This window comes from Cottoperca gobio, unplaced genomic scaffold (genome assembly GCF_900634415.1).
Source record: "Cottoperca gobio unplaced genomic scaffold, fCotGob3.1 fCotGob3_379arrow_ctg1, whole genome shotgun sequence".
Classification (NCBI taxonomy): Eukaryota; Metazoa; Chordata; class Actinopteri; order Perciformes; family Bovichtidae; genus Cottoperca; species Cottoperca gobio.
The window spans coordinates 1-67,202 of NW_021166972.1; the positions used below are offsets into that span (position 1 = coordinate 1).

A 67,202-nucleotide genomic window follows, 5' to 3' on the forward strand; every position below is an offset into this window, starting at 1 on the left:
CTGTAGCCATGCTGCTCAATCTCTGCTGGCAGCCTAGATTAGTCCGCTACTAGCATAACAACCAGCTTGTTGGAGCACGCTTTTTCAAGGGAAAAGCAGCAGCAGAGAAGGAGTCAGAGACCTCATGAGAGAAAGGCAGAGCAGCAGGAAGAGAAAAGAGCATAGACACAAAAACACTAAGAGGGAACAGTGGGTCACAAAGATCAGGTCAAGAAGAAGCAACAAAGACAACACTCAACAAAAGCACAAGTCAAGCAACAATCAAGAACAGCAAAAGGCAGTACGGACAGAAGAGAGAAGAGCAAGAGAGAAAAGGGAGAGCAGAAGTCTCAAACAAAAAGAAAACAAGAGAGCAGACAGCCAGTGAGAAAGAGCCCCAGCCAGAAGCACAAAAGCATCAGGCCATCAGAAGCAGGGCAGAAGAAAACCAGAAAGAGAGTCAAGCACAATCAAAAGTCAAGCAAAAAGAAAGACACATGCAGAGAAGATCAGAAACGGAAGTCAGAAGAGGAGCACATGAAGAGCAAGTCAAAGAGGCATTCAGAGGTCACAACAGCATCAATCAGAAGCAAAGGTCAAGCAAGCGACAGAAAGACAGAAATAAAAGTCAGAAGCAAACCATCCAATCAGAACAGGGTGCGCGTGCAAGAGAAAGATCAAGTTCATCAGTAGCAGGAGCCACTGGAAAAAAAAGCACAGTCAGAGATCAGAGCAAGAGCAGGTCAAACAGAGAGCAGAGTACGGCAACCAGTCAAAGAATCAGACAGTACACAAAAGATGAGAAAAAAGCACAAGGAAGCAGTCAACAAGGGCCATCGTGAGAAGGAAAGAGCAAGCAGGGTCAGAAGACAGAAAGAGGCAGACATAACATCAAGAAAAATACAGAAAACACCAAGTCAAGAGAACAAGGCACAATCAAAAAGCAGACCCCCTAAAAAAGAGACAAAGAGCATCATCATCAGTCCAGTCCAAGAGCACATGCAGAAAGAGTACAGCCACAGAAAAAGACAGGAAGACCAAAAAAACAAGAGTTTCAGAGAAGACAGCAAACATGGCTCAACACAGAACAGGTCCCAGCAAGCAAGAGACCATACAAATAAGCCAGAAGCCAACCAGATTCAGAGGATGAGTTCACAAAAGATCAGAGCAGAATTCATTCAGGCACACCAGAGCAAACATCAACGCAAGAGAGAGAAGAGGGAGGACCAAGGTTCAGTCAGCAGACGGAGGTAGTCAACGGAGACAGTCAGCAGCACAAAAGCAGAAGAGTACAGCAAGACAGCATGAACAAGTCAAGAGACACACAGCAGTAACACAAGAGGAAATAGGACGCACAACCAGTCTTCAGATCAAGAATCAAGCAGAGGCAAGAGACACAGAGCATCTAGCAAGAATGAAGAGCATCCACTCAGCACTCAAGCACACAAGGAAGACAAGCATAACACAGCATAAGGAGGAAGAGGCCACAGACCAGGAGACCAAGAGGTCCAAAGATTCACAGACAGCAGGCACATGAATAAGAGGAAGACAGCAGATCAGTCAGAAAATCAGAACATTCAAAGAAGAGACAATCCAAGAAGAAGCAAGTAGAGAAACAGAGGCAGAAGAGAAGACAAGAGCATCAAGAATCACATCAAGCAAGCAAAGCAGTAAGCAGTCCAGAGATCGATCAAATCAGAAAAAGGAGAGAACCAGACCAGGCAGAAAAAGAAGCAAAGCACCAAACAACAAAACAGCAGAAGACAGCCACAGAAAAAGCTTCAACAGGAAAGACACATCAAGAGATTTTCAGCAGAGACACAGATCAGAAGAACAACAGAGCACATCAAAACAGTGAGAGAGAGAGTCCAGACAAGGCATCACCAACGGAAAAACCAGTTCAGCAAGCAGAAGAGACAGCACATAGAAAAAAGGAGTCAAGCGAGATAATCAGACTAGAGCAGCAAGAGGAAAGAGCATCCAACAGAAGAGCCAGACAAAAGGCTCAAAAAGCAGTTTCAGAGCACAGCAGCAGGTAAGACAACAACAGCCACAGGATACACAACTCCAGATTCAGAACTCAAGAAGGAGAAAGAGAGCAGAGCAAGAGAAAATCAAGCTCATCACAAGTGCAAAAATCAGTCAATTTCCAGAAGAAAAGCCAAACTCATGAGATTCAACAGTGAGCACGAAGTCAAGGCAAAGAGATCAGTCAAGTCATCAGACAAGCAAGAGAAAGGATGTCAGAACAGATCAATAGACAAAGTCACAATCAATCAAGGACAGAACAGAGTTCAGATCAGAGACTCACACAGCAAAAAGCAAGAAGACATGCACAGGAGCACCAAACAGACAAACAAGTCATCACAACAACGAGAGCAAACAGAGCAGCACATCATCAAAGACAGAAACAGCAATCAGAAAGCATAGAAGAGGAGAACAAGCAAACAATCAAGTAAGTCAGTTCAGAGAGAATCAAAGAACAGAGAAAGCCAGCAGCAGAAAACGAAAGAGTCAGAACAGCAAATCAGAAGAAAAGCAGAAAGGAGTTCAGAGAGAGAGATTCCAAGCATCAAAGGGCAAAGTCCAGGAAAAAAAAAGAAGCAGAGCAAAAGAGCATAATGTTCACCAGCTAGAAAGAGACATCTCAGCCACATATCCACCACCAGAGGAATCAGCAGAGCAAGACAAAGCAGAAGAGCAAGAATGAAAGTCATCAGACAAATCAGAAGAAGCCAGCAGTAGAGTCACACAGAAAAAAGACAATTCAAGAAGGAGAGAGTTCATCAAGAGAGCAAGGCACAGAGAGGCACACTCAAGATGCACAAGAGAATTTCATGACAGTCCAGGCAGAAAATCAGCTAGAGCAAGAGGCAGGAGAGCAGATCAGCCAGACACACAAGAGCAAGCTCAGCCAAAAAAGAGCAAGAAAAAGAGAGAACAACACACACAGTTCAGAAATCAACCGATCAGTCAAGCATTCACACACAGGTCAACACAGCACAGAGACAGAAAGACACCAATCAAGAGCAAACAGCAAGAAGCCACAGTTCAGAGACAAAAGCACCACGACCAGAGAAGACAGAAGGAGACGAGATCAAGTCAAAAGGTTACAAAGACACGAGGCACAAACAAGTCCCCCCAGAATCAAGACGACAGGAAAGCATCAAAAGCAGGACACATAGAAGCAGGGGCAACACAAATAAACAGAACAAGACAGAACAAAGAGAAGCACAAGAACACGTGAGGGTAAGATTCAGAAGCAGAGAAAACACACAAGAAAAACAAAGAAGAGACAATTCAAAGACACACAAACAGACAGGAAGGGCCATCAGACACAAGACAGAAAGAGAAAAGTCAAGAGAGAGAAGGCAACAAGGCAGAGTCAGGAAAACAGCAGAGCAGGCAGAGAAGAAGCAAGAAGTTCAACAACACACAAGAAAAAGTCACACAAAAGAAAAAAACAAACGATCAGAAGAAGAAATCAGATCAAAATTCAAGAAAAAGCCCAGCAACATGCACAAGCACCAGTCAAGAGCACGTCAGAAAGCCACCACAGACACAAAAGAAAAGCGAGAAGTCAAACATTTTCAGACAGGAAGACAGCCACAAGGCAACACAAAGCAGCACAGGAAGAGGCAGACATGAAACAGAAAGACACAACAGTCAAGCCAGAGCAAAGACAAGGAAGCAGTCACAAGAAGGCATCAAGCAGCAGTCAGTCAAAAGCAATGAAGGAAAGAGAACAGTCACGGCAAAACACACAGGAGCAGAGCAGAGCAGAAAGAGGCAGCACAGAAAACATGCAACACACAAGCAAAGAGGAGATGAGGATCAAACAGACAAAAGGGTCACAGCAAGAGAATGCCATCACACAGAAGAGCCACCAGAGGTCAAAAAGGAAGAAAAATTCAAACCAAGAGCAGTCGAGTCACGCATGCACAAGAAGCACACAGGAGTCACGATCTAATCATCACAAGCCAAGAAACCAGTCAGAAAACAAAAATTCAGAGCAAATAAGTAAAAGCAGAAGAGGCAACACAAACAACCAAAAAAAAGAATCAACTCACAAGAACAGTCCAAAAAAGAGAGCACACACATCAAAAACACAGTAAAGTCGAAAAGCTTTCAGAGAGCATGAGGCAAAAACAGTCAGCAGACAAGACAACAGCAGAGAAATTCTCAGTCAAAGCACACGAAAGAGACCCAGAGCAGAGAGTCATAGAGAGAGAGAGAGCCAGCCCACACTCAGAAGAAAGCAAAGAAGAAAAGTCACAGGTCAGCAGGAAGAAGGTCAAAAAGAGAGAGCAAGACAAAAATTCAAGCAGAGCAGTCAGCAAGACAAAGAAAAGTAGAATCAGAGAGAAAAGTCAAGCAGATCAACACATTCAAGACAAACAGAACAGACACACCACATCAATTCAGCAGGATCAGAGCCATCAGAAAAGAAAGAGCAGAAAGAAGATCAGGGAAAGCAGAGTGACCAGAGCCAAGATAAACATCAGACCCAACAAACATACAAGTCAAAAACCAAGAGAAGAGCAAGAGGCTCAGGCCAGCAGAAAAGAGAAAAAGGAAGAGCTGAGAACAGAAGCAAAGGCAATCAAAGCAAGAGAACAGCAAACAGCACAAGTCAACAAGGAAGCAGCTAGGACTCAAGCAAATTCTAGACACAGGAGAAAGTCAACAAGAGCACAAGCAGCACGCAGAAGCACAGAACAAGACTCATCAATCAGCAGCAAAAGGAATCAGCAGAAGGATGAATAACAGCAGAGTCACAAGCAAGCAGACAAAATCAGTCAAGAAGTCAGACAGAAAGAGGAAGACAAGACAGCAGCAGAAGTCCACAGGTCAATCAAGACACCAAAGGATCAACAAGACAAGCCCTGCAACACAAACACAGAAGAAAGCAAGCCATCCATCAGCATAGCAAAGCCACAGAATGCAGTTCAAGCACAGAAACGCAGAGGATCAAACGAAAAAGGTCAGGAGAGCAGGCAAGAGTCAGGGAGAAGAAGGCAAAAGAGGCAGCACGACACAGTCAAACAGGTCACAAGCAAAAAGAAAACAACCCAAACAGAGCAGACGAAAAAAACTTCACAGTTTCCCACAGCCAGTAACCACAGACAGTCTTCACAATTCAAAAGGATCACAGAAACCAAGGGACAGGGGTAGCAAGCACCAGACACAAGATGCAACATCATTAGCAGAGCAAAAAAGAGGCAAGGAGTGCAAAGAGCAACAAGAGACAGAGAATCAGCAAGAAAGGGACAGAAAAAAAAAAGGAAAGACAGCAGAAGGGCAAGAACACAAGGAGAATGTCAGGGTCCACAGAGACTCAACAGATCAGGAGAAGTGCACAGAAGAAGAAGGGGGCAGGGAGTCAAAAGACACCAAGGGACTCAGATCACACAGCAAAAGAGAACATCAGGAAAAGGTCAGGGCCCACACAAAAGAAATATACACACATCAGGGCTGCAGCATACAATCGATAATAACTCTTCACAGCACGTTTGCTGCACGTCGTCTTCTCTGAGAAAGTACAATTAAAGAGTCGGTTCTTCTTTAGAGGCAGTTCAAATTAAAAATAACACCGTGAGGATAAAGTAACGGACCAAGTGCACACCACCTCTCCTGCATAGGGGCAATTTATGTGTCTCTTTGTAGTCATTAAGTGTTGTTTTGTGTCTATTTGTAGTCCTTTGATGTTTGTTTTTGGTCATTTTGAGTCTCTTCCTGGTTGGAACGTGTGTCTTTGTAGTCATTTAGTGTCTCTTTGTGGTTGTTATGCTCATTTTCATAGTGGTTGTAGGTCTCTTTGTGTCTCTTTGTAGTAGTTCTGCATCTCTATATGGTTTTGTGTCTCTTTGTGGTCATTGTGAGTCTCTTCCTCGTTGGTACGTGTCTCTTTGTGTGACATCTTGTACGTTGGGCCTCTGGGCCTGTTCCCAGTAGACCTGTTCAGTAATCCATCCATGAATGGGACATTGTTACTAGTTGGTGTTGAAGGATTTATCCATAAAAGATCAACAACAATGAACACAAAATAAAAGACATGATTGGATCCTCACTAGAATATAAAACAGAGGACAGAGGAAGGACGTGTGAGTCTGCAGCGTCTGAAAAGAAAACTAAACTATGTTTCTGTTCCTCCGTGACGCGCTTGAATGTCAAGACACAAACGCGAGCACCTTGACCAAAGACACAGAGAAAATCAATCTTTATTCTGTCGGCAGCACGATGACTCTGTTACCATAGAAATAGTCTATTTATATCAAGCACTGTTGGTAGAGCAGTTCTCGGATGTCATGGAAAGTCCTTGTGAGGGCACGGCAGAGGAGACTCTATAAACTCTTAAAAAGCTCTTGATTGAGGGAAATATATAAACCTGAGGGGACACACAGAAGTCCTGTGTGGGAATAAATGACACATTTCTAGTACAAATCATTTATAAGTGGAAGCTTTCACTCCCACCGGACCAAGGGCAGAATTTAGCTGAGCAGTCAGAACTTACTGCAGCAAATCGTGAGGACAAAGCAGACAAACAAAACCGAAGCAGATGTTTTTTATTCATTTGGTTGACACAGTACTTGCTAGTCTTTAAAAATGTGATAACAATTCTGTATAAAAAGTTATTTTAAAGGGAAAAGACTGGCGGCTGTGCTTGCTAGAAGAAATACAGCAAACAACTTGTAATTTACATTTTAAAGAGGTAAATCAGCTGTTCTCCGCTGAACTAGGATGACCATGCTGCTTTCAGTAAGATGCAGCTGTTGTTTATTGTACATTAAATAAAATTCAACTTCACTGAACAATACCAAACAAACAACACGGTTTGACTGTTATAGCCTCATTATAACAATGTTCTGCTAATCTTTCTCAAAGGTTGTTGTATTGTTTTTTGCAATATTAAAAGAGTTTTACAGTGAAAGTAAGTAAATAAGGCAATTTTCAGTCATTTATTTATTACAATTTAAAGGCAAATTCCTGTTCTATGACGCCGATATTACATCAATCAGTATAAAGTATTTTTATCGCCTGTTAGGATCATTGCTCAGTGAAAAATAGAATCTTTTTAATACATTACAGTCAGATTAAACATTTAATTTAAACTGCTCTGCCTTTTTGAAGATGTTTACCTACACCTCTGATTATTAGGATGTAAATAACTTAGTTGGAGCGATGTGTGTGTATATATATATATATATATATATATATATATATATATATATATATATGTGTGTGTGTCTGCAATGGACAAATATCTCTCTGTGATTAGATAGAGGAGTGTGTCACCTGTTCCAGGATTATACAAATATTTAAATATATAGATATTTGGAACTACATGGTGCTTTGGGAGTAAACAGGAAGTAAAATGTTGCCATGGATTCAGTGCTCATTCCTCCATTTTTTGGCAGTTTGGTACCATTTAAAGTACGCCGAATTACATATTAGCAGGTGATGTTTGCAGTGTACCAGTGGATGTACAGACAACTATCACTGGATTACTTTGATGCAGAAGAAAAGTTAAAAACGTGATGATTCTCAGGCAGGTTCTGAAGGATGCATCGTTGCAGGATACATTGGTAAGTGGATTAAAGTAATTATATCAGAGCTCTAACTTACAAGAAAACCTATATATATATATTTCTTCTGATAAACTGTCTCCTGAACAAAAACATCCCCCCTTCTCCACATGAGGGGTCAAGAGGTCGAAGGTCAGTTGCAGTGCAGTGAGCCTGTAGCTGCTTAACGATTCAGTGCTTTACTCAAGGACACTTCAGCAGCCGTGTGCCGGGTTCTGACCCCGAGCTCAGCCTCATTAATCACTACACATCCTGCTGCTGCAGAAAATAACCAGAGAAGGTTGCCAGTTCTGTAAGAAAAAAAAAACAAGCTCAAAAAGCAGCTGAAAATAGAAATAACAGTTTACAACCTAAAAACCCTCCGTTTGTTCCGTTAGACAAACCCAGACAGAAAGGTTCTTCCTCCTCACAAGCGGGACGCTTCCCTTTATGTACAGATACAATATGCACAGATGTAACACACACAGCAGTAGCATTTTACTCAGAGACTCAATGAATGTACAATTTAATGCTGTAACGCAGGAGGAGGTGGCGCCATCGTCACGTCACGCAATATCACAAATATCCGTCGGTCACATGGTGTAAACAGTCACATGATTTCAGTCGCCTTGGAAACACTATTGTATAAACATTCCTGCTCTTTTTATTTTGTATTATTCCGTCTTAAACGAGTTATTAGATGTGTATTTAACGAGATAAAGCGATATTTCACTCAGGTGGAACATTTGTTTTGGGGCTGAACTGTTTGTTAGCAGTTAAAATTCTAGCCTTCAAAATAAAAGCAGGAACAAGAAAGTGACACAAAAGAAAATAAAGAATTCCATGCAGGTGAAATATCGCTTTCAGATACCAGAATGAAATTAAATGCATATTAAAGTCTATGAAATGTATGAAAAAAATATTACGTGGCCTGAGAAAGAAGTTGTGTGTGTTCGTGAATCAAAGATGTGAATTGTTTAGCAATCAATATGACAATGAAAGTAACATTTAGCACAGAAAATAACGTTAAAGGGATATATCACTTAGTTTCACTGTCAGGTGTCAGATTGTTATAAGGAAACTGATTACACTCAGTCGTAAAGAAAATATTTAGACAAGTGACATGTCCCTTTAACATGAGTGAAACTGTTATAAAGCAGAGGAGGGTTGTTTTACGATTTTGCTCAGTATTTTTACAATTTATATCCAGAAATGTTAACAATTAATGTTTTATTAGTTACTTTAAGGGCTTTTCTTCCCATTTTTCTCTTCGTGTTATGTGTTAAAATGCTGAAGACATTAAAAGAATTGGAGCATTTTTTGGTGACAAATGATAAAACAATAATCTTGATTGATTTTCTGTACTGGATGTATGAAACTGTACGCGGTTGATCTGGTTCAGGCAGCACTGTAACACAAAAACAGAAATGTGAAGCGTCAACAGCACAAGTTCATCCGTTTCCTTACGAAATATTATATAAAAATGGGAACATTTGTTTTTTATTCCATATTTTAAGAATGATTTTATAAGATTTTTACTTTTTATGGCACAGATTGAATTTATTCAATTAGACACACACCACACAGAATCCACATGTGTTGTTATTACATCCACAAAGACTGAAGAGTGTTAATTAAATACATTTTCCCTCCCCATAACAGAACATTCACTCCGGTTTGCTCCATTTGTGAAGAGCGCAGTTACTTGTGTATGTCGTTAAAATCATTCCATAATCTGACAAGTGTTTATTTGTGCCGATTATTCCTCAATATTTAAAAAATATATTAAAATCCTACTGAAGATTTAATTCCTCTTAATAAATGATCCAATTTGAAATCAAATAAATGAATGTAGGGAGCTTTAAATATTCTATAACTGAAGAAAGAGAAACACTTTATCATATATTCTCACTGGAGAAATTAATCCATTGAATACACACACATATATATATATATATATACATATACACATATATATATATATATACATATACACATACACATATATATATATATATATATATATATATATATGGATTTTTTACGTCATCATTTGGAGAAACATCTCACCCATATTTAAAACGCTGCTTTGTGTGGAAGCCAGTGAACCTGCATGTTATTAGTGTGTGACGCTGTAAAGGTGTAAAGATGCCTTGTTCCTGTACATACTGAGGAGCTGTATACTGTACTAACGACCATGCTGATTTTTAAGTATGATTGTGTTAACGTGACCAATAAAACTTCAGTTTGGTTGTTTTTAATCTGTTGTTTGTCTCTTAAAGCTTTTACCTGTAAAACCTGTTGATGTGCAGCAGAATCCACATTCTTTACTTAAGTATGTTAAAAGTATTATCAGATAAATGTATTTAAAGTAGTGACTTTTATACTGTTATATATAATATTATTGGATTATTACTACACAAAGGGGGTTGAGGTGAAGCTAAATTAACATATAGATTAAAATAAATCCTCTTCAGGGGTCCAATTTGGAGATTTGATCAATAAACCCTAAAAAACAAACTATTTGTTATGCTGTATATGTTGTATATGTAATGTGCACACTGATATAAAACACCTGCTTTAACGAGCACAGCTGTGACCTACACTACCTGTGGCGTGTACTTCCCTTGCAGCCCTCCCCAGCAGCCCTCCCCAGCACAAGTGAAGAGGATGAGATGGATGTTTGCCTCCTGCCTGCAGGGGGGAGGACAGCTTGTTGAGCTGAAAGTAATGAGCTCTGCAAGGAGAAATAAAGTCTGTAAACAAAGAGGGGGAGGACAGAAGACGTTCCCCGTGAGAATACAAACAACAAAGGACTGAACGGACTGTAATGGTGTTTATATATTAACATATTAATAAAGCTTTGCATTCAGGATGCCACGCGCGAGCAACACAATCATGTCGTCACGACTGCAGCTCTGCAAACGTAAAGGTTTCTTTCATCCGCGTGACATGTTGTTCTCTTCGCTGCGCTGACGTGAGATCACGTTGAATGAACTCCGCTCGTGCAGAGCTCGTGCGGGATGCGCGCGTGTCGCTGCTGCTCGGGTTTCTAAGTGAGTCCATGCAGAAGCTTTCTGAATGTTACATGTTGGGGCTCCATTAAAGAAAGTTAAAGTTCAGACTTTATTATCCTCGAGGGTTGGATCGACACATTGGACCTCTCTGGATTTATAAGCACCTTCTCTTTAGTAGCGTTTCTGATACACACTCCAGATATAACACTCAAATCAAATCTGTAAGGAAGTTTTATAAAGAGGGAGTAAAGCTGGAAAGACACATAGTGGCACGTGTGTCTCGGGATATCGTGACATTATAGTATAATCCAGACAAACACAGTCAACAGCAACAGACCAGAAAGTTTCAGATTTTTATTTTGGCATTAAATATTTCATCAACCATGTCGTTTAATCATTAACAATCCAAACCAGAAACCTAAAGAACCTTATTTCATGCTTTTTTTTTAATGTATCCACAAGAGAAAAACAAGAAATGTGAATAAATTATTAACTACAAGGTGTTTAATGGGACGATAAGAATCTAAACTTCTATCATTTAGGAAGCAGAGGAAAAACCCGCTAATGCATTGATTTGCTGATGTATATTTAACACCAGGAGCAGAGGACATCTACGTTATATACACGAGTTATACATTAGTTATATGGAACCAAAACTAAGAAAACAAACCCTCGTTCTCAAAAACAGTTTTGATTTTCAGGCCACTAAACTGGATCAAACCCTGAAGGAGGTGAAGGTGAGGGCTTCCTCCTGGCTCCTATTGGCTGGAGGACAGGATGGTGTGAGTAGCAAACAGGAAGTAGAAATAAAAGGAAGTACTACATGAACATGTCGTCGTAGCCGGGCGGGGGCATGTGGTCCGGGTCCGGGCTAAAGAAGAGAAACACAGACATGTGGAAACTGTCATCATTGTCGTATTTATACTGTTGCGAGTCTCCCCAGAGACGCACAAACCACCACCTGTGTGTGTGTGTGTATATATATATGTTTGTGTGTGTGTGTGTGTGTGTGTGTGTGTGTGTCTCACCACCAACACTGTCTCACATCTGTATCTCACCTGCAGCAGCTCCCAGAGGCTTTTAGTGTTGATTAGAAAGTTCTTTCACTTGTTTACAAGGCTCATAATGTGTTGGGGCTGACCTACATTACTTATTCTTTGTCTCTTTATAATCCTCCACAGCCTCTGAGATCCTCTGCTGCAGGTTTATTAAATACAAACACAGCAATAAGAATATCGGCAATATGCCCCAAAACTATGGAACTCCCTGCAGAACGTTTGTGCAGAGTGTTTTCTTTCTCGTCAGCAAAGCCGGCGGTGTCCGATGCTTTCGCTGGTTAAAATAACAAAAGTGCCGTCGGCAAGTCATACCAGCTGACGAAGTTACACTCGGCTGTGGGCTGTGTGTGTTCTCTGCAGGGTGGCGTCTGAACGCGGACACAAATTGTTGTAATTGTTGTAAGTACAGAAACAGAGTGAGACGTCTTCCTTCTTGTGAATCACTTCACGTCAATTTCAGGAGTCGCATTGTTCCAGTTGAGCTTTGTGTGTGTGTGTGTGTGTGTGTGTGTGTGTGTGTGTGTGTGTGTGTGTGTGTGTGTGTGTGTGTGTGTGTGTGTGTGTGTGTGTGTCTCACCCTGGTCTGTGTCGTCCGACGGGTCCAAACGGGTCAAAGCGAGCCCCCGGGGGAACAGCTCCGGGAGGCAGAATGTCTGGTATCCCGATTGAGGGGTCAAAACCAGAGCGAGGATACCCCGACCTCAACGGGTCGACTATCATCCCGCCACCGCCGCGAGTCCTGCGGGGAGTGAAGGAGGGGGGGGGGGGTTATGTGTATTTTATCTTTTTTTTCACTCACTTTTTCTCTAATGAGTTTTATTATTTGAGCTGAACATTGATATTTCTCAAACGTTCAAACCCGTGAAACATCAGGGGCCCAGGGGGCGAGGGGCCGAGGGGGCGATGTGTTTAATGGAGGGAGCAAAAAGGTTTTTTATGGGCTACTGTTTTAAGGATGTCAAATTATTTTTGACATAAAAATGCATGAGAGATAAAAGACAACAAGATGCATGTATGAGTAGAACAGAGGGGGGGGGGGAGGTGCTCGCCCTGATGCTCGCCCTGATGCTCGTGACACTAAACGCTGACTTCATTGCTTTTGGTTCAGTATTTTCTCCTCATCCTGAAGCTCTAATATCTGAGGTTCACATTCAGCTGGCAGGGCGAGCCAGTAATCCTCCGCTGCGTCTGTTACTGCGTGGACGGACTGTTCATCCCCAAAATCCCAGATTAGAACAAAAACCACGCTGGTGCTTAAATATATATCTGCAAAATGATTTCCATGAAAATCATTTGTAGGGATTTATCATGAGGGACAGAGACGGACTCACCCGAAGGGATCCAGATCTGCTCCTCCAGCGGCGAACGGGGGAACCATGGGGTCGCGCCTGAGAAAACATTTAATCCATTGTTCATGAATAATCTTATTTAATAAAAACTGATGCTATTACCATCTTAAGAGATTCTCACATGTGAATATTTGCTGTTTTATATCATTGCAAACTGAATATCTTTGAGTTTGGATTGTTGGTCGGACAAAACAAGACATTTAAAGATGCTGAAGAAAGATTTACGGGCTTCTCTTGAACTATTTTATGACATTTTATAGATTGTATATGCACAACAGCGAGTTAGCAGTAACAGCGTAGTTGTTGGCGATGAAAGACATAAATAAGAAATCAAATGATGCCAAACACGATGAGAAAAATCTATACATATAAATATAAACAGAATGTAACATTAGATACTGTACAGTAGAATGAATACTGTAATAATATATAAATATGTGGATGTGATGACACCACTAAGTTATTACCTATAATAGAAATGACCAACGAGGTAATATGGGAACGCTGTGGAGTCTCAGTGAGCGAGGCGTAGTCGTGCATGTTGGCGTGGACATGAGGACACACAGCCGGCGTGTTGGAGATAAGGAAATGTGTAAGTGTTCTCATGTGAAAGTAACAGGATTAAGATGTTCAGATAAGAACAGAGTCTGATTCCAGCTCACGGTGGAGCAGAAGGACGCTGCAGAACATCGTGGCAGGAAGTGATGGAGATAATAAAGAGTTCACAAATCTAAATTGGTTTTAAGACTTTCTGACTTCTCAGTTTGATTCGAACCAAAAACCTTTTTAGTGTGAAATTATGTTTTTGGATGAAGCGGACATTTTCAAACCAAATACAGGAAGTTCAGAATCTGAAGAGCAACAACAAACGTTTGATTGACATTTAGTCCAACGACGGAATAAAAAGCCAGTGACACTTTTCCATTATTACTCCTCCGTTACTCCCTCCTTCTCCTCCTCCTTTACTCCCTCCTTCTCCTCCACTCCCTCTTCCTTTGCTCCCTCCTCCTCCACTCCCTCCTCTACTCCCTCATCCTCCTCCTTTGCTCCCTCTTCTACTCCTCCTTTGCTCCCTCCTCCTCCTCCTTCTTTACTCCCTCCTCCTTTACTCCCTCCTCCTCCTCCTTTACTCCCTCCTCCTCCTTTACTCCCTCCCCCTTCTCCTTTACTCCCTCCTTTACTCCCTCCTCCTCCTTTACTCCCTCCTCCTTCTTTACTCCCTCCTCCTTCACTCCCTCCTCCTTTACTCCCCCCTTCCTCCTTTGCTCCCTCCTCCTCTACTCCCTCCTCCTCCTCCTTTACTCCCTTCTCCTCCTTTTCTCCCTCCTCCTTCTTTACTCCCTCCTCCTTTACTCCCTCCTCCTTTACTCCCTCCTCCTTCACTCCCTCATCCTCCTTCTTTACTCCTTCCTCCTCCTCCTCCTTTACTCTCTCCTCCTCCTTTACTCCCTCCTCCTTCACTCCCTCCTCCTCCTCCTTTACTCCCTCCTTCTTTACTCCCTCCTCCTCCTTTACTCCCTCCTCCTTTACTCCCTCCTCCTTCACTCCCTCCTCCTCCTTTACTCCCTCCTCCTTTACTCCCTCCTCCTTCACTCCCTCCTCCTCCTCCTTTACTCCCTCCTTCTTTACTCCCTCCTCCTCCTCCTCCTCCTTTATTCCCTCCTCCTTCACTCCCTCCTCCTCCTCCTCCTTTACTCCCTCCTCCTCCTCCTTCACTCCCTCCTCCTTCACTCCCTCCTCGCCTGTTTTCCAACACTCTCTGCAGCCCTGACTCAGTTTTTGCTTTCTCACTCTTCATCCTCGTCTCTCTCACTCCTCTCTCCATCTTTCTGCACCTTATCTGTTTTTTTTGTTTTTTTCTCTCCCTTTAGTCTTTTCTCAGATTTTGGTTTACTCCATCTGTCATTGTTTTGATCTCATCCTTATCCCCCCCCTCTCTCTATCTCCCTCCCTCCCTCCCTCTGGAGATGAGGAGGCGACAGCAGCGAGGTCGATAAAGTGCTGACATCACCTCACATCTCATCTGATCGGGTCACAGCTAAGAGGATGGGGGAGGAGAAGAGGAGGCAGATGAGACAAGTGAAAAGCAGAGGCTGAATCCACACACACACACACACACACACACACACACACACACACGCGCACACACACACACACGCACACATACAGACAAGCTGCCCGAGCTCTGCCCTCATTTACTCTCTGCAGTTGTAGTCAAACAACAGCTCCTCCGTCTAGACTTTCTACAAAGAGACAGACTCAGTGTGTGTCTGTGTGTGTCTGTGTGCGTCTGTGTGTGTGTGTGTGTGTGTCTGTGTGTGTGTGTCTGTGTGTGTGTGTCTGTGTGTGTGTGTGATTGAGGGAGGTCATATACACATTTGAGCTTGAGGGTTTGTGGTGTTCTGACATTTAAAGGGAGAACCGTCTACTTCCACCAGTTTGGGGTCTTTGGAGAGAATTCTGTTTTTGGAATTTGATTAAATATTTTAAAACTCTCATTTAAAACATGTGCAGGTGAGTACAGGTGAGATGGTCCGTCAGACAGAATAGTTTTCTCTCCAGTCTATTTTGGGAAATGTTGAACCACTTTGTTTTAACTTTTTTTGTGCATGAGAAGTTCTCTATGAAAGAGGTTTGATTGATTGGTTGGTTGGTTGATTGATTGGTTGATTGGTTGATTGATTGGTTGGTTGATTGATTGGTTGATTGATTGGTTAGTTGATTGGTTGATTGATTGATTGGTTGATTGGTTGGTTGATTGATTGGTTGATTGATTGGTTGATTGGTTAGTTGATTGATTGGTTGATTGGTTGATTGGTTGGTTGATATCGCAGCTCATTTATTGGTTTATTAGCAGCCAGCAGGAAACTGTAGAATGAACCTCCAACAACTGACTGGATATTGTGACTGATATTCAAAGTATGGAGAGAATAACTTATTGTGCTAATCTATAATTTTAAAACAAGAAGGTGTTTCCAGCTGCAACTAATGATTATCTGAAGATTGATTCATCTGCAGATTATTTCCAAAAGCCAAAAGGTGATATAATCAAATTGTTGTTTTGTGATTGACAGTTCAAAGATGTTCAGTACAGATCTGAGACGATTGGTCAGTTTATTGACGAGGTCCTTATTATATTTTGGACTTGTCACAGTTGGCAGAATAATCAATGATGAAAATAATAATGAGTTGCAGAAAACTATAAAAGTGAGAACCTGGAACGAGGAAGTACTTGACTAAATCAAAATCCATAATATTTCTAGCCCTGATTGATCGGGGTTAACGTGGCAACAGCAAGTGGTCCGTTCATCAAATCAAACTCTCTCTAAGCCACTTCCTCCGACAGTTGATACATTTATTTATAATTTATAGACTAGATTTATACACTTTAATGACTAAATGAAAAGCATGCAGCGGGTGGAAACCAGTAGATTAATGTCATATAATTCTATATAATTCCCTGGACCAGCACAATGTTTGATACTGTAATTAAAACTTCTAAATATAATTAAGAATATTTGAGGCTTAGGATTTATGCCAGTAGTTTCCTAGAAGGACGTGAAGACTTTAAGTCAGGGATGGGGAACCTTTTGATCCGACCCTCGAGGTAATTCATAAACACACGCAAAACAATCCACTAGAAAAGAAAACACTAAATAATCTAGACGCCAATAGAATAAATCAGGCGACTGACTGTTTTTCCTGGCCAAGGTCCGGGTCCTTGAACACAACACGAGTGTCATCACGTGGTCACGTCATGTCAAAAAACGTCAATTTTAAACGAGACTCGTTGACATCAGTGAACGCAGCGTGGCTAAAGAAGAGAAAGATGGATGTGGTATGTCGCACTTTCCAGGAGAAATGGACGAACGATTATTTCTCTGTGGAAGTTAAAGGCCAGTGAGTCGAGTTTGTGCGTAGTTGTAGTTGTAGTTGTAGTGTCTAGTTTGTGCGGTGATGAAAAAGGCTCTCGAGCGTCATTACTGCAGGAAACATGCTGAACTGCACGAGCTGAGAGGACGAGTGTGTTTGGATAAAGTTAACGCTCTTCGGTGGAGTTTGGTCCAACAAGCAGCTCTCTGCAGAGCGGAACATACAAACATGGAGAGATAGAGAGGTAGACCCCCACACCAAGAACAGACTGTCCCACCACTGCTGTGCAGTTATCACAGGGTTATGAGTTCAATAATTAGTATGGACATAGTAAGGATGTTGTAAAAAAATAAAATGGCCCTTGATAGGATAAAGGTCCCCCCCCCCTGCTTTAAGTGCTAGTTGGTGGAAAATGCAGCAGTAGAATCAAATTGATGAAATGAATTATTTTGGTGTCAGTGAGCCTGAAAAAGCTTAAATCCAGATGTGCTTTGAGAAGAAACTGCAAACATACTGCTGCAGTCTATCACACAAGAATACTTTCTGTGTGAAGGTTACGTTCAGACAGTTTCCTGTCATCACCCACCAGTGTGGCGGGGGTCCCTGGCGAGGCTGTCTGTTGGGGATGCGGAGGGGGTCACTGTCCTCTCTTCTTCGTCTCTGCTCCTCACTTTCCTCCCTCCGACCCTTTTTCTGTCCTGTTGGCGTCTCCTGGGAGGGCAGCAGCTGAGTCTTCACCTTCTCTGACAGACTGTCTGCATCCCTGAACACACTGCAAAGAACGAGTTGCTTTTAACTTAAGTGTAGTATAAGTGTCCTGTGCTTCCTGATAGTTGATGATCCTGTGAAGGAAAACATTAAACTAAAAGCACTCAACTAGTTTCACTTCCACACGCTACTGAGTGGAAGTGTCGGGAACACATGAGCAATATAAAGCCATTGTTTACAATACACAGACAGGAGCAGTAAGACGTTACGTATATATACCAGATAATGTACAAACGTTTGTTTTTAGATGAGAAGACAAAGACCATAGAAAGACATTTTATTTGAAGCATCAATGTGCACCATCATGTTGACTTTAGACGTTTCAATTTAATTTTAGTTTAGTATTAGTTTGTTTGCTATTTCTTAGTTCAGTTTCAGCCTTTATATATTGACTTTTAGTTTGTTTTGTTATGGCCATGTCTCAGAAGCATGTAGCTACATATGCAACACAAATAAATAAAACTAATCAAACACCAACCTGTCAAATGTGCGCAACTGGTCAGCCTCCACGTGATCGCTGATGTTCACCGTCAGGTCTGACACCTGCTGTGTGCCGGAGCTCTTCACACACAAACACACATTGATAGAACCCAAAGACACACACACACACACACACACACACACACACACACACACACACACACACACACACACACACACACACACACACACACACACACACAATCACAAGATTATTACCTGGTATAGATTAGTTTCTCAAAATAATACAGAAAAGAAACCAGACAGAATCTCAACATATCCTAATGTATGGACGTATTGTGATGCAATGGACCCCTGGGGACGGATATGTAAAAGGACCAACAGCATCAACCTACTTGTCTTTCAAAACACATCTATATGTTGGTGGCGTGCACATTTCTCTGCATGTTAGTCAGCTGTTCCTACCATCAGGTTGAAGATCAGAGTGGAGTCGACAGAGATGGCTTTGAGCAGCAGCTGGGTGTCACTGTCTTTGGCTTTATATCGCAGACTGTACAATTCCTTGTTGCTGCTCCAGTCAGCCGGCAGCAGCTCTGACTTCTTATCACTGCTGCAGGGCTGGAGGTGGGAGAGAGAGGGGACGAGAGACACAGAAAAATAGCAAACACACACGGGATAAATAGAGGGTGGGGGTTAGAGGACAGTGAGATTGCGTAATAACACTGTCAGGACAAATTTATCACAATGTGTCTAGGTGGTGGTAGTACATTTACCCAAGTACTGTACTGAAGTACAAACTCAAGGTAAATTACTTCAGTATTTCCATTTAATGCAACTTTATATTCCAATACATCTCAGAGGTAAATACTGTCATTATTACTAAACATTTGTCCGACAGCTTTGGTTACTTTTATGATGACACTTTTTCATCCCCTTCCAGATAATCTGATGAAGTAAGTGTTCCTTTATAGGTTGAGAACATTATCCTACTTCCTAAACTATTTAAAAACCCTCTTAGATCAGCTGGAAAATGCATCTCACAAAGACTTTTTAGAGGTATGTGGTTCTCAAAAGACAGCGACCTTATAGAATATGATGCATTGCTGTAGATTAAAATACCCAACAGTGCAGAAACTTAAACATCTACAGCAGTAAAATGCAACACACACATTAATGCAGCAGTAATAGTAATCCAATAGCATCATATATAATAGTGAAACATTGTACTGCATAATGACTACACGACTTTACTTGTAGTGGAGTATACAGTGTGCTATTAGTACTTTTTCTGAAGTAAAGGATCTTAATATAAGTGTAATGTAGTGTGTTAGTGTGACTGGCCCAAAGTGGAACAACACTAGGTTAGCTAGCTAAAGATGACAAGACAGTTTTTAGAGCTCGTCATAATGTCTTTATTTAAAACAACTGCTGGTTGATTCTGCATCAAATACAACAGCTCGTCAAAAAAATTATTAAATGCGTTTTTCCAAAACATTACAGTTTGCTAGATAACCTCAGTAATGCTCATCGAGGAAGCTAACGCTAGAATGTGCAGCCGGGCAAGTTAGCGATGACAGAAATCCATTGAAACATTTACAGATTTATCTTTTTCCTGTAAAGGACAGGTCATTAACCTCAGTAAAAACAAACCAAACTAATTAATTTGTATAGTTTTAGAGCCAGTCATCAATTCGGCGTAACGTTATAAGAGATTCACAAAGCAGCACGTATTTCGCTTATTATCTAGTTCAGTTTCTGTTATTCCTATGATCCTCTTCATACGAATTATAACTTGTCATACAGCGAGCAGTAGAAACCGTTTGTCAAAGTTGTCAGAATATTCATAAATAATTAATATAACATTATACATTTCTCCAAAAGACCACTGCGATGTTGCTGAACCATCAATGTAGCGTTAATCGGCTGTATTTTGAACGGAGTTTGGTGTATCGCTGTCGCTACAGAGTTAATTATGTTAGCGTTAACACACCGTTACATTGTTTTAGCTAATGCTAGCTTGTTTGATTTACCTCGTCTCCAGACCCGATGCACCTGTATCCACTCTTTATCATTTCCCAGTGAACGAAACACACGACAGCGTCCTGTGGACAGCTAATGCTGCCACCGACACAGGTATACAACACCTCCAAACCTGCCATGTTTCTTTTACCTAACAATGAACTACAACAACAGTGAAGAAATGAAAACGAAAGTCTTCCCTGAAGCTTAACGGCGTCACAGCAACAGCAACCACTTCCTGTCTAACCTACCAACAACTAACTGTTATTTAACCTCCTGTTTTATTTAATTTTTCAAATTCAGTGTCAGGTCCTTCTCTGTACAGCTGTTTATTCAACGTCATATAGAAGTAATAATTAAATAATAACCTAGCAATCACAATAATATTGTTATAATATTGGTTAAGTTTGGTCGAGTTGGTTGACAAATAAATCTTAAATAAACTTTTTTTCAGATAGAGGTAGGTAGGTAGGTAGCAGTAGTACACAATAAAACCACATTTAACAAGGGTAGCGCAAAGAAACAAACTGTGCTAACATAAGAGTTAAAAATAAAAAGTAAAAAGGTGTATGTACTTTAAACATGTGCAACAATGTGCAATAGGTGTGCAAAATGGATGTAATTATGAGTCATACATTTAAAACAATCTTATATGATTATTATAAATTATTTTTAAGTAGATGTAGTAGAAATATTGATACCGTAGTAAAACATCAGGTGATATTTTGTATTCGAATATTGTTCTTTATATGGTACTTTTATTGGAAAGCTTTCATTTAAACAGTAGCTATGCTGTGTTATTAAATGTGGTGGTTGCTTAAAATATTCTAAATGACTTTTTAATCTGAGAATTTTTTTTTTTAATAAAATGAAAGTATCCTTAGCGGAAAGCAATTGGTGTAATGCGTCTAACTTTACAGCGATTGTGTTTTGATCCAACACATAAAGAGTCCCGAGGGGAAACATGCTCAGGATATATCGTTCCGCTTTGTAAATACCTTGCAGTAACCTCTTTGCCTGCAGTGGCTTACTGGTAAAGATGAATTTACTCTTTATGTCTACTGGAGGTTTCAAATGTAGAGCAAGTCATCTACAACAAAGAGTTGGAAATTAATAATTAGTGCTAATAAGCAACTCTCAGAACAGTAAAAGAAGACCAAAAAATAGATATAATACATTTACGATTAGCTATATGTATCTTATTATTAATAGTATTACCATAATCATCATTATTATTATGATTATGATTATTGTAATTATTTTTTTTGTTATTAATGTTATTCTTTTTTACTATAAATATTGTTTTTATTTATTTTAGTGCGATTACGTTTGGAGTTCCGTTCAGTTTCCTTTACAAAAAACAAAACTTCATTTCCCATCGTGCACCTCGCAGGGCGGAGAGAGCTTCCTTCCTTGTCAAGATGGCGGCTCCTTTGACACTACTTTTGATTGTAGCCATTACGGTCCGTGCAGCCCTGTACAGATCCAGTTTAGCGGACCTGATCTCGGAGAGAGTGGAGGTGGTGTCTCCGCTGACCGCCTGGAAGAGAGGTAAGCGGGGTTTAGCGGCTGTTTAGTGGTTGCCTCCTCTTTTCGGCGCTGCTACCCGGTAATTGAGTGAAGTGGGTAACCGGTTTAGCTACAAAGAACCTGTATTTCCCGTTCACATTTAGAAACCCCGCTAACGCTTTATTAATATATGTATCAGCTGCGTTGTGATTTAAATACTCGCTTTTCTAATGGAGGTTCTTCATGATGTTCTCTGGTTCAAAGATGATGGTGCTGCAACCAGCACGAGATGAGAGCTGGACATGAGTACCCTCCTCAAGTACTATTTAAAGTACATGTACTTCAGTCGTGAAAGGATTGACACTGCCCCTCTTATGACTGCAGCTCTGCAGAAACTACTGCACACCTGACTGCTGTGTGTGCTTATATGACAGCTGCCAGTAGTAACCAGTGTGTAATAAGATAAGACACATTTCATACATGGTGTGTAGTTCAAAGGGCAAAGATAATAAACAAAAACAGGCAAATAAGTGCAATAACACCAAGCAATCACATGAATAACAGAAAAAGAGGTAAGAACAGGAATGCTAAGAACAATAGCATACGTAAAGAAAACAAATAAAGACTTAAGAACACATTTATAAGATCAGGAATAAAACAAAGGACAGTTAAAGGACATTCAGATTATTAATGTACGTTTTCAAATGTTGTTTAAAAATGCTCACATCTCTTATAGCCTTGGGTAAATAATTCCATAGTTTTTAATTGGTGCATAACTTAAAAAAGGCCGGCCGTGTGATAGCTTGTATTTAAAAACCAGCAGACAGCAGAGGATCTAAGAGACCGTGAAGGATTATAAAACGACCAAAGGGACCCTATGAGACACTTGGAGCCAGTGCAGGTTATCTAAAACTGCAGCTCTCTCTTGTTTTAGTTGCAATATGTGTAGCTGCTTTGGTTACTTACTTCATTATTGATCTTGATATTAGCTCAGACAAACACAAGTGCAGCTTGTCTCTCATAAAATACAGACTTTCAGCTCGTGTAATATGCACATTTTTCAATTATTTCATGACATTTTGTTTAACATATAGAGCCTTTCTTTTGGCCTTTCCAGCGGTGGTGCCTCACCTTGAAGTGAAGCCACACTGAGGTTTCTTTTACAGACGAACACACACACTAATCAACCCTTCATGAATTGTTCATTAGGCAGCTGTAACAGGAAGTTGCATGACTGCAGAAAGGCTGTGCAGCTGATTAAGAGAAGGGGAAACATTATAAAGACCAACTCTGTCTTTCTGTGACGTGTTGTTGTGTTTGCTTGTTTGCAGTTGTTGAAGGTTTGGCTCTGCTTGACTTGGGAGTCTCACCTTATTCTGGAGATGTTTTCCATGAGGTGAGAGATGCACACACATAAACATGCTGATTTATATGTCGAACGTTTGTGCTGACTGTCCTTTTCTTTCTCTTTAGACTCCGCTCATCATTTACCTCTTTCACTTCTTGGTGGACTACGCAGAGATGACATTTATAGTGAGTATGAAGACGAGGAAGTTTCATGTATTCATAAACTAAAGTCTGAATATTTCCAGCACCGTATTGACACCAATAAACGTTTATTTCTTGAGCTGGAATAGCTGGAATCCGAGGTGCACATGAACGCACCATTGGCCTTTATTATATGTTCAGAGGCTCAGCTGCTCCTTCTGTGTGTCTGTGTCTTCAGTTGGCAGACGTGATCACTGCTGTGGCTCTGTACCTCACCGTGAAGGACTACAACAAACAAGTGGTAAGAAAAATATAATGTGTCTTTAAAAATACAGAAAATACAAATATTTGAACATTAAAGGGTTTAAAAGAAACTTCCCTTTGAAGTGTTCATTATCACATCACGGTGAACACGTTAAAGACATGAACGTATGATGTATTGATTTCAGCTACATCATCAGCCGTGCTACTACATATGTATAAACGTTATTCTTATTCCACGGCTTTAGTTATGGTCGTACTCACATTATATAGTTATACGTGGATTTATTACATGTAAGTGAACTGAAACGTGTGTATTCTGTGACATGTTTGATGTTGATGCTGTTTCAGTTCAGGAAGCAGAAATATGCGTTGGAGGCCGACCGCTACCCTCTGGACTGCCTGGAGCTCATCAGAAGCCCCAAAGAAATGTTCTACATCCCTCTGAAAGTGGCCATGTTGTAAGTACCACACACCCTCCCAGAGAGACTTCCTTTAAACATGTTTCCATGCAGCAAACGCCCGAACATGTCAGCGTGTCGAGAGACGTGTCGGGCGACCTGCAGAACTCTGAGCCGCCGTAGCTCGCTGTCTTCTGATCAGCCCGGATGGACCGGAGACGAACTGATTGATCGGTTCCTCATCAGGCGTCCCTGATACCTAATCTGTTTTCTCACGTTCGACCATTTGACTCGCTACAGTAGGAACAGCAGTGTTAATAATGAAACTAATGTATTGTGCACTCTCACTCTAATCAGCACATATAAGCACGACACGGGGAACATTCAGGATGTGTTCATGTACTTTTATCATCACACACTTTCTCTTTCGTCTTCTCTCATAGTTACCTGTTGAACCCGTTCACCATCCTGTCCTGCGTCGCCAAGTCGACCTGTGGCCTGAACAACGCCGCCATCGCCCTCTTCATCCTCTCGACAGTAAAAGGTAAAGGGTAAACGCTTCGTTTTCTTTTGACGCTTCTTTTAGACGAAAGCAAAAAGATTCACGATTCTTTAATGTCACGACCAGCTGCATTTTAAAGAATAAAAAAACAGTATTGTATTATAATTATTTATTTATTTATTAATGGAGCATTTGAGTTGCTTTGACTGTCAAACTTAAAAGGAGGATTAGAACAGGAAGTGATTATTTGATTTGAGTTTCTATGTTTGTGTTGCAGGAAATGTTTTGCTGAGTGCTATATTTCTGTCCGTGGCTACATATCAGTCCATCTACCCGCTCACTCTGTGCGCTGCGGCGCTGCTCTACTTGATGCAGGTATGTCGTGAGTGAATGGACACGTCCATGTTTAAAGTCTCATCTCTTTTAAATCTCTTTTTTAAACGAGCTTTCACTTAATGAATCCTTTACCTAATAATCAATTCTATTGTTTTGTGATTATAATATTTTTACCTTTTATTTTTATAATTATTTTATTTTATTGGAATCAATATTATTATTATTATTATTATTTATATTTTTTAAATGTTTAAAAACGTTATTTTATAAAATAAAAAATGTTTCAAAACGTTTTTAAACACATATTTTTTTAAACATAAAATACATTTTCTGGATTTATGACTTCATTAACTTCTTTAATGTTTCTGTTCCTCCTCCAGCGTCAGTACATCCCGGTGAACTTTCGGCGGGCCAGCTTCTGGTGGTTCATTGCTCAGTACGCCTTCATGTACCTGGGCAGCCTCTTCGTCATCGTCTGCCTCTCATTCTTCCTGCTCGGCTCGTGGGATTACCTGCCGTCTGTCTACGGCTTCATGTGAGTGCTGATCTGAACTCAGAGAATGTAAAATAGTTTGCATCGATTTCTTTATCAGCTCAAATATCCAATCTGTTCCCCCACCCTCCAGTCTCTCAGTACCGGACCTGACCCCCAACATCGGCCTCTTCTGGTATTTCTTCGCCGAGATGTTTGAACACTTCCGCCTCTTCTTCCTCTGCGTCTTCCAGATAAACGTCTTCTTCTACACCATCCCTCTGTCCATCAAACTCAAGTAAGTCCTCCGTCCCTTCCAGGTTAATGCAGCGCTGCTGTGTGGCCTTCTTCTTTAACGTGTGTGTGTGTGTGTGTGTGTGTGTGTGTGTGTGTGTGTGTGTGTGTGTGTGTGTGTGTGTGTGTGTGTGTGTGTGTTGTGTGTGTGTGTGTGTGTGTGTGTGTGTGTGTGTGTGTGTGTGTGTGTTTTCCAGGGAGCATCCAGTGTTTCTGATCTTCATGCAGTTAGCTGTGATTTCCATCTTCAAGTCGTACCCCACTGTGGGAGACATCGCTCTCTACATGGCCTTCCTTCCTGTGTGGAGTCACCTGCACAGATGTGAGAACATGTCATTTTATAATCACCATTATTTGTTTTATATATTGACGATATGAATTCAGGGTTCTATGTTGATGTAATATGCAAGAGGATGTGTGAAAGTAAAACCAATGTCTGTCCTGGTTTCTGCTCCTCAGTTTTGAGGAACATCTTCCTGGTGTCCTGCGTCCTGCTCGCCTGTTCGGCTCTGTTCCCCGTCCTCTGGCACCTCTGGATCTACGCCGGCAGCGCCAACTCCAACTTCTACTACGCCATTACTCTGCTGTTCAACGTGGCACAGGTAGGACGGGCGGGACGGTAGTCGGGGCGAACTGATAAAACATCAAGTTGTCGTTTGCAGTTTTAGACAAACATGTATTACGTGTCATCTTTTAAAGGTGAAGGGAGACTTGTGTTGTTCTGCATTTGCCCTTCATCCCGGCTCGCTCACACCATTATTTAAAGAAATGATTTATTTACTTCTTACTCACACGCTGAGGTCTTCATCAGCGTCCTCATATTTATCTCCCCTCAGATTCTGCTGGTGTCGGATTATTTTTACGCCTTCTTGAGGAGAGAACATCATCTCACCTACGGATTGTATCTGAAGAGGAAAGATGGCTCCGAGGCTACACTAGTTCTTAAATAAAACACACGCATACACACACACACCCACACACCCACACACACACCCACACACACCAGAAACTGCTCGAGGTCTCACTTATCCTCAAAGGGAACAAACACAAACTGAGGAGGATAAAAGCCTTTCAGAGACACGCTGGTCCTCAGACAGAACAAGTGTGTCTGGTACGACGTCGTATGCAAAGAAGTCGCAACACACCACATGACGGACACATGCTGAGATGGGATGTAGAAATCTTGCTCCTGCCATGTGAGACAAAGAAAATGACAACTAAACATTTCCTTTCTGTTTCTCCTCTGGAGGTGCTTTTATTTTGAAGCCTCACTCTCACCTGAAAGCTGCGCCTGCGAGTGCAGCTTTCATTCTGAAGCCTTCTTCCTGCTGACAGCACTCCAGGAATAGTTGGATGTTGACGCTTTGTTTACCCCGCAGCTCTGCCCTGAACAGCTTTTTTTTTTTTTTTTTTGTTAGAAGGAAACGTCACTTTGCTTGGGCTTTTATTTTGAAGCCATGTTTTTCTGTAAACCCCACAAAATTCATAGAAATCTGGGGAACTCCCTCTGATTTGATAATTCCTGATATCCAGCTCTCCAACACATTTTATTTGTTTCATTTGTTGTTCAAACCGGTTTCCTTTGTGGTGGGAAAACTATTTTTAAGGATTCGTCTGGAAGCCTAAAAATGTCGATTTATCTCCCGTCTCTCTTTTTGTAACCACTTTCTTACCGTCTCAGCTGTCTTTCTTAACTTATTTTTACACAGTCTGCTCTTTAATGAACAAATTTCATATGTTCAGTGTTGCATCTCATCTCAAGTGAAAACCAATACTAACCTCATCCTGGTACAAAACGTAAAAACGGTTCCCATTAACTGAGCGAGCGAGTCTGACAAAGACGACACTGAATGTGTTTTAACTACTAAAGTGCTGAATTTCAACAAGTTAATGTTGCCCTGCAGTCCTCTTGTGTTTACTGCTTGTCAAAATTACAAGCTGGATTGATCTACCGTTCTGTCCAACATGACTCAAACGCCTCATTATACTAACGGCGTCCTAAGTCCATACTGCACACTGACTCTTTGCAGCATGTGCAACGCACTAATCATTATAGTATACTGTTTTGCATACTAATACACAAAGAAATCAACATACTTTACCATTTTATACTAATAAGAAATGATACAAACTTCTCACTGCCAGTTAAACTTCCCAAACTGGAGTTTTCCCACCACTATCTGCAGTTTATTCATTTACATCTGTAAGCTCCATTTCTTTTTTGCATTGCATTGTGGGAGAATAGTGTCCATAAAACAGCTCAACTGATTTATTGAGTATATTTAGTCACTTGTCCCGTGTGAACACACAACATACTGCTTTAGATGAGTGTGTAGTGTGGGATTAAGACACCACCACTTGATAACGTTTCTCCCTTAATCTGAAACCAGAAGACGAATCAAGAAAAAAAACTAGGGCTGCAACAAAAATTGGTAAATCAAAAGTCCAAATACCCAAAGATATTAGTTTACGAGGATGTCTGGCAAAGAATAGCAGGACGCTCATTTGAGAGGCTGGAATCAGAGAATTCTGGATTTATTTCACTTGTTCTGCTTGAAAAATGACTGAAACAATTAAATCATCAAAATAATGAATCGTTTCAGCTCGAAGCAAAACATGTCTGCCTTCAGTCGAAGCGACTGACACTACAAGTCTTTCTTTAGGAAGTTGATTCACACACCCTTAAGAAAAGCCTTAAACAGCCTCAGAATTGTTGATTGATTTCATTTGAATGTTTTACTTTGAAGTCTACAGAAGAATGTTTTTGCTTAATAATTGTTCAAATATAAGTTACGACAAATTTCTCTCTAAAAAATACTCTCAGCGGCAAAACACGAGCAAATTATTGTGAAGTGGTTTTCATGCGAAATGACGTTTAAGAAGTCAGCTTAACGTTTCACTACATTTATAACACAGATACGAGTCTGTTCCGTTGCTCCATGTTTTTTAAAAACACTTTGATACCGATGAGTGAAGAAGTCATTTGTGATATTTATTTGCTGCACTAAGAACTTTGCAAAGAGATTTAATTTGTTTTCTTTGATTCTTTTTATTTCAAGAAAAAGCAGGAGCTCTTCTGTTGTTTTGATACTGTATATATTTATGTTTTGTTTTGTTACTGATATTGAAATGCAAAGTTTGAAAGGGGTGATGATATATTTAATGAATGAGTCATACAACATATTATTAAACTTGAGGTGTTGGTTTTACCTGTCTGTTTTTAATTGTCAATGTAAATGTTTTTTTACTTAAGTTTTTGGTCATATTCACAGTGGCGGTTCTAGAGCAATTTCACTGGGGGGGGGCCTGGCTGGGGCCAAGTGTTTTGTCAGAGGGGCACATTCAACCCGGGACAAAAGAGACAAAGCAGTGTTCAAGCCTTCAATAATTTTAGTTAGGTATAAATTATAGTGCACACCAAAAACAATACCACGGTCTGGTCTGTTCCACACTGATGACAGCATCTCTCCAGTGATCAATCATGGCATGCTTGTTTTATTTAGGTTCCCATGGCAACGAGTCAGACTGTTCATACTAGGGATGGGAGGTCCGGCACTTTGCAAAGATTCGGCTCGGTTCCCAATTGGCTCATCATTTAGTATCGCTCGGAGCCTTCTATTTTAGCCTAATTTAGCCATTATAAATGGTTTGTGTTGGTAAGCAATTTTTCATTCAGTGTTTTCATAAAAGCATTATTTTACATTGTAGTCCAACCTTTAAAGCAGGGGTGGGGAACCTCCGGCCTCCGGAGCGTATAGACCATTTGATCCGGCCCTCGAGGTAATTCAGAAACGCACGCAAAACAATCCACTAGAAAAATAAATTCTAGAAGCCAATAGAATAAATTGGGCGACTGACTTTTTTCCTGGCCAAGGTCGGGGTACGTGAACACAACACGAGCGGAACGTGTCATCACGTGGTCACGTCATGTCAAAAAACTTCAATATTAAACGAGACTGTTGACGTCAGTGAACGCAGCGTGGAGAGTGTAAAGAAGAGAAAGGTAGATGCAGAATGTCTTCACTTTCCAGGAGAAATGGACGAATGATCATTTCTCTGTGGAAGTAAAAGGCCAGTGTGCCTAGTTTGTGTGGACGCGTTTGCGGTGATGAAAAATAATCTCGAGCGTCATTACTGCTCGAGACATGCTGGCACGAGCTGAAAGGACGAGTGTTTGGATAAAGTTAACACTCTTCGGCGGAGTTTGGCCCAACAAGCAGCTCTCTGCAGAGCGGAACATACAAACATGGAGAGATAGAGAGGTAGACCCCCACACCAAGAACACACTGTCCCACCACTGCTGTGCAGTTATCACTGCCATGTGCAATACTCACTTTATTTTATATTAACCACCTGGTACTTATATTATGTTTTATTCTATTTAATTATTGTGTTCTGCCTTTTTACTTCATATGTTCTTTTGTTGTGACAAGATAAATGTCCCCGTTGTGAACCACAGCAAATAAATAAAGGCCAAAGTCTTAACATTATGACCCTTTAGGTAAAAGTCTTTAGTGCTTCTTCTTCACTTCCCCCGACGCGCTTGTATTTAAACCCCCCGCCTCTCTGTCGCCCTGTGTGCACCTGGCCTGTACCACTACACTCGCTGTCTTTAGAGCGTCTGCCCCCCTTCCTTCTCATAATGGTATGATCCTAGTCTGTCCTTGTGATTGGCCGCATGGTGTGCCCATAAAGTCCCGCCCCTTCCTGGATCGTGCCAAAAAATCAGTACTTTTTATTATTATTATTTATAATCTTCGTTCGGAGGGGGGGCACAGGTGGGTCCAGGCTCAGTATTACAGGGGCACTGGCCCCTGTTGCCCCCCCCCCCCCCCAGAACGGCTACTGCATATTCATGAAGAATTTATAATGTAAAGGCAGTGAAACGGATTTGTACGTGGCCCAAATATTCCCGGGAAAAAATAAACACGTTTCAGGTCCGCCCCTTGTCCAACGCTTAAAGAAGGGTGCGTTTGTTTTACTTTGCGGCCCGGTACTTTAAGCCCCGCCTTTCTTTAAGCACCGACCAATAAGGAAGCGATGCGTCAGCGACGGATTTAAATATTCATTCATTTTCGCGGGCTTTGCGCGTCACGTGGTATTTTCCCGCGAAAGTGCCTCACTGCAAGCGGAAGAAGTATCTGTACAAGCAGCAGAGAAAGACAGACGCGGAACAATGGCGGTGAGTTAAAACGATTAAAAAAGAGATTTAAACTGCTCATTGTTGGGTTTTATGTCCTGACTAAAGGAGGAAGATGTTCATTAAATAGGTTTTAGTTTGCAGTTTGAGTTTTCTGCTTTTGTCCGGATCACAACAATGACAGGGAGGGTTTCAGCTTTACTTTGATTAAGACTGAATTAAAAATGACTTTAAAAATAAATCTGCACTGAATTTGAAATATATTTTATAGTCAATCACATGTTTACTGTTGCTAACATGAAAATAATTAGTGTGTTAATGTTAAGGACTGTTTTTTGTTTGCTGTAAAAAGCAGACTTGCCATGTGGCTGTTGAGCTTTTTGATGCATGATAAATTAACTAAAGATAAATGTCTGGATTAACTATATCTACAGATAACATACAAAACTCAATGTTTCTTTCTTCATCCTGTATTATATATGGAAATGATCTTTGTTACTGGGGTTTACCACATGGCCGCCAGTCATCTCAGTTATTGTGACACAGGTGTGATCTGTATTATCATGATCACAGACCATGGGAGGGGACACCCTGCAGTCACTTCCCACCACTGATAACTATGGTTACATTTTCAGAATGGTAAACAAAGTACATTAAATAGTAAACACAGAATTTGAAATAAAAGCGTAAAATGATGGTGACGAGTTATACATTGTACTGAAGTACTGCAAGTCAAGTAGGTCCTGTGATGCACTCGTATTGAAGCGTAACCCGTTTTTAATTTGTGTTGTCTTTAGGATTCCTCTGAGTCGTTCCACATGGCAACAAGCCCCAGCCGAGCCTCCAGGAGAGGAGACATGACCTCCAGTCCCGGACGCGACCTGCCACCCTTCGAGGATGAGTCTGAGGGGCTCCTGGGGGACGAACCTGTGCCCGTAGAGGAGGAGGAAGATGGGGACGGAGAGGAGCTGATCGGGGACGGGATGGAGAGGTGAGGAGGATGAGCGGTGGACTTGTTCTGAAATTTAAACACCAGATTTACTTTGTGTTGCAAAGTGTTTGGGCTCGACGATAACAAGTCTTTTTCTCTTCTCTCTCTCCGCTCAGGGATTATCGAGCCATCCCAGCGCTGGATCAGTACGAGGCGGAGGGTATGGATCTGAACGACGAGGATCTTTCGGAGCTGTCGCCCGGAGCCCGCGCCGCCGCAGAGGATGCCATGAGGAGGAGGGACAGCGTGCGGCTGAGGAGAGAACTGCTCTACGGTGAGAAGAGAAAGAACGTGTGCCATCATTTTAAAACGACAGGAAGTTGTTGTAGTTTGGTCCTCGGCCCGTTTATCAACAACTTCTCTTTGTGTCCAATCTGAACTCACATGATGCACAAATGTTTTGATTCAATGTGACGGCACTTTAAAAAGTAGAAAAATAAATGAGAGAAAAAGATGGATCCAAATAAAAGATCTAAATATTCATACATTAAAAGTAGAACGATGTTCGGAAGATGTGCGTCTGAAGAGATCTAGGAAAGGACACTCGGGGGGGTCGAGTAAAAAACATTTATTTCACCGTTATCCAGACAGTGAAGACGAAGATGACGAGCGCCCGGTGACTCGGCGAAGGCGATTGGCTGAACGTGCAGCAGAGGGCATTGCAGATGGAGAGGAAGAGGAAATGATCGAGAGCATCGAGAACTTGGAGGATATGAAGGTTGTGATACTTGCTGCTACAGGATTACAAATGTGGATACATTGATGTGTCAGGTACTTTCCAGCTGAGGTCGAGGGGCTGACGGTATCTTCCCGCTCTGCAGGGCCACACTGTGAGGGAGTGGGTCTCCATGGCGGCTCCCAGGCTGGAGATTTACAACCGCTTCAAGAACTTCCTGCGGACCCACGTGGACGAGAACGGCCACAACGTCTTCAAGGAGAAGATCAGCGACATGTGCAAAGGTAGCTCAACTGTTTTTATAAAATGTGTGTGTACACACATGCTGATGAATCTCTGGTTTTAAATGATTCACTTGCATCCTCACCTTTAATGCAGAGAATAAGGAGAGTCTGGTGGTGAACTACGAAGACCTCGCAGCCCGAGAGCACGTCTTGGCCTACTTCCTGCCAGAGGCTCCGACTGAGATGTTGAAAGTGAGTTTAGTTCTGTGGTTTTTAGTCATAATGAACTGTTACTGTCCCCAAAGAAGAGGAGCTGTGAAACTCAGAACAACAATAGATCATTTATTTCCTCTTCAGTCCAACATTGATCGGTGTTTTGACGTTGCGTCTGTTATGTCTTCAGATCTTTGATGAAGCAGGTAAAGAGGTGGTGCTGGCCATGTACCCGAAATACGACCGCATTGCCCACGAGATCCACGTCCGCATCTGCAACCTGCCGCTGGTCGAGGAGATCCGCTCGCTCAGGTGATAATACACACAGCTTCTGTCCTGGACTTGATCCTGATGGATCGGACAATTTAGAATTGGTTTCTTAATTTCACATCCCTAAGTGAGGGTCGGTTAGATACACTTAGTATGTGCTGTATACACACACACACACACACACACACACACACACACACACACACACACACACTGCTGAATAGTCTTCTGCTGAGAGCAGACGTCTGAACACGAGGAAGATGAGGCAACAAATGGACTTCTTCTCTCCTCTCCAGGCAGCTCCACCTGAACCAGCTGATCCGGACCAGCGGCGTGGTGAGCAGCTGCACCAGCGTCCTCCCGCAGCTCGGCATGGTCAAGTACAACTGTAACAAGTGTAACTTCGTGCTGGGACCCTTCTTCCAGTCCCAGAACCAGGAGGTGAAGCCCGGCTCCTGTCCTGAGTGTCAGTCCCTCGGCCCCTTCGAGATCAACATGGAGCAGGTGAGAGGCCCCGTGCGCTGGAACGTTTATGTTGATTGAACTCTCGGTGGTCATAACTTCATATGTGACGCCATCATCTACAAATGCACACAAAGCAACATAAAGCATTTATTGATTTTCCGGTTCAACCAGTGGCTCTTTGTCTGAATTAACCAATCATCTCCCTTTTCTGCAGACCGTGTACCAGAACTACCAGAGAATCACCATCCAGGAAAGTCCCGGTAAAGTCGCCGCCGGCCGCCTCCCGCGCTCCAAAGACGCCATCCTGCTGGCCGACCTGGTGGACAGCTGCAAGCCTGGAGACGAGATTGTGAGTTAGAAGCATAAATGCACCTTTTTGTTTTTACTTAAACGACATCATACCCGTTGTTTTCAAACCATACGGTACGTACGGTACGTACCGTACGGTACGTACTTACAGGAAGTTAAACGAGACTTCGTTTCCCTAAAACATCATTTTGAACTCAAACGTGAATATTTCTTCCTCCTTCTCAGGAACTGACCGGCATCTACCACAACAACTACGACGGCTCTCTGAACATGGCGAACGGCTTTCCGGTGTTTGCCACGGTGATCTTGGCCAACCACATCACCTGCAGAGACATGGGCGTCGCCGTGGCCGAGCTGACCGACGAAGACGTCAAGGCCATCGTCACCCTGTCCAAGGACGAGTGCATCGGGGAGAGGGTGAGGAAGTCACACGCGTACTGTCCCTCGTGTCTGAACGCTTCCCGCAGGACGGTGGAATATCATGTTTGAGCCGTTTTACCAGCCACAGATGCAGACGGCTGGTTTGTGTTACTTCCTGTACAAATGTGTCTTAACTGGCTTTCTGTCGTGTCTGCAGGTCTTTGCCAGCATGGCGCCGTCCATCTACGGTCACGAGGACATCAAGCGAGCTCTGGCCCTGGCGCTGTTTGGAGGAGAACCCAAAAATCCAGGTAACTACGAGCCTGAAGCAATAACGCCGCTTTGTGTCCTCCCAACTCTTTCTGTTAACATTAAACGCTCTCGCTCTGTGTCTTCAGGTGGGAAACACAAAGTGCGTGGAGACATCAACGTGCTGCTGTGTGGAGACCCGGGAACCGCCAAGTCCCAGTTCCTTAAGTACGTGTGAAGACGTAAAGCTCTGCACAGTTGAAATGAGAAGAACATACAAAGAACCAGGGAGCAGCATAAATAATCTATTTGACTAAAAAGCTTCTGAATCTAAAGATGGGTTTTCCTCTGCAGGTACGTGGAGAAGGTGTCGAGTCGTGCGGTCTTCACCACGGGTCAGGGGGCCTCCGCCGTCGGTCTGACCGCTTACGTCCAGCGACACCCGATCAGCCGCGAGTGGACGCTGGAGGCCGGAGCGCTGGTGCTGGCCGACCGCGGCGTCTGTCTGATCGACGAGTTCGATAAGGTGAGCGGAGACTTCGTCCTCCTTCTAAATGTTCTGTCAGCCTGAAGAAGGAATAATAAGCATCCAACCAAACTCCGTCCTCCAGATGAACGACGCCGACAGGACGAGTATCCACGAGGCCATGGAGCAGCAGAGCATCTCCATCTCCAAGGCCGGCATCGTCACCTCGCTGCAGGCCAGGTGCACCGTCATCGCTGCCTCCAACCCCATCGGTGCGTAGCGCGGTGTTGGGACGATAAGAACAAAGTGTTACGGATCATATGTGTGGATCATTTCATTTCTCTGCTCGTTTGCCTGCAGGCGGCCGGTACGACCCCTCGCTGACCTTCTCTGAGAACGTGGACCTGACGGAGCCCATCGTGTCTCGTTTTGACGTGCTGTGTATCGTACGAGACACCGTCGACCCCGTGCAGGTAAACACGCACACAAACGTAAACGTTAAATTCAAGCCGGTGTCAGAGACTCACTGCTCCTCTTTCTTCTCCTCTGGCTTGTGATTGGCTCTTTTTCTAAACCAGGATGAGATGCTGGCTCGCTTCGTGGTCAGCTCCCACATCAAGCATCACCCGAGCAACAAGGAAGCGGGCGTGGCCTTAGAGGAAGTGGTTCTGCACAACACGTCTGACGTGCCGCCGATTCCCCAGGCGCTCCTGAGGAAGTACATCATCTACGCCAAGGAGCGGGTACGAACACATCCTCCATCTTCACTTAAGAGCCTTCACGTTGTTCCTTTGTGCCTCTGTAATCGTTTTATAAGTGCTGTGATGATTTTAAAGCAGATATTTATCAGCTGGTCAAAGTTTAGAGGCAACAAATCTCTTAATGTACATTTTAAATGTTTGTTTTTATTATTTCTTGTTTGCAGATTCATCCCAAACTGAACCAGATGGATCAGGACAAGGTGGCTCGCATCTACAGCGACCTCCGCAAAGAGTCGATGGTGAGTCCCCCGAACTGTTCCGCCTTTTAGAGACACTTAAACATGTTAAAGACTTTTAATTAAAACTCACCGTGCTGCTTTAACAGGCGACCGGCAGCATCCCCATCACTGTCCGTCATATCGAGTCCATGATCCGCATGGCCGAGGCCCACGCCAAGATGCACCTGAGGGACTACGTGCTGGAGGACGACGTCAACATGGCCATCAGGGTGATGCTGGAGAGCTTCATCGACACGCAGAAGTTCAGTGTCATGAGGAGCATGAGGAAGGTGTGTGTGTGTGTGTGTGTGTGTGTGTGTGTGTGTGTGTGTGTGTGTGTGTGTGTGTGTGTGTGTGTGTGTGTGTGTGTGTGTGTGTGTGTGTGTGTGTGTGTGTGTGTGTGTGTGTGTGTGTGCGCCCCTGTTGCGATGTTTTCTAACGTCTGTGTGTTTCTGTCCAGACGTTTTCTCGTTACCTGGCCTTCCGCCGGGACAACAACGAGCTGCTGCTCTTCGTCCTCAAACAGCTGGTGGCTGAGCAGGTCACCTACCAGAGGAACAGATACGGAGTCCAGAACGACACCATCGAGGTGGCAGAGAAAGACCTGCATGATAAGGTAACTGATAGTAAAGTGTATCAAAATGTAAAGAAAGGATCACATGGGCTTGTTTTTATCCAATATTAAAATATACCTGGATCAAAATATACCTGGATCAGCCCTAATCAGGGACGTCACGATGAAGATGTTGAGTAGTCGATACCAACACCAGAGAAATGAATCGATGCATACCGCGGTAAAGAACGTAATAAATGCACTCCTTTTACCACCGGTTGCAGACTTGTTTCTGTTTGGAAGTTAAACAAGTCTTAATTCTCTAATAACAAGTTTCTGTTGCTGTGAAAAGAATTGTCTTTATTCAAGTTTCTCAACAAAAACTCAATTTTACAAGAGAACAATTGAACACATCAAGATAACGTTATACTTTACCTTCGCCTAATGCTCATTTTTACTGAGCAGAGCTTGAACGCACCTTAATGCTTCTCTAAGGAGCCTCTGTCAGCAGCCGGTGAACACGTCAATAGTGAGTTTACTGCGTCCCAAACACGTGTTGTAATGTCGCAGGGGGCCAGAACTCCAGTTGTCTCGAGCCCTGACGACCAACGGTTCTGTAGAGAACGAGTCTGTCCCATCGTCCTGGTACCGAGTATCGGTTCTGACATCTCTAGCCCTGATATCCATTCTCACTGAGAAATGAATTCAAGCTCTAATCACCTCCTGTATCCTCTTCCTCCTCCTCCTGTATCCTCCTCCTCCTGTATCCTCCTCCTCCTGTATCCTCCTCCTCCTGTATCCTCCTCTTCCTCTTTCTCTTCCTCCTCCTCCTCCTGTATCCTCCTCCTGTATCCTCCTCCTCCTCCTGTATCCTCTTTCTCTTCCTCCTGTAACCTCCTCCTCCTCCTGTATCCTCTTTCTCTTCCTCCTGTAACCTCCTCCTCCTCCTGTATCCTCTTTCTCCTCCTCCTGTATCCTCCTCCTGTATCCTCTTTCTCCTCCTCCTGTATCCTCCTCCTGTATCCTCCTCCTGTATCCTCCTCCTGTATCCTCCTCCTGTATCCTCCTCTTCCTCTTCCTCCTCCTCCTGTATCCTCCTCTTCCTCCTCCTCCAGGCGAGACAGATCAACATCCACAACCTGACGTCCTTCTACGACAGCGACCTCTTCCGCTCCAACAAGTTCAGCCACGACGGGAAGAAGAAACTGATCCTGCAGCAGTTCTAAGAGCCTCACCTCCTCCTCCTCCTCCTCTTCCTCACGGTGCTTCAGGAACTATTTCCCGGGTCTTTGGAAGGAAAAGAAAAGAACTTGGGTTTCCATCATGTTGGGACTCGAGGGCTTCGTTCAGAACTTGTGAAGGACAGCTTCGTATGAAATCGTTCCGCTGGAGGAAGCAGACGGTCAACGGGTCAACATGTTGGCGGCGCTTTAAGTGTCGTATTGGACAGATGCAGCGAGGAAGGGATGGACGACACAAAATGATGAGATGATCACAGATCACGTTCCCGTGACGTTTGGTTCCACAATAAGAGCTAATGTTTCTGAAAAATATTGAATATAAATCAAGAGACAAATAAATAAGAGAAAGTAACTCTTCACATGTTTCAGAAACGACGACGCTGCTCGTCTGTACCCCCCCCCCCCCCCCCCCGAGGGCGGGTTGTAAATAAATGTACATGTATATAACCGTGTTGTTGAAGAAGCGGGGTTCATTGTTTCACTTGTGTGATTCCTCTCTGTTACTAGCTGCTGTTAAGATGCACATTTTACAGTCACTGTCTGGAGTTTTGCATTTCAAGCTTGTTTCTGGTGTGTTTGAGGTCTGTGAGTGAATTTAAGCCTCCATGCAGATTAAAAAACACACAATGCTTAAAATAAATGTTGGCTTGTAGCTTGTTTTGATATTAAACTTGTATTTGTTAACCACGTCTGGTCTACTGTTCCTCCACGGGGAGTTTTTGTCCACATCTCATTAATTTCTGCTGACTAACGGCTAAATGTCTGAATATAAAACCTGGAAAGAACAGGATATGATTTTTATTTATTCTTTAAGATTAAAGTGCAATAGAAGATAAAATAGTTGAACTGATTAAAATGCTGCTTATACATTAATATTAATGCAGAGGTTTTACTTGAGACAGTATTTTTACAGTGGAATTACTAAAGGTCTGAATATTTAATCCACTTTAATATATTTTGGAGGATAAAGAAATGTTATTTATTTAGCAAAATAATTAGACTTTTTGAAAATACTCAAAATACTTTAGTCTCAAAAATAATGACATTTCTCAAATACTAAGTTTCTCAATGACTTTTTATCTCAACTAACATAATTTTTGTCATTATTTTTTAAATACTTTTTTAGATGTTTTCTAATAAAAAATATATATTTCATTGATGTATGTCACAAAAATATTTGTATTACATATTTTATAGTTGTACTTAAAATATTGGTTGTGCTCTTGATAATCTAAATTTCCCCCTTACAGTATGTGCTAATGTCTTGTGCCTGGTTTCTGTACATTTTTTGTATTAAAAGTTGTGAACACAAAGAAGCACTACTAATTTCCGAGGAGCACCTGAACGCATCTGTAACCCAGCGCCGAGTCAGTCACAGCAGCAGCGACATCTAGCGGCCACGGGGGGGAACTACACGCTGCTGCCAGGCGGTTATTTCCAGCGTCGGTGGTGCAGCAGAGCAGATCCTGATCTGACCGCAGCTCGGCCCCACACACACACACACACACACACACACACACACACACACACTCAGCCCATCTGTCTGTCTGACTGTCTGTCTGTACGGACACCGCAGGCAGTCTGATCGCGCACACAGCAGACAGGACTGCACGACCATGAGCTCGGCGTTTTCCTGACGGCCTCCCTCCTCTCACATCCTGCAGCTGAAATCTGTGTGATCTGTCCATTCAGAGCAGAGGAGGAGGGGAAGCACTGCAGCAGCCATGCCGGGCCTGCTCCACATCACACTGACTGGTGAGTCCTTTAATATTCAACATCTTCATGCAGCCATGAACACAACCATCTATTTCTCATCATACACAACATAACACACTATCTCTTGTGGAACATCTACACCAGATACATCTTAGGAGACTTTGAAGAACATCACAGCAAACTCACTCCTGAGCTCCACGGACATGTTTTTAACTCCCTATAAGAATATCTTGTTGCAGGATTAATGACTGTTATTAACAATAATATTGTGAATCAGGGTGTAAGTCAGCAGCCATTTTTCTTTTTAATGAACCCATTATGTTAAATTCTACAAAGTGGATGCACAGGATGGCAGTGTGTGGGAGGCGCGCAGTGCACTTAAATCAGCAGACACACACTGCAGTGTTTGACACACACACACACACACACACACACACACACACACACACACACACACACAGAATAATAATCTTCATCATTTTTAATCAGTATGATAAAGACTATCAGCAGTTTTGCCTTGTCATGGACATTTCAGTTATTTATTTTAATATATATTCTAATATATGTTAACCAAAACATTGCCTGCAAAACTATTGGCATTAACTTTAACATTTAAAACAATCATAAAGATGATGTCTTTGAATTCCTTGTCTTGTCCAACCAACAGTCCTAAACATACATATATATATATATATATATATATATATATATATATATATATATATATATATATATCTCTGTCATAATTTCCTACAGCTCAAAGTACTTGTTTTATTCCACCATGAGTCAGATAAACAAGTAATATTTAATTTACCATCATATGTGAGGAAAGAAAAGCATTAAATCATCACAGCTGAGAGCCGGGAACCAGCAAGTGTTTGACGTTTCCTACTTGGAAAATGACCCAAAAGGCACCAGTGGCTGATCAGCATCAACATGTTCTGTGTCTTGACTAATAGATTGATTGTTTCACCGTCACTATCGTCATCTGCAGCAGCACAAACATGCCTCATATGAAGCTCCGGTGGTTTCTGTGGTGGTTTCTGTGGTGGTTTCTTCTTTGGGTCTTTGATGATGCATCTTTCTGTGGAGAAGAACTATGGAGGTTCTGAAGTTACAAATAATAATAATAACAAAGAACTATGGAGGTTCTGAAGTTACACTGATACAAACACATTACGTGTAAACTCAACATTATTGCTCTTGGAAATAGAAAAACGAAATATTCACAAGGACAGACGCAGAAAACAAGGTTACGTGCAGAACTTGACCCGATACATTTATATAAAACATGACAAACCAAACAAGGATAAAATAACATTCATCATAATATAAATATCTTGCAGTTACTGTTAAACTGATGCACCGAGTGTTTTAGGGGAAATCTGTTAAACACGCATGTTTATGTGTAATATTTGTTTTTAAATACTAAATAATAATAATAATAATAATAATAATAATAATAATAATAATAATAATAAATAATAATACATGATAATAAATAATGATAATAACAATAATAAATAATAATACATGATAATAACAATAATAAATAATAATACATGATAATAACAATAATAAATAATGATAATAACAATAATAAATAATAATACATGATAATAAATAATGAAAATAACAATAATACATAATAATACATGATAATAACAATAATACATAATAATAATAATAATAATAATAATAATAATAATAATAACAGTACTAATAAATAATAATACATGATAATAATAATAATAAATAATAATACATGATAATAATTATAACAAATAATAATAATAATAACAATACTAATAAATAATAATACATGATAATAATAATAATAATAAATAATGATATTAATAATAATAATTATAATAATACTAATAACAATACTAATAAATACTAATAAATAATACTAATAATAATAATAATAATAAATAATAATACATGATAATAAATAATGATAATAATAATAATAATAATAATAAATAATACATGATAATAATAATAATAAGAATATATAATAATACATGATAATAATAATAATAATAATAATAATAATAATAATAATAATAATAATAATAATAAATAATACATGATAATAATAATAATAATAATAAATAATAATACATGATAATAAATAATGATAATAATAATAATAATAAATAATACATGATAATAATAATAATAAGAATATATAATAATACATGATAATAATAATAATAATAATAATAATAATAATAATAATAATAATAAATAATGATAATAACAATAATAAATAATAATACATGATAATAATAATAATAATACATAATAATACATGATAATAATTATAACAAATAATAATAATAATAATAATAATAATAATAATAATAATAATAATAACAATACTAATAAATAATAATACATGATAATAATAATAATAAATAATGATATTAATAATAATTATTATAATAATACTAATAACAATACTAATAAATACTAATAAATAATAATACATGATAATAATAATAATAAATAATAATACATGATAATAAATAATGATAATAATAATAAATAATACATGATAATAATAATAATAACAAATAATAATAATAATAATAATAATAACAATACTAATAAATAATAATACATGATAATAATAATAATAATAAATAATGATAATAATAATAAATAATACATGATAATAATAATAATAATAATAATAATAACAAATAATAATAATAATAATAATAATAATAACAATACTAATAAATAATAATACATAATAATAATAATAATAATAAATAATGATATTAATAATACTAATTATAGTAATACTAATAAATAATAATAATTGTGTGTTAGGGATTTTTTAAAATCATTAATAAAAAAACATTGAATAATAAATAATAAATGTTAAGGGGGAAGTGAAACATAAATAAATAGTTTGATATTCAGAAATCTTTTTCATCCTTATGATAAAACATTTAGATTAAACCCTCCTGCTGCAGGCTGCGTGTCCAAATGGAGGCTGATGAGGAAAGAGAGGAGATGATGAACATCTCCACCCTCTCTGTCTCAGTCGGGGTGAAGGGGGATTTGGGGGGCAGGGTCCCGGCCTACTATAAGCTGATCTGAGGGGGCTTTAGGGGCAACACCCCCCCACACACACAAACACATACACACACACACACACACACACACACACACACACACACACACACACACACACACACACACACACACACACACACACACCTCTAACACGCTGGACTGAACACAAAACTAAAGCTGGACATGACAGAAAGATGTAAACTGAAGGTTTATAGAAATGATCAACAACCCTGAGAGTATTTATATATATATAGTATATAACAAGTATATATAACAAGTATATATAACAAGTATATATAACAAGTATATACAACAAGTATATATAACACAAGTATATATAACAAGTATATATAACAAGTATATATAACAAGTATATATAACAAGTATATACAACAAGTATATATAACAAGTATATATAACAAGTATATATAACAAGTATATACAACAAGTATATATAACAAGTATATACAACAAGTATATATAACAAGTATATATAACAAGTATATATAACAAGTATATACAACAAGTATATATAACAAGTATATACAACAAGTATATATAACAAGTATATATAACAAGTATATATAACAAGTATATATAACAAGTATATACAACAAGTATATATAACAAGTATATACAACAAGTATATATAACAAGTATATACAACAAGTATATATAACAAGTATATATAACAAGTATATATAACAAGTATATACAACAAGTATATACAACAAGTATATACAACAAGTATATATAACAAGTATATACAACAAGTATATATAACAAGTATATATAACAAGTATATACAACAAGTATATATAACAAGTATATATAACAAGTATATACAACAAGTATATATAACAAGTATATATAACAAGTATATACAACAAGTATATACAACAAGTATATATAACAAGTATATATAACAAGTATATATAACAAGTATATACAACAAGTATATATAACAAGTATATACAACAAGTATATATAACAAGTATATACAACAAGTATATATAACAAGTATATACAACAAGTATATACAACAAGTATATATAACAAGTATATACAACAAGTATATATAACAAGTATATACAACAAGTATATATAACAAGTATATATAACAAGTATATACAACAAGTATATACAACAAGTATATACAACAAGTATATACAACAAGTATATACAACAAGTATATACAACAAGTATATAACAAGTATATACAACAAGTATATATAACAAGTATATATAACAAGTATATACAACAAGTATATATAACAAGTATATATAACAAGTATATACAACAAGTATATATAACAAGTATATATAACAAGTATATACAACAAGTATATATAACAAGTATATACAACAAGTATATACAACAAGTATATACAACAAGTATATATAACAAGTATATATAACAAGTATATACAACAAGTATATATAACAAGTATATATAACAAGTATATACAACAAGTATATATAACAAGTATATATAACAAGTATATACAACAAGTATATATAACAAGTATATATAACAAGTATATACAACAAGTATATACAACAAGTATATACAACAAGTATATACAACAAGTATATATAACAAGTATATACAACAAGTATATACAACAAGTATATACAACAAGTATATACAACAAGTATATACAACAAGTATATACAACAAGTATATACAACAAGTATATATAACAAGTATATATAACAAGTATATACAACAAGTATATACAACAAGTATATATAAACAAGTATATATAACAAGTATATACAACAAGTATATATAACAAGTATATATAACAAGTATATATATAACAAGTATATACAACAAGTATATATAACAAGTATATACAACAAGTATATATAACAAGTATATACAACAAGTATATATAACAAGTATATACAACAAGTATATATAACAAGTATATATAACAAGTATATATAACAAGTATATACAACAAGTATATATAACAAGTATATATAACAAGTATATACAACAAGTATATATAACAAGTATATATAACAAGTATATATAACAAGTATATATAACAAGTATATATAACAAGTATATATAACAAGTATATATAACAAGTATATACAACAAGTATATATAACAAGTATATACAACAAGTATATATAACAAGTATATATAACAAGTATATACAACAAGTATATATAACAAGTATATATAACAAGTATATATAACAAGTATATATATAACAAGTATATATAACAAGTATATATAACAAGTATATATAACAAGTATATACAACAAGTATATACAACAAGTATATATAACAAGTATATACAACAAGTATATATAACAAGTATATACAACAAGTATATATAACAAGTATATACAACAAGTATATATAACAAGTATATATAACAAGTATATATATAACAAGTATATATAACAAGTATATATAACAAGTATATACAACAAGTATATACAACAAGTATATATAACAAGTATATACAACAAGTATATACAACAAGTATATATAACAAGTATATATAACAAGTATATACAACAAGTATATATAACAAGTATATACAACAAGTATATATAACAAGTATATACAACAAGTATATATAACAAGTATATATAACAAGTATATATATAACAAGTATATAACAAGTATATATAACAAGTATATATAACAAGTATATACAACAAGTATATACAACAAGTATATATAACAAGTATATACAACAAGTATATATAACAAGTATATATAACAAGTATATATAACAAGTATATATAACAAGTATATACAACAAGTATATATAACAAGTATATACAACAAGTATATATAACAAGTATATATAACAAGTATATATAACAAGTATATACAACAAGTATATATAACAAGTATATATAACAAGTATATACAACAAGTATATACAACAAGTATATATAACAAGTATATATATAACAAGTATATATAACAAGTATATATAACAAGATAACAAGTTTATTTATTTTATTTTACATTTGATTTATATATTTTTGTGATTATCTTGAAATAACAAATGTTGTTTTATTGTTTATTAGGATCATCTTCTCCTCATAATGAAAACAATGTTTAATAAATGAAACATAATAATATATCTTTAAGTTACATTTTCTTTATTACTATTATCACAACTCTTTATTACTTTTCTTGTTTTTATTTGTTTTATTTGATTCCATCGGTTAAATAGTAAAACATTTATAAATGTGGCAGGATGAATGAAGTGACCAAACTGATAACTTGTAATAAATACCTGCAATAAACTATATAAAGAAGATATCATACATGTTGTTATGTCGGGAAAACCACATTTGTTATTTTAATGACGTAAAGAACAAATGAAATGAACGTAGGAAATAAAATCTCAAATGGAAATGAAGAAATATCACAAAACAACACACTTTATATTTATATATATATATATATATATATATATATAACACAAATATTAATGAACAAACAAACACAACATGATGAATAAAAACATGCAAAATAAAACTTCCATGGGTTTAAACATTTCCCTAAACATCAGCAGACGATGAAAATGGTCTTCTCGTACAAACACGTGAAGCAACACTTGAGGCGTCACAAGCACATTGTGTGTTTCCCTTCTTGCTGCGGGCTCTGAAGAGTTCCCCCCCCCCCTGCATCTGTAATCTCAGGTTCTGTGTCGCTTGGAGGCGTTGGAGTATCTCCCCTCCAGCGCCCGCTCACGCCCCCCGCTGTGACTCCTCAGCACGGAGTTTATCTGCGAGCTGCTGATAACTCAGCTGTGGAAGAGTTTAAAGTAATTACGCTGCAAAGTTGCTTCTGTAGGCAAAACATTTGAAGGTGACCGTGTGGTGATACGGCGAGGGCGTGCAGCCTGAGAGAGACTTTTATTTGTGTGTTTGGACGACATCAGAGGCATTAGCTTGCAATGCAGACACGACTTATAGGATTTAGATGGTATATCTTTGCACGTATGCAGCTACATTCATGAACTTTGCCTATGTTGCTCATATATCCCATAATATACTGGAGAATGGGACCGGATGCAGTAAGACATGCTGGTATTTTTAGCTACATGCAGTCATCTGCTTTCTGTAGTTTTGTTAAGGTAGCGACTCCTGAGGGAAGTCTTCAGCTGCTAAACGCTCCTCTGTGTTCTCCAGCTCGTCTCTTTGTAGCTAAAGCAAAGTTAGCTGTAAAACCAAAACAACAAGCTGAAAGAAGCTAAAGCATTGTGATAAATCTCTCTGCAGTATTACAGACATTTCCCCCAAAGTACATATTGATTTGTGCAGTTTTATTTCACTTCTACTCGTTGTGCTGTATGATCTTCAGAAATACACCTCTTGGGTATATGGCACAGAAATGCCGCATCAGGACGGTGAAAGCTGCGTCAGCACGATTTAAAACCCTCTCTTTGGGCTTTAATGGACACGGCAAGTCCCAGCATCGTCTTCCTCCTCGCGCTTTAGCCCAATATTCAAAGATGAATGAGTAGATGTGTGTATGGGCTCCGTATGTGTACGCGTTGGTCCTCGGATTGTTGGAAATGCAAACACAGACTTTATTAACGTGCGTTTACATCAGCACAGTGCTGACTTTGGGGGTTTGGGAAGGAGAGAGGAGCACTTCTTCACTTCTGCTTCGTCCTCGCACTCGTCTCCTCTTCTCTTCGGGCCAGTCATCCACAGCGAGCAGTGGGGCACGCAGGACATTTTATAGGCCGCTGGTTTTTATATTAAGCACTTTTTTAAGGTGAAATAAAAGTCGGGCCTGAGATATTTTTATTATTGCCAACAAATCTGAACAATGAACTTCACCATGCTGCCGAAGGGAGCTTTGGATACGCTGCCCCCTACAGTCTGGGAGAATATCGGAGTGTAAAAGATCCACACGTTTCCTCGCCATGCAGCAGTCTGCGGTGCTGAAGCAGCAGACGCACACGCAGGAGCTACCGTACGTTTACCATCTGAAGTTAACGTGTTCTAATCAGCACTAAACACGAAGAAGAAAGGAACCAGGCACAACATGTGTATACATTCATATATAAATACTCAGGATAGAAGATATGACTGATATCCTCTGGGGAACATGAACCTCTGAGCAACATCACATAGTTATAGATGCTTCTTTGTCTGGACTGAAAGGTCTACAGATCAGCAGACTGCAGACGACTCTCCAAAGCTGCACCTTCTTCATACAGGGAGAATTGCGACTTCATACATCTCGAGTGCTCTTGTACATGAAGTAATCAGGACTGACTTGATGTTCTTGCTTCTCCATCAGCTCTGTAATTGCAGTTTCAGTAATGACTTCCCACCGAGGGCCCAGATGTGCAAGAGACTCAAAGTAATCACAAGAACAGAAGTCTAGTTCCTGTCCAGCGGTCCCTGCGAGCCTGTGAAGTTCATCGCACGCCAGGAAATAAATTGCTAGACGGATGAATAAAGACAACTTTGATGTTCTTACGAGCTAAACGTTAACATGCTAAAGTATTAGCATTGCCTTCTGGTGTTTACGGGTGTCCTCCCGTGTTGAGCTAAGGTGTGGGGGAACGTTTCCTTTACTGCTTCTCCGTTTCATGTGTCAGCTCGAGAAAGACTTGGGTCCAGAACATAATGAAATACAGTGCAGTCTAGAGTATGCCATCGCTAAAACCATCGTCATCTGGGAGTTTAATGGAAACTAATGACCATTGGTGAGCCTTTAATAGTTTGGTGGCATTAAAGATGAAGGAGTTATTCCGCCTGTCAGACCGTTAGAAGTCCAAATCTCCAGCCGCAGGGTCGGAGCTCGAACGCTCCACAGATGAAGAGGATACTGTAAAGTATATCGAGCCTTACGGACGATATGAGACGGATCAGACAGGCACAACTTCCTTATTTCATTAGGGGGGGGCCGTATAGCCAGCAGGAAGGAAGTGGAGGATCTGAGGGGCTTTGTGTTGACAGCTTAACGTGTTGCAGACGTGTTGGAGGTCAGACGGCCATCTGCGGGCTCAGACAGAGAGCACCATGGGAAACATGACGGACTCACAGATGCCATGAGCGGCGATGTGTCTTCAAACAACTTCAAATTAAACGCCCGCCGAGGCTCCAGGGAGGAAATCTTATGCAGGGAAATAAATCCATTGTCGGGGCTAGAATGAGTTTTGTGCAGTTGTTTTCTTTGACAAGCAAAGCGAAGAACAACGGCCTCTGCAGCCTCTCGTGCCCCGGTACAGGTCGAAACGTTTTCTAGCAGCGTTGTTGTTTGGAGCCTGGGAACAAAGAATGTCTCGCTGCTGCTCTGTAAATGTTGTGCACGCGAGACGATCAGCAGATGGAGGAATGAATAAGACAGAATTACACAGTTGTGAGGGCAGCAGTGGAAATAAAAGCTCCTCATGTATAATGCAGACAACAGAGTGCTCCTGTTGTTATCGCTGTTCTCTTAAAGTCTGATGGTAACAAAACAGAAACGCATTAAATCTCTTCTGGGGAATAAGCTCCAGGGATTAGATCTGATCATTCACTCCGCTCTATTTGACCTTTTTGCTGAGCCATAATTAAGTCTCATCAGACGCTGACGGTGAAGCTTTTGCCCCAAAAGAAGAAGAATTCAATTAGTAAAACCTCCATTTAGTCGCCGTCCCCGCAGTGTTGCATGAAATGCTGTTGGAACTTCGATTTTGAATTTGTTTTCCAGTGAGAAGCGTTAGAGAGCCTCGAACATGATTCAGGGTCTAAATAATTTGAGACGCCATTTTTCTTTTGGGCCTCTGCCGTCTCTTCAGTGGTTTGATTAAAGACGTTTAAACCTTTGATTATATTTTATATGTTTGCTTTTATTTTCTTTACCCTGTTGAATCATAAAACCTCAGATCAATAAAACCCTTTTTTATTGTAATAAGACGTCGTGGTTCACCACATTATCATCTCTGTTCCCCGTAGCTCTCCTGGCCGGCTGCTTTGCCTTCAGATCGGGTCCGTCCCAGCGTGTCATAGCCCTCAGTTCTCCTGTGGCTCGTCTATTCTGGGATGAAGGCCCGGCCCAGCCACACTTCATCCAGGAATTAGTCAGAACCAAACGCCACTCAGTCCCTGAGTTAGTCCGAGCCCAGCCTCATTTGGTTCACGACATGGGCTGGCCAGAGATACATGAAACGTCACGCTCCCAGGCCAAGATGGACTCCGCTTACTCCTCTCAGGCGAACCCACCATCGTCTGCCGGTCTTCAGGATGTAGTCAGGACCCGCCCTGCTGTGGGTGAAAACCTCGATGTGGAAGACAAGATGGAGGTGAGGATGAGAAGTCTTTTATAAAAGATGTGAAAGACTTTTCTAAGTTCTTAAAAAACATTTATTTCTGAATCAGTTTTGTTAAGATGATGGTTTATTTTCTATTTTCAGCGCATGGTTCATCTGGCGGTTCCCCAGGACGCACAAAGCTACCGGGGGGGCTCAGACTCCACCGACCCAGAGCAGGAGCTCCACGGTGGGCCAGGAGCGGGCGATGCCTCCCTGGAGGCTTCAGGCTACTACGGAACGGACATGGAGGACAGAGACAGAGGAGAGGAGGGAGGAGAAGACCGAGAGAGGAGAGGGGGAGAGGACGAGTGGGAGAGAGACACGGTGGAGGACAGAGAGAGGAGTGGGGGAGAGGCCGGAGGAGAGGAAGAAGAGAGGGGAGGAAGGACACATGGTCAAGATGTTCATGCACTGGATGCCAATCACACAACTCCAGATCTGGACGCTCTGATTGGTTAGTAGAAACATCACAGAAGTGAGTGCTGCGGGGATGAATCCTCAAACCCGGAAATGAGTTTGAATTGTTTGCACTTCCGCTTCTCAGTTTTCTTTTTGTCGACGGGTTCTTGGTTCGATTCCTGAAATGACACAAGCTTAAGAGATTTTTATGTTTTTTTCTACGACATTTTAAAGCTTTTACGTGTCTTAAAAAAGGCGTTACTAACGAGTAGCTTTTTATTATTAAAAAACACACATCTGTCGACCACTAATTTAGTTAACGTTCAACAACTTCTGTATAGCTGACACACACACACACACACACACACACACACACACACACACACACACACACACACACGTGTTTCTGACATGTCTCTTTGTGTCACACAGGCTACAGTCCATCTTTACAACCCTCCAGCTCACCCAACCAGCCCAGCATCTCCCCCCCAGCTGCGGTGCATGATTCTGGGCTACACGAGCATCGTGCTCCCCCTGTGCTGGAGGTGAGGACAGATAAACGATCATATGTTTAGTTTACTCTCTTTTGTAAACTTACAGATTTTATTTCCTGACGTTACAGAAGTTAAAGTCTCTCATTTTACATAATGACTTTTGCTCTTATAATTTAATTCACAGATACAAGCCGGTGTTTTTACCTACAAACTAATAAAAATACAATTCAAATGTTACTTAAGTAAAAATATTCAAGTAAAATCAGCTTTTTCAAGTTCTAAATTAGAAAGATTTCCCCTTTCACTGTTATACTATTATACATTATGTAATTATATATTATAGCATTATATTATTATGATCTATAATAGCAGATATATTTCAGGATTTCTCTGCTGTGTTTGAAAGCAGCAGAACAATGAGCAATCATCAGCTGACTTTAATTAGACGGTAAATCAGATGTAATCCAGGGCTCACCTACTTATCATGCACTGAATAATTCAATTAGACTTTAAACTCATGTGTGGGATTAGTGCCCCCCCCCCCCCCCCCCCCCCCCCCCCCCCCGTAGAAGACACACAGCAAAGAATATGTTGATAAAGGCAGTTTCTCCTGAACCCACGAGTCATCGGGTCTTTGTATGTTAATATTAATTACTTATTTGCTTTATAATATTGTTATGTAATATATATATATATATATATATATATATATATATTATATATATACATAATATATATATAATATATATATATATATATATTAAAGCACTTAAAGCATAAAAAGTAAAAGTATTTTGCAGAACAGCGTTTAGATGTATAACATATTCTTAGATGTGCTCATCTTAATGTTGATTAATTTATATACTGCTGGGCAGCTTGAAAAGTTCCCCCGACGATCAATAAAGTTTTATCTTAACCTTTAATAATTAATGTAAGTAACTAAAGTTATTAAGGATCTGAGACGCAGCAGAAGTATAAAGTATCAGGAAGTAGAAATACTCAAATAAAGTACCTCACAATTGTACTTAAGTTAATTCATTCTGCATAAAACTTATCCTCGTGTGTCACAATATAAAGAAATGTGGCCTAAATATCTGAATCTTTCACGCAGTGTTTGGACTCTCAGGGGACTTCAGAGACGTTCAAGTTGGGGATAAAAATAGGATTTTGGAACGCCTCGAGTGTCTCCCTTTAACGTGACGTGTACCTTACAGGTGGGTCCTTTAGAGAGAGAGCTGTGGGAGGCGGAGCCGGAGGAAGCTGGTCATTCCAGTGGCTACGGAGTCCTTCACTCCTCCGTCACCACTTCTGCTCCGACCGCTGCTGTGGGCGACGCCGCGGGAACGGCCACCCCGGAGACGGACACGGGCACAGACTTTGGGCTGCTGGGGAGTTACACGAAAGGTAAATGAAGTAAAAAGTACATGAAGTTTGGTACGAACATGCGTTTCCCCCGGAGGATGAATCGTGATGACTTTGGTGACACATTCAGAGATGAAGATGAAGACCTGCTGCTCTGTGCTGTAAACCTGCTTTGTCTCCGCAGATGAGACCGAGGATGAAGAGACAGAGAGGGAGGAAGAGGAGGTGGAGGAGGAGGAGGAGGAGGAGGAGGAGGAAACGGGTCTGCCACACAAAGGCGTATTTACCCAGAATCCCACTGTAGCAGAGGTTGGCGTGGCTCCCAGCAGAGAGCCCCTGCAGCCCAGTGTGGAGGAAGAGGACGAACACGAGTTAAAGGTGTCTTTAACACTAAGTTATTACAATAAAGAATAAGAGTGGGACTAATATTGTTTCATAAACCCCTAAAACTCTAGACTAGTTCTGTCTTTTTCTTAAAAATGACTTTAACCCGCAGCGACAGTTACGAAAGCGTTGGTGAAATAAACGCATTATATTTTTGTTTTCCCGCTCAAGGGGGGAAACTGCAAGACAGAAGTGAAGAGGAGGAGGACTGGAGACAGACGGAGGAGGAAGAGGAGAGAACGAGAATAAGTCACATCGTCCCGCTCACCACTGATCCCGCCCTCACCGCCGGCTTCACCGACGTGTCCTGGGATTGGCCGGGGAAGACCACGCCCCTGCAGACCTCGAGGTCAGAGGTCAGGGGCGGAGGGGTCACAGAGGTCCATGATGGTGATGAGATGGACGAGGCAGGGCAGGTACATTTAAAGCTTTCTAAATCGACGGTCTTCTGCAGTCTAACGATACTTTAATGAATGTTCTCGTGTGAACTCACAGGTGGTGTGTGTGGAGTGGAGCAAGATGGTCGGACGTGGATACGTCATCCTCAACATGACGCAGAACTTGAACTGTGTAAGGAGTGTACAGTAACTCAGTGCTTCTACTCCATCCCAGAGAGCTGTTGTACTTCTATCTGCGGAAGAGTTTAACGGGGACAATGAGGAGTCAGAATCTCCAAAAGAAAGTAAAACCTTCAGTATGAGCACTAATGCGTACGGTTTGAGTTATTCTTAAAGGTTTGGACTTTATTCTAAACTATTCATTTCCCTGCCTGGCACTAATACTGAAGGATCTTATTTTCAACATATATTATATTCTATATATATATTCTATATATATATATTATATTCTATATATTCTATCTATTCTTATTATCTTATATAATTCTATATATATATTATATTCTATATATATATATATATTCTATAGATATAATATATATATATGATTATATTCTATATATTCTATATATCTATATATATATATTCTATATATATTATATATATTCTATATTATATAATATATATAGAATATATATAATATATATAGAATATAATATATATATATAGAATTATATTATAGATAATATATAATATATCTCTATCTCTAGAGGGAGATCTAGAAGCTAGCGAAGAGCGAGCGCCTCTCCAGAGAGCGCTCTCAGCATATATCGCTATCTAGGATCTCTCTCTATAATCATTCTATATATCATTCATTCTATATATATATTCTATATATATAATTATATTCTAGATATATATTCTATATATATATATATCTATCTATATATTCTATATATTCTATATATGCTCTAATTATATTATATTCTATTATATATTATATATAGTCATATAATATAATATATATATTATATATCATATTCTATATATATATTCTATATTATATTCTATATATATTCTATATATATTCTATATATTATATATATATATATATATATATACTATATATTCTATATATTATATTATATATATATTATTTTATATATATATATTATATTCTATATATATTATATATATATATTCTATATATTCTATATATAATATAATATATATATATATATATATTATATTATATTATTATAGACATTATATATATTATATATATTATTATAGACATTATATATAGGATATATATTATTATAGATATTATATATATATATATTATCTTATATATTCTTATATATATTATATATATATATATATTATATATATATATATTATATTCCAACAGTATTTTAATTATTCTCAAAGACTTTTGTTTTATTCCCCTCATGCCTGGTCTTAATACTGTTCTGTATTTATTCTTCATGTGTTTCATGTTTTGTGCAGAAAATGATCCTGGGGCGGCACCGGACCCCCCCACTGCTGATAATACAATATCTCCTAATACTAGGATGAGTTAATACATGTGTACATGTGTGTGTGTACATGTGTGTGTGTACATGTGTGTGTACATGTGTGTGTGTACATGTGTGTGTGTGTACATGTGTGTGTGTACATGTGTGTGTGTACATGTGTGTGTACATGTGTGTGTGTACATGTGTGTGTGTGTACATGTGTGTGTACATGTGTGTGTGTACATGTGTGTGTGTGTACATGTGTGTGTGTGTACATGTGTACATGTGTGTGTACATGTGTGTGTGTACATGTGTGTGTACATGTGTGTGTGTACAACAGTAAAACGCTGACGGGAACATTTTAATGACTTATATAAATATATATATATATATATATATATATATATATATATATATATAAATATATATTTATATATATATATAAATATATATATATCTATATATATAAATATATATATATATATATAAATATATATATATATATATATATATAAATATATATATATATATATATATAAATATATATTTATACTTTTATTTAACATTTTGAAAGCAGAACTGTTTCTGAAGTAATCTGAAGACTTTGACTGATAGTACATTTAATAAAGTTTAATAAAACAATAAGACTTTTCTCCCACGCTGTCGGACAGACAGTGAAGGAGTTCAGTCCAGACACAGCTGCAGGGGGTCGTCTGTTTGTAGTGGGGGGGGGGGGGGGGCTTTACCGTGGTGTCTGTCGTTGGTATTAACAATACAAACCTTTTACAAGATGAATTCGTGTTTTGTAGTTTATAGCTAACACATCATGAGACACGTTGAGCAGCTTAAAGGACTCCAGTGCATGACGCCGCTGCAGGAGTCACAACGACAGGTTGACAACGAAGCTGTGTTTATTCAAATACGAGAGGGCTGCCGTGCAATGTAACATGTCTTATTGTCGGAGGGGAACTCCAAAAGAGTGTTTAATCTGTACCCAGGATTTCTGACAGGTCTGTGCAGGATGTGAGGCGTTGAAGTGTGTATTAGTCGCTCGTGTAACTGACCTCTGCTTCAGTGGAGCTCGGACACAAAGACAGGCGTGGGACGACCAATACTTCACTCGTCATTTGTTTTTTCCCCACCAGGGGTCTTGAAACTGTAATCCCATAAACATGATAAAAGCAGCGAAATCAAGTCGTAACTTGTATAAAAATGTGTGTGTGTGTGTGTGTGTGACAGGAGGAGTTTCGTGTGGACCAGGGCGTACGGTTGTTGAAGGTCATGGAGCGAGTGTTCGCTCGAAGAATGAACAGCCCCGAGGGATCATGGTTAATATCTCTGAGCAAGCCGACACACCAGCAGCACCAGCTGCTGATGAACGTGGAGTCTGAGCGCGGTACACACACACACACACACACACACACACACACACACACACACACACACACACACACACACACACACACACACACACACAGACATAGACACTGGAGTTGGATTTTAGGACCATGTTGACATTGTTCCACATGTGCTGCGTCTTCCAGGAGTGGTGATCGCCACCAAGGATGTGCTGAGCATGCTGGGAGAGATCAGGAAAAGTCTGAATAAGGTGCACTGATCAATAAAGTTGTTTTTCTTCTGTCTTTGTACAAGAATCATAAATCTGAACAGTGTTTGAAACAAAGAGGATGCAAGTTGCAAATATATTGACCAAGAAATGTGCAGAAGTTCACAGTGTGTGTGTGTGTGTGTGTGTGTGTGTGTGTGTGTGTGTGTGTGTGTGTGTGCGTGCTTCTTCAGGTGGGCATCCAGAACTACAGTGCGGCCAGTAGCTGCCCGTCTCGTCCCAGTCAAACGCGCAGCGACTACGGGAAGCTGTTCGTGGTCCTGGTGATCATCGGCTCCGTGTGCATGGTCATCATCACGTCTGGATTCATCTACATCTGCTGGCAGAGACGACTGCCTGCAACCAAGACTACGGTAGATAAACACCGTAAACAACTTATTATTAATACTTTAAGCTTCTTTACTTGAGTATTTACATGTTGTGCTACTTTATTCTTCTTAGGGGTAAATATTATACTTTTTATTTCTCTTTTCTTTTTATAGCTGTAGTTACTTTGCAGATTAACAATAAATAATATAAATCAACTGAATTATTACAGGTTAAACTACATGAATTATTAAACCCCCTTTACCAGCAGCATTATTAAAAAGATGTATCCATGAATGAACTGATTATAATATAATCATATATATATATATATATATATATATATGATTCTGCATAATGAATACTTTCACTTTTGGTTCTTTAAGTATATTTTAATTATTTATTTATTCATATTTTATACTTTAACATTTTTAACTGAACTTTTACTAGTGAAGGAGTGTTTACACCGTAGTGTTGCTACTTCTACACACACTAACACACACTAACACACACCTGTCCTCGCCGTCACATGAAGGTGCACAAACAGACTGTAAAACTTTATCGTTATTTTTACACTTCACAGTTTCGCACGGAGGAACTTCACTTTGTGGAGAACGGTTGCCACGACAACCCCATGCTGGACGTGACCAATGACAATCAGTCTGAGATGCAGGAGAAGAAGCCGAGCACCAATGGGCTCTCGGGAGGAGGAGGAGGAGGAGGAGGAGGAGGAGGAGGAGGAGGAGGGGAGGAGAGCAGTCGCTGGCAGGTGATTGGATAATAATAATAATAATAATAATAATAATAATAATAATAATAATAATAATAATAATAATAATAATAATAATAATAACAATAATAATAATAATAGTAAACTTAATAATAATAAGTAAACATTTGTTCAAAATTAGACATAATAAGAGCATTTACAGTACAATAATCACAGTTTTGATGTAAATGAGTGTGAAGTAGCAAATAATACTTCTAAAAATAGCATTAAAAATAGTATGATATTGCAGAATAAAAATAATATTAAAAATAATATTAAAAATAATATTAGAAATAATATTAGAAATAATATTAGAAATAGTATGAAATTGCATAATAAAATAGTATTATATCACCATTAAAAGGCTAAAGTAAAGAGATAAAATAAAAAAGTATTTAAATTAGTTTAAAGTGGCATAAAGTAGCAGCATTAAAGATTGTATAAAATATCAACATGTTTTTAGTTTACTTTACATTTTTAGTTACGGGCTTAATATAATAATGAACAGATTAATATTAATGTAAGTAAAATAATAATAAAAACAATAAAATAAAAAAACGAATTGAAGAGTGAAAAATAGTTGAGAGAAATAAAGATGCTGGGGGCTGGGGGGGGGGCTGTAATGATGCTTTAGAGTGAAGAAACACACATTAATTATAGAAAGATCAGTTTTATGTACATGCACACACTGATCCTAACAGATTAGAGATTGTAGAACGATATCTGGAAATGTATTTAGCAAATTAGATCTTTGAGAGTCTCAGACTTCTGCCCCGGATCTGAACTTCACACTCTGCAGTCGGCTGCGGTCCAGTCCTGTGAAGCCTCTCATCCTTTTTCTTCTTCCAGGTGTTTGTTAATCAAGGAGCGACTGAGGAGGAGGAAGAGGAGCAGGACACACATCTCTGATGGACGAAGAGGAAGAGGAGACAGGTTATGAAGGTCTTTGACAGACAGATGTGAATGGAGCTTAGAGGGAAGAAGAAGAAGAAGAAGAAGAAGAAGAAGAAGAAGAAGAAGAAGAAGAAGAAGAAGAAGAAGAAGAAGAAGGTGGTAGAGAAAACAGAAGAGAAAAGGAGGAGGAAGGATACAAGATGGTGGAGAGAAGAGAACAAAGAGAGGAGTGGGGGGGGACACAGAGAAAAGTAGTTGCTGGGAGTTAAAGGTTTAAAGTCAGAGACGTGTTGTCCCGTCAGAGCTACGCTTGGATTGAGGCTGGTAAGAGGTGAGCAGGAGGAGTCACTGACATATTCACGGGTCTTAGACTGCGGGGTTTATTTCTGGGTCTGTATGCTTCAAATTCAAATTCATGGAAAGCCAATGGACTCTCTTAAAATGTCCACCTTTTGAACCAAAGTTGGACTTCTGATTGGGAAAGTTGAGCTGCATATCCCTGCTTAATGTTACATCATGTCACCATCTGTTTAGTGTGCCTTATGCTTTTAGCTTCACCGTGCCTGCATGAACAAAACATGAAAGTAGCGTTGAAATCATCGCATAAAGCACCTTTTTAACGTTTGAATGTAAAGGAGGCTTCAAAGTCTGAAGCGTCCACAGCTGCAACAGGAAGTAACTCGCTGAGGTGTGATGCCCAAGAAGATGCAACTAAACACATTTACTCAAACATACTATCTGAAGGTTATACGTACAAACATTTGGTGAGCGTACAAGAAGTAATGCACAAGTATTTCAAATGACAGCAGCATAATGCTTCTTTTACAATAATCTTGTTCATTTTACTAGTAGAAGATGTGAACACTGTGGTTTCCCCCCCCCTGATGTCTGACTCCAGAGAAAACAGCGACTCCTCTTAGCTTCTCCTCCAAATCACTGAACAGGAAGTACAGCCGGAACAGGAAGTGCAGCCGGAACAGGAAGTGCAGCCTGTAGCAACTTTGGAAGTAATGTTTTGGCACTTTATCGATGTCCTCTTGGAAATCGCGACTATCATCATTGAAATGCTGCATCATGTAAAATGTCTTACCGACAGTGACGGAGATGTCTCCATGTTGCTCCTGCTAGGTTGTAGCTGCTGAGGATGTGATTGCTATACTTACGTCCTGTTAGCCTAATATGCTTTTTTCAATATTGTTGGAATGGCTGCTGTGCGCTCGCGGCTAACTCCTGAGGCGATGACACGTGGGGAACATTTACAGGCCAAAAAAAAGCATGAAAAAAACCAACTAGTTACAGTCGAGTCCGAACCCAGCCCCAAGTCTTCGATGTGTTATTGTTAAGTGTTGAAGTTCACATTCGAGTCACGACCTGTCGATGCAGTCACATTGGAGGGACGACATGAACATTTCATGTCACGACTGTCATGCCCAAAACAAATGCGATTCACGGTATTATCCCGACAATCGTCAAAACATGCTTAAGATGAACTCTGAATGTTTTTATTGCATCACAGACACAAAACAAACCATCTTTAAAAAGTTATCAGAACTCACAAGGTCCCCCTGCATAAATAACAATACATAGAAAATGAATAATTCACTGTTCAGACACTGCGGTCATTTTATTTATCCTTTATTTAAAGGTCCCGTTGACCTACAAGGGGGAGTCCTGGTCAAATACAAATCCCAAAACACAACAACAGACACAAAACCTACAGGAATCAGAGGCTAAAAGAATCAAAGCACTCGTTAAAAGCAGAAACTTTGCTCTGCAAACTGAAAGTATTTTAAACATCAGAGGGAGGGAGAAGGTTAAGTACGCCTTACAGCTCGTTCCCAGCTGGCAGGGCGTGGAAGGAAAAGGCAGATTTGAAGAGAGATAAAGTTATAAATCAACACACTGACAAAAACAATCTTTTCCTAAATCAATACGCCCAAAGGTGCGTTCACGCCTCAGCCACTAAAAACACGTCCGAGGCAGAACATTTAAATCCAAATGAACTCTCAAGTCAACAATAGTGGGACTTAAACTTAAAAACGCTCCGTGCAGTAACATCACACATCACGTGCAGGAATCAGTGGAGATGTTTGTGTCTGAGCCTCACTGAGACTCAACTCACTGTTTAGTGAGCTGAGCTTCAGATTAACATTTGACTTTGTTTGCGATATTGTTTCTGCAGTTGTCTCTTCGTGTTCCAGGTGTTGCCCGTCTGTATGTCATCAAGATGTTGCCTGAGTTTCAGCTCTTTTACTCTGACTTTTCTCGATGTAACAATACTGTATATGGCTTCTCTATAAACTACGCTGAGTGATTTGCACTTTGTCAGCTAAGCAGGATTTATGGAGCGTTCAGGACACGCAGGAACTCACAACCCTACATCCTGAACGACTCCCTGTAATCTTTTTCTGAGAGCACAAGATACAAACTAGATCCTCTCGTCCTCCACAGGGAGACAGAAAAGATGAGCATGTGGCTTTCAGCACTGCAGCGTGCACCGATGTAACGAAACATGCAGCTTCTGTTGCTTTTATTTGCTGAAAAGCCTGAATAAGAGAGTTTGATGGAGATTTTGTTGCTTTTTTGTTTTTAGAAATCAACTGAACGCTTCACAGATTCTGATCATTTCAATTTGTTTTTCCTCTCAGAATCTGACAGCAGCCTCATGCGTGTTTGCATTTGTTAGCGGTGCTTGTGCAAGTCAATAGGCTTTCAGTTGTAGCAAAAAACAAGTAACCCTTTGTTCGTGTAAAGATAACAAAGTTAGTTTCCTGGTAAGATTTGTAACCAGGTTTTTGTCGAACATTTGGTTGAGTATTCATCCAACCCAGGTATTTTATTTCTGTTCATTTATTTTACTCATGTTTTCTTTTTGTATGTCTATTTATGTATATGTATGTTGATCATGTACTGTCTCACTCTTTTGGTTGTCTGTGTAATAAGATAAATGTGAGGAATAAAGTTTGGAGAAAATGTGTTTTATTGTCATTTCTTGCTCCTGCAACCATGAACTATCCAGAGAATAATGAACAGACCTATGGTGCTATGTCAAAATATAGTTTTAAAGAATACAGCAGGTGTTATTGGCAACTCGGGCTGCGTGAAATCATACAGTATATCTCAAAAGTGAGTACAACCCTTTAGATTTTTGCAAATATTCTGTTATATCCTTTCAGGGGATAACATTATCCTACTGAAACTTTGATATAACTTAAAGTAGTCAGTGTGCTGCTTGAATAACAGTATAGATTTATTGTCCTTTGAAAATTACTCAGTACACAGCTGTTAATGTCTAAACAGCTGGCAACAAAAGTGAGTACACCCCATAGTGAACATGTCTAAATTGTGCCCAAAGTGTCAATATTTTGTGTGACCACCATTGTTATCTAGCACTGCTTTAACCCTCCTGGGCATGGAATTCACCAGAGCTGCACAGGTTGCTTCTGGAATCTTCTTCCACTCCTCCACGACGACATCACGGAGCGCACGAATGTTGGACACCTTGCACTCCTCCACCTTCCTCTTGAGGATGCCCCACATGTGCTCAATTGGGTTTAGGGTCTGGAGACATACTTGGCCAGTCCATCACCTTAACCTTCAGCTTCTTCAGCAAGGCCGTTGTCATCTTGGAGGTGTGTTTAGGGTCATTATCATGTTGGAAAACTGCCCTACGGCCCAGTTTCCGAAGAGAGGGGATCATGCTCTGCTGCAGGATGTCACAGTATATATTGGAATTCATGTGTCCCTCAATGAAATGCAGCTCCCCAGTGCCGGCAGCACTCATGCAGCCCCAGACCATGATGCTGCCACCACCATGCTTGACTGTAGGCAAAACACATTTGTCTTGGTACTCCTCACCAGGGTGCCGCCACACACGCCGGACACCATCTGACCCAAACAGGTTTATTTTGGTCTCATCAGACCACAGGACATGGTTCCAGTAACTCATGTTCTTGGATTCATTGTCTTCAGCAAACTGTTTGCGGGCTTTCTTATGCATCGGTTTCAGAAGGGGCTTCTGTCTGGGGCGACGGCCATACAAACCGATTTGATGCAGTGTGCGGCGTATGGTCTGGGCACTGACAGGCTGACATCCCACTTCTGCAACCTCTGCAGCAATGCTGGAAGCACTCGCACGTCTATTTTTGGAAACCAACCTCTGGATATGACGCTGAGCACGTGGACTCAACTTCTTTGGTCGACCCTGGCGAGGCCTGTTCCGAGTGGAACCTGTCCTGGAAAACCGCTGTATGATCTTAGCCACTGTGCTGCAACTCATTTTCATGGTGTTGGCAATCTTCTTATAGCCAAGGCCATCTTTGTGAAGCGCAATAATCCTTTTTTTCAGCCGCTCAGAGAGTTCCTTGCCATGAGGTGCCATGTTGTCCAGCATTCAGAGAGAATTGTGCCCAAAACACCAAATTTAACAGCCCTGCTTATCATTTACACCTGAATCCTTGTAACACTAACGAGTCACATGACACCAGGGCGGGAAAACAACATCATTGGGCACAATTAGGACATGTTCACTATGGGGTGTACTCACTTTTGTTGCCAGCTGTTTAGACATTAACAGCTGTGTACTGAGTAATTTTCAAAGGACAATAAATCTATACTGTTATTCAAGCAGCACACTGACTACTTTAAGTTATATCAAAGTTTCAGTAGGATAATGTTATCCCCTGAAAGGATATAACAGAATATTTGCAAAAATCTAAAGGGTGTACTCACTTTTGAGATATACTGTATATAAAGATATCGTGATACACAATTACTTTGTCTAAATTGATAATAACTTATAAAATCTTATTTAAAATATTTACATTACCACTCAGTTTGATGCAATTAACAAACTGGACCACAATGGGCAACTTCAAGTATTTAATTCACACAGGAGTATAGAAAAATAGGATTTACAATGTGTTTTTTTTCCCGTCATAAACACTATTTATATATTGAATAGCTAGAAAACATGGTAATACCAAAATTAACAATAGGTTAGTTTCATTCAGTACAAGAGTGTGGCTCACAGTTTTTGGACAACAATGGAGGTCTATGACACAGGGGAATAAGTTCTATCTTTTCTCTTTCTCCATCTGTGTGAATGATGTGTCTCTCTCCGGGTTACATGGTGGTGAGGAGGTCGTTTGGAAGTTCTATACAAATCCTATGTATAATTTTTGTAATTGTATTATGTTGGTTATCCTGTACACACAGTATCTATTGCACGTCTCTCCGCCCAGGTTTAGGAATCCCTCCTCTTTTGCTCTTCCTGAGATTTCTTCATCATTTTGAGTTTGTCCTTATCTGAAGCATGGGTCTTAAGGACAGAGGGTGTCGTATTCTGTACAGATTGTAACTATATTGACTCATTTATATAATTACATTTACATGTATAAACTGTTATTTCAGGATGGATTTCATAGCCATATTTATTTGTGGCTTTTTATTTAATGTAAGTGAAATGTATTCAGGCACATCACAGTCTTCTAAAACGCGGTCCACCAGGGGTCCTTCGGGTTATCGCTAATGCTTGTTAGCTAGTTGCTAGCCTAGCCGCTACGTACGCAGTCAGTCGGAGTTGATGGTTGCTTTCTGATGAGAATGAGCCCAAAAGATGTCAGGTTTGTTTAATTTATTTTACAAATATATTCAAAGACAGACCCAAACTCTTAAAAGATACTTAAACATCTGTCACTTTGAGAGCTATAGCTGCATTCGTCGGCGGTAACGTTACAATACATTCGCAAAAATCTTTGTTTTTTTAAGCTAGCTAGCCTCCGATTACGCTACGTGCCAAACTCTGGAGGTTAACAGTAGCGTTGTTTATCATTTACACAACGTGATGTATACACTCACTGAAATGTTAACATATGTGTGGTCACAAACTGAGGGTTGAGGATTCAGTGCTAACACGATCTACTTTGTACTGGCTCATGCTGCTCGCTAACGTTATCGCCCACTGCGATGGCTAGTTGTGGGAGGCGAGTCTAGACGAGGCTGTTTGAAAATGTTAAAATGAGTTAATAACAAATGCTGCATGTTGTAAACGTTACATACGATATACTCAAAATAATTGGCTAAAATCTAAAAATCAGTTTGTGAGCCGTCTCAATGCGTGTTTTTTCAATGCCAAGCCTGCCAACATTTAAAGTAGTAGATTTTTGAGTGGGGTTTGGTTTGCATCTCTGTCCATCGGAAACATGGGCTAGTGTTAGCTAACGTGCTTTCTCGTTCCCTGTCAACCAGCATTAAGATTGGTCACTTACCAAAGTACATAGTCAATACCCTGCAACGTTATTTAACTAACCTAAGGTTAGCTTTGATGTAACGTTATAACAGCTAGAGTTAACTAGCTACCCAGGTCACAACTTCCAGTGAATCTTCCCCATTTAACATGTGAAGCTACTCAATACTAGTTAGCTGAAGCACATGATTGTGCTGGAAAGCTATGCAAACGTGCGGTAACGTTAGTGAATGCTTGCAGCTGTAACTGACAGCTTCTCTGCTTGTTATCCAGCTGCAGCCAGTTTCCTTGTTGATCCAGATGCTTTGGAACGTCAATCTCAGTGCAGACTGACGTTAAAGTCAAGTGTTTTGATTAATTTGATTTAAGTCGATCCTATTATTGTGGTAATACACTTTCATACAATACACCATACTAATACCATGGGGTTGACTAATGCGTAGCTAGTTAACGTTAGGCTGAGAGGCTAAGCTACGAGGCCCTTACAAGAAGATCCTTTACATAAGTACTAATATCACACTGTGAACACACTGTTACAAGTCCTGCATTGACGATGTTACTTCAGCACATGTTTAAGTATAATCAGGAACATGCATTAAAGTACTCATCTTTTGAGAAGCTGGAAATATGAAATCTTTTTTCCATGAAAATGACGAAAACATCAAATTTAATTCTGTCTATCAACTCATTGATAATCTGTTAACATTTCAGCTGTAGGCCTTTGTGTTAATGTATAACAAATACTCTTGTGTGCCAACATCTTTATTTGTAAAGTAACTATAGGGGAGTCAACATTACAATATTTGACTCTGAGATGGTTGATAGGAAGTACAACGGGGCACTTGAGTAATGTGGCAGACGTTAACCCATGTACACAGTTTGTTACTTTAAATCATTAACAAGAATCAGAAATCCTTTATTTGTCCCACGACGGGGACATTATGTTGTTAAACAGCAAAGAGAGTAACACTGATTAGTCACGGCCTGGTGTGTGTTTGGATAATGGCATTCACTGTAGCTGCCGAACGACACGTGTAACACCCGAAGCCTTTAGTCGGTTAGTCACTTTATACCGACTAACTTCCATGTTAGGGGAACTCTATCCTCTAAGGTAATAGTCTATAATATTCCAGTTCTGACTGAGTGTATTTATAAACACATATGTTTCCTGTTTCCAACCTGCAGTCACGTGTAGCTCTTAAAGGAGTGGCTCATGATGGTGTTTATAGAGCATTTGTATGAAGGGGCAGGTGAGCTCTTGGAAATTGTGACTCACTATTCCTGGCACTTAATAGACCAAACACTCATCGATGAAATACAAGGCATTATAATTGATGAAAATAAATATTAGTTTAGACCTAGTTTGGGCCAGATTGTGCACATATTTAGGATTGAACTCCTCAGACTTGTTCTTACTGTCGTCTGCTGTCTCCAGGGATGAACCTGACGACATCTGGATTTTTTGACCTGTCCCTCCATCGTCCCAGCTCTGTCGGTAGGACGACTCTCCCACAGCTTCCCATCTGCTAAGGGCCGGTTTCCCCGCCACCCTGAGTCTGGCCACATCTCCTCCTTCAAAGACCTCAAACATCCCAGGATTGAACTGCCCCACAGGGACCCTCTGCAACGCTCCTCATAAAAAAGAGAACCATGTATTGCCTACAGTGGCTACTTCCTGTGCTGCTCATCCCAAGCCGCTGACCCAGCGCTGTGGTTCAACCACTCCATGTTCATGGGCTTCTACCTGCTCAGCTTTTTGCTAGAGAGGAAGCCCTGCACCATCTGTGCCTTGGGTCTTCCTGGCTGCCCTCTTCCTCATCTGCTACAGCTGTTGGGGGGGCAACTGCTTGCCTCTACCACTGCCAGGACACCACACTGCCGGAACGCTGCCCACGACCCAGCGATTGTCGGGACCTAGGAGGAAAAAAGGGTGGGGGGGAGGGGAGCGCGCGCAATATCGGAAAGGGGAATGGGGGGGGGCAAAGGGTGATGAGTCATTGCTGGGAGAATGATTTTTCCATGCTGTAAGACGAACAGGCTACACTTTGGGGTGGGAGAGCAGTGTAGAAGCCGTGTTGAAGGACTGCTGGAGGGGAATACCGCAAAAAAAGAGAGCGCTCGGCCAAAAGCGGTATTGAGGAGGCAAGAGCCATTTTGGAGGATTATGGGGGCTGTTGTGCCACGCTGTAAAGAAAGACAGACTTGAATTTGAGGGTGTAGGAGGAGAGGAGGGAGAAGCGATGTCGGAGGAGACACTATGTAAACTTTATGTAACAGGAGGGAAGTCGGAGCGTCCCAAACTTGTAATGCTATGTGATGGACGTGTGTGAACTTGAGAAGAATTTCACTTTCTGCATCTTTTCATTCCAGCATTTGAAGAAATTTAGACCCGTATATCCACCACACGTGACGTCAACCTAAAGTTGTACCGCTGTGTTTTCAGTATTCTGCTTCCTTTTTAACCTCTGGCTTGTTTACTTCCAACATTTCTCCAGAGAGATGTCCTTTTCTCCTCTCCTGCTGGGTCATCTCTTTTTAGAATGAAAATACACTCCACCTCAAACTGCCAAACTTCACGCAACCCTAACGTCGGGCGTCTCACAGGCAGACATGCTTGCTTTACAGTCACATACCTGTTTGTTGTCGACAGACTTTATGAGCCAGGTGGAGTTAAAGAACAGTTGGCATGTTTGTCCCGACGCTCTAGAGGAAAAACAGGGCAACACGCCTTTCGCAGTTCAACCTGTCGCCACTCTGGCTCTGCACACGTAACGCTCTCCTCCACAAGGAGAGCACACAGACACGGGACAATCCATATGTATGCTGTGAATATTTTCTCCTCTTGGCGCATCACCACAAACACCTCCGAAGGTGCGATAAAGCTGACAAACTGTCCCCTCTCCTTGTCTTCCTCGTCTCCTCGTCCTCCTCACTTCACGATCTGAACCTTTGTTTTCTTGTTTTTTTCTAGTGCATGGATTGCCGTTAAATTCTTTCAAGCATTATGTTGACACACATTTTAATGAATTAAAAACAAAATGCTGAAACTTTCCAAAGGGTAGAATAATCTGGACGTGTGTGTAGGATGTATGAAAGAAGATTTGCGATATGTGTTTTTCTTTTGTGGTCGTGACATGCTGATGAGCGTAAAGAAGTGGCGATACACAAGGTGACGACAGATGTTCTGTAATCTGTATCGATAATGTAAAATCAGAGGATTCTCAACTCACAAGTTATAATAGGTCATCAAAGGGCCGCGCTCTTCTATGTCATAAACTTTTCC

The 67,202-nt window shown here is 40.0% G+C and overlaps 4 protein-coding genes and 1 pseudogene across 5 annotated transcripts; 4 read left to right on the top strand and 1 right to left on the bottom strand.

Moving 5' to 3' along the window:
* Nucleotides 1-10,897: 10,897 nt before the first annotated feature.
* On the bottom strand, nt 10,898-20,306 carry psmf1 (proteasome inhibitor subunit 1). The gene is made up of 7 exons (XM_029427816.1): nt 20,081-20,306; nt 18,516-18,668; nt 18,088-18,170; nt 17,428-17,613; nt 12,951-13,007; nt 12,197-12,358; nt 10,898-11,432 (listed from the first exon to the last, which is right to left on the bottom strand). Exons 1-7 carry the CDS (start codon nt 20,207-20,209, stop codon nt 11,381-11,383), a joined length of 822 nt encoding a protein of 273 aa, XP_029283676.1. The 5' UTR covers nt 20,210-20,306; the 3' UTR covers nt 10,898-11,380.
* Nucleotides 20,307-21,087: 781 nt separating this feature from the next.
* pigu (phosphatidylinositol glycan anchor biosynthesis, class U) lies at nt 21,088-28,541 on the top strand. Its single transcript, XM_029427815.1, has 13 exons — nt 21,088-21,102; nt 21,463-21,620; nt 22,910-22,974; nt 23,052-23,111; nt 23,305-23,367; nt 23,679-23,788; nt 24,172-24,272; nt 24,508-24,605; nt 24,947-25,101; nt 25,193-25,336; nt 25,530-25,654; nt 25,792-25,934; nt 26,169-28,541. The coding sequence occupies exons 2-13, from the start codon at nt 21,491-21,493 to the stop codon at nt 26,280-26,282; spliced, it is 1,308 nt and encodes a 435-aa protein (XP_029283675.1). The 5' UTR covers nt 21,088-21,102; nt 21,463-21,490; the 3' UTR covers nt 26,283-28,541.
* A 1,829-nt stretch (nt 28,542-30,370) lies between these two features.
* Nucleotides 30,371-38,157, top strand: LOC115005844 (DNA replication licensing factor mcm2-like). Of its 2 annotated transcripts, none has more exons than XM_029427814.1 (20): nt 30,371-30,514; nt 31,270-31,463; nt 31,580-31,737; nt 32,051-32,181; nt 32,285-32,423; nt 32,518-32,615; nt 32,767-32,888; nt 33,143-33,350; nt 33,526-33,660; nt 33,846-34,037; nt 34,198-34,291; nt 34,379-34,457; nt 34,584-34,755; nt 34,841-34,967; nt 35,056-35,168; nt 35,274-35,438; nt 35,621-35,695; nt 35,782-35,964; nt 36,135-36,290; nt 37,343-38,157. In XM_029427814.1, exons 1-20 carry the CDS (start codon nt 30,509-30,511, stop codon nt 37,451-37,453), a joined length of 2,658 nt encoding a protein of 885 aa, XP_029283674.1. In that variant the 5' UTR covers nt 30,371-30,508; the 3' UTR covers nt 37,454-38,157. The 2 variants fall into 2 exon arrangements, with proteins under 2 accessions (XP_029283674.1, XP_029283673.1); XM_029427813.1 differs by lacking the exon at nt 30,371-30,514 and adding an exon at nt 30,976-31,111.
* Nucleotides 38,158-38,943: 786 nt separating this feature from the next.
* Nucleotides 38,944-57,773, top strand: LOC115005842 (podocalyxin-like protein 2). Its single transcript, XM_029427811.1, is given in 13 exon segments — nt 38,944-39,223; nt 49,227-49,573; nt 49,685-50,036; nt 50,414-50,526; nt 51,690-51,888; nt 52,022-52,217; nt 52,334-52,637; nt 52,717-52,791; nt 55,316-55,472; nt 55,621-55,685; nt 55,877-56,056; nt 56,593-56,778; nt 57,628-57,773. Coding segments are annotated over 13 exon segments (2,265 nt in total). The 5' UTR covers nt 38,944-39,192; the 3' UTR covers nt 57,688-57,773.
* A 7,796-nt stretch (nt 57,774-65,569) lies between these two features.
* LOC115005841 (bladder cancer-associated protein-like) lies at nt 65,570-65,837 on the top strand (annotated as a pseudogene).
* The last annotated feature ends 1,365 nt before the right edge of the window (nt 65,838-67,202 follow it).

Excerpts from the sequence above, each read along its gene's own strand:
- psmf1 (XM_029427816.1), bottom strand. The coding sequence starts at position 20,209 with ATGGCAGGTTTGGAGGTGTTGTATACCTGTGTCGGTGGCAGCATTAGC. Across the intron at positions 17,614-18,087 it reads CAGTTGCGCACATTTGACAG|TGTGTTCAGGGATGCAGACA; the intron begins GTTGGTGTTTGA and ends CGTTCTTTGCAG. Across the intron at positions 13,008-17,427 it reads CAGGGACCCCCGCCACACTG|GCGCGACCCCATGGTTCCCC; the intron begins GTGGGTGATGAC and ends ATGTTTTCTCAG.
- LOC115005844 (XM_029427813.1), top strand. The coding sequence starts at position 31,049 with ATGGGAGGGGACACCCTGCAGTCACTTCCCACCACTGATAACTATGGT. Across the intron at positions 34,292-34,378 it reads AGGAGAACCCAAAAATCCAG|GTGGGAAACACAAAGTGCGT; the intron begins GTAACTACGAGC and ends CTGTGTCTTCAG. Across the intron at positions 35,439-35,620 it reads TCATCTACGCCAAGGAGCGG|ATTCATCCCAAACTGAACCA; the intron begins GTACGAACACAT and ends TCTTGTTTGCAG.
- pigu (XM_029427815.1), top strand. The coding sequence starts at position 21,491 with ATGGCGGCTCCTTTGACACTACTTTTGATTGTAGCCATTACGGTCCGT. Across the intron at positions 21,621-22,909 it reads GCTGACCGCCTGGAAGAGAG|TTGTTGAAGGTTTGGCTCTG; the intron begins GTAAGCGGGGTT and ends GCTTGTTTGCAG. Across the intron at positions 25,935-26,168 it reads TGCTGTTCAACGTGGCACAG|ATTCTGCTGGTGTCGGATTA; the intron begins GTAGGACGGGCG and ends ATCTCCCCTCAG.